Source organism: Ambystoma mexicanum, chromosome 1q, assembly GCF_040938575.1.
Source record: "Ambystoma mexicanum isolate Mex_15411 chromosome 1q, UKY_AmexF1_1, whole genome shotgun sequence".
NCBI lineage: Eukaryota > Metazoa > Chordata > Amphibia > Caudata > Ambystomatidae > Ambystoma > Ambystoma mexicanum.
Window position 1 is genome coordinate 460,390,147 of NC_090922.1, and position 72,089 is coordinate 460,462,235.

Here is a 72,089-nt window from a genome sequence, read left to right on the forward strand (position 1 = left end):
TGTTATTTCTAAGTTAGGGGGCACTGTTTCTCATGCTCCTTGATTACAGCAGTGGTGGTGGCTCTTGGGGAGGAGGGATGGCATTAGCTGATGCCATTTTAAGATAAATAGCAGTTTTGCTAAAAGTATGTACTGTGTACTAGATTGTTAATGGATAATGAGTAGGAATAGGTGTTGGAGCTGTGCAAGGGAAATTTTGAAGTTGGAAATTCCTAGATCAGTAGAAAATGCAGTTACGAACTGTCTGCCAAGCAGAGATCTTTTCGTGAAGTGCGGACGGGTTCTCAGACACGTCTTCATGCCGCGTGCCAGCGTATGGTCATGTGGCACTGTCCAAAAGGTCCGCTATGAAGTCAGATGTTCATAGACGTCTACGGATGCAAAACTAGTTGAAATAGTTGCAAGAAGTGTATAGAAGTGTTAAAAATTATTCCAGATGGTGGGAAATGGCAGAGTTTTAAGGTGAAACTTTGGAAATTGCACACAAATATTGCTATATTGGGTAAGTATGATATTAGTAAGTTGTAGGAAAATAGCATGCACTGGTAAAAACCTATGAAATTCACTGAAAAAAACTTTGTTAAAGGGACGTTATGGTTAAATTGGACTAATAAAAATCCATGAAATTCAAAGAATAAACTTTGTCAAACGGACGTTATGGTTCCAAGCAAAACCAAAAACTCCCTGAAATTCGCCAGTTATGGTAAGCTAAGTAACCATAACTCGCGCCACCACCGTGCACTGCTAAGACTAACACCCAGGACATCAATTCCGGAATTGGCAAGATAATCAAATAAAGTGAATCATATACCACTTGATTTCATTTAGTTTATTTTCACAATATTGTACCAAATAAGTCGTCCTCATGGAATCTGTTTCACTTTTTTGGTATTCACCAGAGCAATGGTATTTGTTGTAAGAAGGATTCAGTGGTCAACTAAATATTCCAACCATTTAACACACATGATTTGAAGGACTCCTTTAAAGAGGTGTCTATGTTTATTAAGGAGAGACAGAATGTGGCTGCCTTGTTCCTCTGTAAATGGTTTCAGCACTTTGTTTCTGTTGATTTAGCAATTTTAAAGAATTACATGCTGGTAACTTGCAAATGTTGGGAATCTGGGCTGTCCCTATCACAAAAGCATGTGAATGTGTGGTGAGTGGCAGAGGTTCAAGACATACTATGACATTGAACTGCAGGGAAATTACAGATAGGTTTAGGCAGGGAATGTTCAAGACCTCCGGAGCAGAACATCTACAAGCAATCCAAACCCAACACCAAAATCCGGTGCCAGAAGCGAGAAACATTAAGGTTCCTCAGCCAACAAAGAAATCACTTGAAATCCTGTTCATCTTGTCATACTTGTTGGAACCTACTGCAGAGGTTCTATCTGAATTAGAAAGAAATAGAGCAAAGGCAGTCCTGGCCAACTGATCACAGGTTACGATTGCGTTCAAGCCCCTACAACAGACAAAACTGAATGATCTGGCCCTTAAACAATTGGAGAAGTTAGCATGTCTACGCAGCCGTGGCTTTTCCTCTCAGTGCCGGGGGCATGAGAAAGTTTACATTTGGCTACGCAGTGCGAACTACAAGGTCACTATGGAGCTGAGCACTCTTTTCCCTTTATGTCTGGCAGGAAGGCAGCTAAGGAGATAAATACCTACCCCATGAGAACCCGGGCTTGCAGAGCTGAGCAGAGAACTGTCAGGGGTTGGCTGGTCCTGGATACACCAGGTTCTTGCAGCAGAATCCTCTTCACCGTTCAAGTGTGCATCAGGAATGAATGGGATCAAATAAAAAGAGCACTAGAGCTTTGGCAAATGGCCAATAGCACTCTGCCCAGAGGAGAGTCAGTCACCATCTCTCCAGCATGTACTGGATTGTGAAAGGAGCGGTCAGTGTGAGGAAGAGATCCTAGAAACGCCAAGTCACGGTTGAAGCACCCAATATTGTCATACCAGTGGGAATCCTGGTGATAACATTTCAATTGACCGTTTGGAACACAACAAAAGTTACAGTGGCCGTCGCAGTGCCAAAGCATTTCAACATGCTGCCAAGGGGCCCCGAAGGGCCAGCTCTGTGTTTCAGCAACAGCAACTCAGACTACTACTATTGTCAGACGAATGTCAAGTTTTGGATGAGATTTTCAAAGGCCTGCTCTACCGATGAATGGGATGTTAGAGAACCAAACAAGCTGCAACAGCATATTCGGCTAAAGATTGATTTACCTTTCTGGGAACATGCAAGACTTTTCTCTCTTCCAGATGTTGAAGATGTGAGGCACCATCTGGAAGATCTGGAAGATCTGAAAGCAGCAGGAATCATCCAGAGATTCTGCAGGCCTCATGCCCCTGAGATTGTGGTGCAATGAATCTACAACAATGATGTAAGGATGTCTGTGTAATATCATACCCAAGCAATCACACCATGTGCAATCAGCAAAAAATGTATTGTGTTTATTGGGTGGATGATGTTGTGACAGCCTGTCACGGATCTGCTGATTCTCTTTACATGGTCACCAGAGCAGCTATTACCAAATTCATATGAGGAAGGAAGACCAGGATCAGACTGCTTTTGTCTAACCATTCAGCTTTAATGAATTTTAACCAATGCAATGACATTTTTTTAGAACTCCAGTTGCATTCAAAAGACTCATGGTGTGCACAGTGTGTGGCAAGAACGTGTTGGAAGTCTTCTTAGGCCATGTCACTGTTTTTACAAAGACAAAGGTGAAAGATGAGCAGTGATTTTTGTTAAAGGAGAAAGGACTCAAGTCATCCCTTTGCCTGTGTAATTTCTCTTCATCTAGAGTGAAGTATGGGGAACACATTCTGAGAATTGAATTTAGGCGAATATAGCAATGGTGTAAGTCTTAACACATTGAACGAGTTGTTACGTTTTCAGGTTTTGCAATTTCCTCCAGCGTTTCGTTCCTGTATTTGCGCGGATCACTGCACTGATGATGGATAACAACCAACCAAAAACAAAACAAAAACAGGAGGAACAACAATCCACTCATAGATAGTTTACAATTTATGTGTGCACCTACCTAAGTGGGCAGCCTACTCTTTTAAGGTTTGAATCCTCAGCCCTTCATCATAACGTGGTTCATACATTGAAAACCATTACATTGGTAATAACAATACTTCTATTACTGTGCCTAGAAGGGGGAGGAATCTGTCATGAAGTGAGTTATGTAGCCACACATTAAATCATAATCATTAGCTTAACCCTTCTGATGTCTGCCTGGATGATAGACTGCAAAGAAGCTTTTCATAAGCTTACATATGAGCTTAAAACTTCAGTAATTGTCAAATTTGCCAACTGAAGCCAGTCCTACTTGTTCCACATCAATGCCAGCCAAAATGCAAGAGTAATATGCAAATGAGGAAACTGACATCATTAAAATCCTGGCCTGTTACTCAATTGAGTGGACTCCCTATGCTGTATTTCAAGGACTGTTTGTGGGTAGCTGCGTGGTATGTCAACAACTCCCAAATCTTGTGTTGTTCTGGAAGAGAGAACATCACTGAAACTGTGCTCCAGCAGGAGTAGGAGGCTGTCTTATCTGTGATCTATATCATAAGCCTTCGAATCGCAACAGATTGTTGCATTTTAAAAGCTTTCATCCTAATCATTTGAAAGCCAGCTTGCCATATGGTCAATACCTTGGACTCAGAAAGAATTGTACTCTAATGTAGGATTTCAAACATAAAGCATCAAAATTAGATAACAGATTGAGAACAAAAGGTTAACCTAAAGGACTGATCACACATTCAAAAAAGTGAGCTCGTAACACCCCAAGGGAAGTCCTGCTTTCTGGTCATGAAGAAAGACAGGAAGCGGAAGTCCTAACTTGTGTCTCTACCTTTTGCCCACACACTAACAGCTTAAAGAAAGTTATCAGTATATTTTGGCCCTTGGTGATATTAAGCTTACCAGATTTACAGGTGCCTCGGTTTGCCCTTAAAAGAGCTAAAACCTTAAGGATCATCTTGTTCATCTTAGACATGTTGGAAAATATGACAGCAACCGACTCTGGGAGTTGGGACCCTTGGTGGGCCACTATGCATACACTGCTTGTAAGTTACAGGAAACGTGATTTCCTTTAAAGATGGAAAGAATGATTGGTGTTTAAGTACTATGACCAACTGCAGGCCAAATAAAGTTGTGTATTTTGTCAAATGCCCCTGTGACTTAGTATATATTGGCCAGACCAGTATAAAGGTATGGGTCAGAATGGCAGAACACAGGTCAAGAATGAAATACAAGAAAATTGGAGCCCCTTTGGTCCAACATTATGTAGAGAAACAACAGACATGATAACATCATTTGGTGGGTTATTGATACTGTTACGAACTCCAATAACGTCAAAGGAGCTTTGTTACATTAAGAATCACAAGGGATCTACTACACCCCTCTCAAGGTTAACAGTACTCAGTACTTTCATGAGCTTGCTTTCAATGTATGTTTATTCATCAGAGTAGTTGCACTGGTCTGTCATAATTCATAAATGGACTCTTTGTAACTGGGATTGCTCTCTAGTCTTTACAAAAATAAGTGGTTGACATGGTCTGCAGTAGCAGGCTGTAGGTTCCAGACACACATATGCTAACTGAATGAATCTTTTCAACCAGTGTGATACTATAATACAGCTATATTTGTAAGAGCAGTGTGATCCTACAATACAGCTATATCTGTAAGAGCAGTGTGATCCTAAAATACAGCTATATTTGTAAGGGTGACATTATGTTACTCTAATTGACTTATGAATGCATTATTTTTCACTTGTCACTGTTTGTTACAGTAAGTGTTTGAAAACCCAATTAGTGCGACTGCACAATACAACTGTTTTTGGAACAGAGTTACTATGCTATTTACAAGTTATTTATGTTTGCAATATTTGCTTGAATTGTATATGTCACTGTTGTTACAACATGTGCTGAAAATCATTTTGAAATGTTCTTTATGGGGCTGAGAAATGTTTTCTGCTTATGCGCATATAACAGCTTTTGAATATATCAGAATTGCATATTTAATAATACTAATAATAATAATAGTAATAATAATATGTATTGAGATTTAGTTTACATTAAAACTTTGCACAAACTTTTAAGACTAGAATATAAAAACATATTATACATAAAATCAAAATATACAGTATAGACCATAGATTCATAAACATACAGTAATACATCAAACTTTCCATTTAACATTTCCTTTCTCTCTCAACCAGAGCTATAAAATATTAATGAGAACAGACATTGAACTAAAGTCCCTACTTCGTCAATATAGGATATATAGCTAAGGCTACACTCTTGCTCTCTAGTAAGAAAGAATCAAAAGCTTTCTATACCACATCTTTTACATTATATGGTGACCTTCCCTGGTTGGATGTAATCATTACATTGTTTTCAAGCAGATTATGATAGACACATTTTCTTTGTCAGCTTCTTATATTGTTCTACCCACGCTAACTTCAATCTTCAGCCAAATGTTTTATAATGCAGTCAGCAGGCGCATGCTGTTGGAATTGAAGTGAAGCCAGAATAACTCCTCCTTAATATTCTCATGGTTATCAGTGTGCTTACCCAGGAGGAGGTTAATTACACTTGCCATTTCATGGCATTCTGTTAGGAGATGTTTAGCTGTCTCCAAATGATCTTGCTCTATGCACAGACGGCATAGTCGTAATTCCACAGCGATCTTATCGTTTCTCCCAGTGACCATTATTGTAGGTAGTTGCTCTAATCTAAGTAGTAGAATAAAGCGCCTGAGTCTTACAGATGGGCACAGATTCAAGTATCTCTGGGGCTTCTTAATATCATACAGTCTATTCTGCACAAACTGATAACTTTTTAAACCCCTGAGATGGTCATAGTTCTCCAACCAATCCCAGAGATCTATACGTTTTCCCAATGCCCTCTGTGCCTCATCTGAATGACTCCCTCCCCTCGATAGCCAACCTATTTAAGCAAACAGTTTAATCATCTGCCTATTAGTTGTGCATGGTGAGTTTTCCCTGGACATTTCCTGATGAACTGCTATTAATAGTCATTATTTGTGCCAGCAGACATTTTCAAATATAACGCAGCCCAATTCTTCAATACTATAGCTTTTTAGGAAATCAGTGTAACGCTCACCTGATTCCCATAGAAGCGCCGGTCTTGACTGGGCGTATACCGTATCTTCAAAGGTGATGTGTAACACACGGCTGGCTCTTTGGGCTGGACCTCTGTGCACTGTATGTCTGACTCGAAGGGTAAGATGTCTGCAGATAGAAAATATGGGATTAAGGAACTGGGTTATTGAATGTCTCTCTCTTCTTCCCTTTCTCTTCTCCTGTAGAACCCCAAAGGTTAACGCTCTCACCTTAGGTAAGTGAACGCCGTGCTCTCCATCTGCCTCGGGGCAGGGTGCTGTAACCAGTTTCTTCACTGGATAAGGGGAGCAGGCCTCTTGACTTCAGAGGACTGCTGTCCGTCGTTTACTGCACAAACGGTAAGTTTCGAGTAATTCTAATGTCTTTAAAGTCTTTAGTAATGATGTTTCTTGTTTTGCAGGGTTCCGGCGATGGTGGATGACGGGCTGAAGTGAGTTGAAGATGGAGCCCGTGTGATGAATAGAAGCGCCTGGAAGCACGTAAGTAAGCGCTTGTTGCCTGCTTCATGATGCGCACTAACTGTCTTTTTATTTTGCAGGTACAAGTTCGGAGCGGCTGCAGGGTGCCGGAATACCCACTGGGTTAGATGTGGAAAGGAGTAATAGCACGTCAGTATTAAAGTTCCCCAATGTCTTTAAACGCACCTTGTTTTGTCTTTCAGATGCGGGATGCAGCGCCGAAGGCCTCCGGAGCGTGCGAAGAGTTGGTAAGCTTTTGTCTTTCAGATGCCGGTATGCAGTGTGAAGACCTCCGGAGCGCACGAAGAGTAGGTAAGCCTTTGTCTTTCAGATGCCGGAATGCAGCGCGAGGCGTTGGTGACAGCCGATGGACCAGGTAAGTGAAGAGCTGTCACTGAGGACCGTAATGCTAACCTGTTCTTTCTTTTCTTTATAGGTGTTGCTGAAGACTGGATTCAGGATGGTAAGCCTTTTTCCTTAGGCCCAGGATCAGATGCAGAAGACACGATGAGCGTTCTGCTGCAGAGGATGCAGAATAACGCAAAGCAAGATTCATCCATCGGGTGTGGTTTAAATAGCCTCCTGTAGTGCTTAGGTGTCTCCTTCCACAGCCACGCCTAGGTAAGAAAAGAGTTCCTGCTTTCCAGAAGAGTTCCAGTGTTCTGAATCTAGGGAGTGGCTCCTGCCCCACCCAACAGGAAAAGTAGTTCCAAACAGAAGAGGATCAGAGGCTCAACTGGCAGGCAAGTAAGCAGCATGGTCTGCTGCAGGTAAGTCCACCCAAGCATTATGAGCCCGGCGCTTCCAGCGCTGGGACTGGGCATATTTATGAGCCTGGTGCCACTGGCACCAGGACTGGGTCCAAAAGGTCCCAATTGGGACTGGTTGGCACTCGGAACCTGGGTTATGGATCTGCTTCCAAGGGAGTTGGGAAAACCCTGACCTTTTGGAAGCAGAGATCATGACAGTCAGGCCAATTTTCAACTTTATTAATGACATTGGTATACCAGGGGGTAAACCAAGGATGCATCGCCAGAATTTCCCTTCAATAACCTGAAGCCATTTCAGATCAATATCAAGGAGTGCTTGAAGACCGTAAGTTATCATCGGGGAAAAGACTTGCATATATAATTGGCAGGTGCCCCATAGAGTAAAACCTTGATGCTTGATGGTAAAGCTGCAAAACAAGGGAGTCAGTTGTGCTGCTCTTATGGCACGTGTTTGTTTGCATGGCACGTAATCACCCGCCAGTTCAAAATCGATACCCAGGTACCGATATTGAGGGGCATATGCGATGCTTACTATAACTACCATGAACTGCACTCAAGATGTGTTTCTCTTGTTATACCTCATAACCTTCGTCTTTTCCAGGTTAATCCTGAGGCCATTTCCCCCGCATATTCCCATGGAGCTGTAGCCAACATTCGTAATCCACTAATGGTATGATCGAAAATTACCAGGTCGTCCGCATAGGCTAAAACCGGGCAAAGGGCCTCACCAATTTTAGGGGGACAATTTGTTGCAGAAATTATTGCTGCAGGGATGTCATGGATATATAGATTGTATATTAGAGGCGCCATGACACATGCTTGCTTTACCCCCTTATTTTGGGAAACATTTCCTGTAGTGTGACCTTCCTGATCTAATTTCAGTTTTACTGAATTATCTTGATGTAGCAGTCTGAGATAGTATAACAGACCATCAGGACAGCCCATAAATTTCAGTTTCCGCCACAAGCGGCCTCTAAGGATTGAATCAAATCCCGACGTAAAATCTATGTATAGGGTGTACAAGGGAGTTTGCCCCCCTTTACTTGCTCTAGAACGTAATAGGTCCATTACCATAATGTTGTGCGTGGTGGAATATCCCTTTCTAAATCCACTTTGGAATTTACATAGGATGCCTGTGTGTTCCACCCAAAGCTGTAGTTCTTTTGATAACAGTGAGGCAAATATCTTCCCCGTAGAGTCTAACATTGAAAGTAACCTATAGTGACTAGGAACTAACCAATTTCCCTTTTTAAAAATGGGGCTAAGAACAGCCGTCTGTCATGATCAGGGTATTTTGCCTGCTTTTAGGATCTTGTCAAATAAGATAACCAGTAAACTGGCCCAGAACTCGGGTTGGGATTTGATGACAATATTAGCCAATCCATTCAGTCCTGGTGTTCAGAAAGATTTTAACGCTTTAATCTTATTCACCACAACGTCATATGATATATTAATGGGTGCAACTAATGGGGGAGTTTATTGCATATTTATATTTACACCCTTTTCCTAGAGATGGATGTTGAAACCAACAAAAATATACTGTTTTGAATCAGTATTTCAAAAGTTGTTCTGAAAAAACTTTAGTGTTCTCTCCTATTTGCTCACCTGTGCAAATGCTCTTGATGGTTCCATAGGGATTTCACATCATGCTACATGCAGCACGTCAACATGCTGCTCTATAGTCATATGACAAACGGAGGAAGGAAAATGACTTGCGTCGGGAGAGAGATGAGAACAGAGTTCCTGCCCCCTGTTTTTTCCGCTCTGAAGTAGAGATGAACATAGGTGAGACTATGGATATGTATTTGTCCAGTGGTACTCTAAGCTACTTGAATGTATTTTGATGTGAGATACAAACAGAAATAATTCTATCCGCACATTTATCTCTTTCTATAGGTTGGCGAGCCCAAAAGTGATCAACAGATAGTCACTAAAATCGTTTGAAGACTTTGAACCTGTCTAACTTCAGATGTGAGAAATATAGTGATGTCATGTCATTACTATTAATCATAAAAGCACCTCCTGTGATAGTGAAGAATATATAATACAGCAACACTTTGGAGTCATGTGATCACCTTTCTATATATATGATGTATTATCATTTTTAAGGATGATATATCACACAAATGCTGTCGGATACATTTCTAATATTGGCTGATCTATACATTTCATATAGGGACGAGAATAGAGTGAACTCATCTAGGATCAACACATCTTGTGATACCGACCATAGATGTGTTTCTGTTGGTGTGTTTAGCATGGTGACAAACACCTGTCTGCCTATATATATTAAGTTGTTTCTGGCTTCCAGAGTCATATATGTTAATATCCAGAATTAATATATAGAGGGACTAATTATATGTCTCTTTTAATCCAGGTTTCTTTTGTATGAGTGAACACCATTTATGGAAGACGTCCGGATATATTTACGGATGACAGCTTTACATTAATATGAGATTTTGAAGGGTCCTGACAAAGTCGCATGAAAAAGAACAGATGCCAAAACGTTGTCCGATTACACCACTCTCTTTTTAGAGAATTCCTAACTAAAATTGACTTTTGATAAATCATTCTTAGATAATTGTGAAAATTGATGTTAACCTTTTTAAAAAAAAACTTGTATGTGAAGGCATTCGAGTTGTATTTGTTTTGTGTACAAGCACCAGTACTTTAGAGGTGTATTTCCCTATTGGCATCCCTTTTGCACATTTTGTCAATGTTTACTCGACACACATCTTCTGTACGCATTTGGTAGATAGATGAATTCGTTTTAAGGGATGTATTTTTTTTGATGTCCAGTAAATAAAAATGTGCTTATATATTTATAAACAATATCTAGTTATAGGATTGTTAGAAATAACAGGAATATTTCTTGTAAAATAGCAACAAAAGTGAGACACATATTTGAATCCAAGGAAATACAGCCACACCACTCAGTGTAACATTATCGCTGTGCCAGATTGGATGCAAAGGAACTACTGCAACCTTGACAACAACTATCTGATGTCACTATCAAGGTTGTACCTCCAAGAGACCCGTGCTGCACAAATAAGAGATTCCATCTGTGCTGTTAAATGCCAAGAAGCTTGGCAAGCTGAGAACATCAAGGTGTGCACAGCCTGGGACTCCGCTCTTTACTGTGGACTGATATGCCTGGTATGTGGCTCTGTGGACTAATGCATCCACTTCAGTTCCACACATCCCTTCATCCTTCTGAGGTTGCTCTACAAATACACCCATTATGTGATTAGTGCAAGGATTGGTACATTGTCTTCCATGAGAAACAGAATACACCGTCCAACAATTGGCTTTGCTCAAGTATCTTGGGAAATGATTCTGAAATCTCAGAACGATCATCAAGGAAACTGCAAAGCCATCGATTTAGTCCAGAAATAATCCCACTGGACATTACATATACTGGGATAGAGAAATGCTGTTCAACATGTATCAACTGCATCACCAGGAAAACAAGCGATATGACAGCAGCTGAAATGCGCCAACGTCTCCAGAGCGATGGGCCTATGAACATGTTCAGCAAGTGCTCTCTGTCACTCTCTGTGTCAGCCGAGGTATCATACCTGATACTACAGACCATTTCAACCACTTATCCTTGTAAAGACTAGAAAGCAATCCCGATGCAAAGAGTCCATTCATGAATAATGACTGACCAGTGCAACTACTCTGACCAATAAAAATACATTGAAAGCAAGCTCATGAAAGTGCTGTTAACCTTGAGAGGGGTGTAGTAGACTTTACCAACCAACGATTGATGTGCAGATATAAACCTTTAACAGAACTATGTTGCACACGTTGTGAATGTTATATTCACATAAAAGGTCAAGGTGATGCCAAACAGTCAACACCTTAGGCCCTCTTCTAACTGTAGCAGAAATGATGGCACTGGATTCACTCAATATTGCCTGATGTTTAGGAGGAACATCAGGAGAGATATCAGAGGACATCTGCTTTACTGCCACAGGACACAGAACAGCAGAGCAGAAGCTGACACATATCTAAGCAACATAGTCTATGAGCTGTCTACAAATGCTGCAGCCAAAGTCTCTAGCAGAAACAAGACTCCTCATGATAAAAAAAATAGATCAGAGAGTGCTAGCTGAAGATAAATATGGGCCTCATTACAGGTTTGGTGGTATTCGTTTACAGCCAATTGATCTGGCAGAATTATTGCTGGATCACAAGTGGTGCTATGGTGTTGTTAGTCCCCAACCATACGACTCCATGGGGATTTCAATGGAAATACCACCAGCGGTAATTCCACTGCAGTAATTCCACTTATGTTGCCGATTTTTGGTGGTAGGGTATCAGAATTACCTCCAGCAATTTTCTGGAGGCATTTCCTCCACCCAACCACCAAAACCGTAGGTAGGTGGTGTGGTAATGCAGCAGTAACTTTATTTTTATTACTGCTGATTTTGGCCACACCACCCAACTCATATTGAGACTCATAGTGTAACTAAGAGGTTATGGATAAAAGGAAGTGAGAGATCGGCAATAGATGGGACTCTGATCCCAGTGTCAATGTCAGCAAGTTCCATATTATCCAAGTATACTGAGTTTGGAAAAAGAGAGTGCAACATTGAAAAGTCCTTTTACCTTTGGAGCAGTTTATCATTAGAGACCTTCCTGGGTAGGCCCAAAGACCTGCCACTCATCACAGCAAGCCAACCGTGCCTCTCCGTGAGGTGATAAACTGCGGGCGGTGTTGCTGTGTCTCCTGTGGTGTGGAGATTGCACACAGCAGCCTTCCTTCAGTATGATTCATGATCGATAGAGTGTCAGCAGGCATCTCGAAGCCAGATGTGTGCATGTAAGAGGACCTTACAGCTGCTTAGATGGCCTAAATCTATGGGCATGATGGAAATGAGGAAGCAGTAGCATCGCAATGTTTACTATCCCTCCCGTGCTCTCTGGCTCACCAATGTTGAGAAGATGACGTGCACAAAGGCACACATGACCGAGGACATGCAAATGACCAGAGGTGGCATTGCACAGAAGCACACAGATTCGTCTGGTTAAAGAACATCTTTAATCATGACAGCATGCTTGAGAAAAACAGCTGACTTCAACTATCCAGCACTATCAGTTTGGGGCATAGGGTGACATCTGAGAAAAACATCTGAACGGATTTCCCACTTTAATTTAATGTTTCAGGTGCTCACACTTCTAAAACAATGGAAACATGCTGTATTCTTTACATTCTAATTGTTCCATAAAAAACAGGAAGAAATGGGACGTGTCCCACATATGCAATTCTCTAAGGATGTCTGTGCATTGGGGACTCAGCATGCACAGGATTCTGCAGCACCAAAACCAGCCCACCTTCTTCATACGGGAAAGAACACATTGGGGGTCATTACGAGTGCGGCGGTAAGGGGTTAACGGTGCCAGTAAGGATGCCGGTGCCGTTAATCCCTTACCGCCGCATTATGAGGTCCCTTAGCGGGAGCCGCTAAAGGACCAGGGAGCTAATAACGGGCCGTTTTTAACGGGCCCGTTATTTGCTCCCTACCCATTCCCATTGAGCCCTAAGGGGGCTCGAATGGGAATGGGGATGGGTATTTTGAATAGGAACTTATCGGTTCCTCCAAGGTTGGAATGACTCTGTAAGTCCCCATTCAAGGAACCCGGACCCGGACACGAGTTTGGAGGCAGCCATGGCGCTAATAGCACCATGGCTACCTTCAAACTCGTAATGACCCCCATTATCTCTAGAAACAGAATGGTCCCACGCCCCCTACAGAAATGGGCAATGGCGGCACAGTTATCTTCACATGCAACCTTTGAAGCTGTTGGAATTGACATATATGCTTCATGGTTACAAACACATCAGTGTTAGGGTGAGTGTTGTAAACAATTAATAATTGCCAATTGCCACTGAGCCCAGTGATTCCAGCCTGCATCCCTTTTGTCACTATTTTATTATTTGTCAAATATAAATATGTGATCATTCTGTGCTTCCAAATTGTTCTTCCATTTTATGCAAGACTGCCAATATCCTGCATTGGTATTTGTCGTCCCGTTCCCCTGCAGTCAACAAATGCGTTTTTCGAAAAAGAGTAAAATAGTACTGTACCAGATTGCCCATCTTGGAATGCTAGCATTCTTTCAGAAAATAAAGTATATTGTGATTCTAGGTCTCTATAATGTGATTTGCTTAGTAAGATCATTTTAACATTCTTATTATGTCTCGGATATATAATGAAGTGATCATTAGAAATGAAGGTTGTACAATAAACAAAGGCAGTTCAAGATGTTAGTACAAGTAAAGGATTAACTTTTTTAATAGACTTTTTCTGAGGATACACACCGTTTTATCTGTCACAACATCCTGTATTCTTGGAAAGGGCTGAGATTTAAACCAAATGATCGGTTTCTGTAATTAACAAAAAATCGAAAATAACACACACAATTGTAGGCCCTGCAAATTCTGTCAGAACCTCAGCATCCCCTGCCCATCACCTCCCCCAAATGGACAGTGCACCCTCAATGTGTTGGCAAGATTTCTGAAGGACAAATGAAATGACAAAGCATGTCTCCAAATACCTGGACGTCACCATATCGGGGATGCCACAGTTGCTGCTGCTCTCGAGCACTCTATAAAAAACATCAAACCCTCTTCAATATATCCTTGTTTTCTTTCTGCCAGCCTTGGTGTCTGCAACAGCTGGTGTGGGATTACCAAACATATACGTGAAAGTGCAACTCGTGCCCACAGAGAGCCAGACACATAGTGCAAGACAAAGAAAGTAAGAGAGAGTGAGAGAGAGATAGAGATTGAGAATTAAGGAGGGGGTGGTAGAGAGCACATTAAATTGGGATAAAATACACCTGGTGCACCTAATTCGCCCCTAATGAATTAACTAATCTTTTATTGCATACTTAACACTGGAGACCAGCCTGTAGCACGGGGGTGGGATTCAGACCTGTGTTGCTTTGCATTATCTTGCTTCCAAGACAAACACGCTTCCCTTGAGCTACTCTCCTGGTCCTTACAATCCTTTACAGATTATGGTGAACCTGAATAGCACTCTCTGGCTCTCTGCAGGGGGTCGGTGGTCCCACTGTAGCTATAAATACAAATGGTTATGCAATCCACATTACTTGAGATTCTACACTTTTGGTGAACGGTCATCAATGGTCCTTGGACCTGTAAGCTCCTTGATGGACGGACATCTCAGTCTATGTCCATGTCATTCTGAAAGATGTACTCCAAGGAAACAATAGCTACTCCACAAATACAATATTTCAGAACAGAGGCAGACCACTGTGTTAGCAGATAAACATTGCCACAAGTGAGGTTGTAAGTTTTCTTAGGTGGTGTCCGACGATGGCATTTTAGCAACTTACAATGGTGAAGCATACTGGGACGTAGATCACAAGCAACCCCAAAGCACCATATATCTCCTTGCATTAAGTACTACCTGAGGCCCCCAGGAAAGATACCCCAATACAAGGTCCGGTTCTTTCATGCAGGAGACTCTAACTGAAAGATATTTGTCACTGGACTATGGCATGAAGTTGAAGACTCGCTGCACTTATTCTCTTTGATCAGATTACTATGAAGTGGATCATCACCAAACATGCTTCCAAACAATGAATAGATCGATTTCTTGAAGAGATCCCTGAATGTGTCACCAATGAACAGATACAGGATCGGGGTGCAAGAGGCGTTGACACAGCACAGGATGATGGCTACAACTCTGACCACAAAAAGTAGCATCAAGTCGAAAGAGTCTTGGTAGACTGTCAATCCACGGTATACATGGTAAGGCAACCAGCACACGAAGAAAGAAATGACTGCGGCAGCTATAACCTTGAATGGCTTGTTAGTCTTGTTGTGGCTCGAGGCTTTGAGTTGAAAGGTTAACTTAGCATAGCAAGTTACCATAATGGAAAAGGGTAGAATGAAACCCACTACCAGCTGAAAGAGGAACATCGACAAGTGGACTGTTTGCCTTAGCTGCTGGATCTCTGGGGTAACGAAGTCATCGGAAAAGGCATAGTCGTTAAAACAGACTATTTTGTTGTTGGCATCAACAGAGGTTTTTGGGAATGCCAAATACGGTGAACTGAAAATTAAAGCCAACACCCAAACTGAGATGGAAACAAGTGAAGCCCATTTGGTTGTTCTGTAGGACCTGGTCCAATGTGGATACACTACTAGCACACATCGGTCAACACTGATGACTGTGAGCAGGAACACAGAAACAAACATGCTAAGGGACACCACAAACGTTACCAATTTGCATACAGTTGTTCCAAAGATCCAGCGACTATCCATCAGCAGGAAGACCGCAAAGAGTGGGATGATCAAGGTGAAAAGCAGGTAGGCCCCGGTGAGCTGTTGGATCAACACAGTGCTGGCTGTCTGCTTCATCTTGCAGCCCATTATGCACAGGTAGAAGCTGTTCCCCAGAATCCCGATGGCGAATGTTGCAAAGAGGAACACGGACAACAAAATCAAGATCGCGGTTTGATGTTCTGAAGGAGAACCGAAATCTCCATCAGTGGATGTCACCGCATTGAGGACAGTGGGCAGAGCGGAACCTTTCGAAATGAGAATATCTCCATATGTGGCATTCAAGGACTCCAGCGTTGTGGACGGAGTGGAGAATTTGGAAATAACATCCATGTGCGTGAAGTTTACAGATTCCATCGACGTTGGCAGGGTGAAACCTTGAAAAGTGGGGCTGGAACCGTACGTAGACGTCTTGTTATCTGACAAATGTGTCTGGTTGCCCAGGTCCATAGTTCTGTCAGGAGAGAAATAGGAAAAGACTATTGAGAACAAAGCCCTAGGCAGAGACATTACTCAACAAAAACACAAAAGTGACAATTTCGCATTTTTTATTTTGTTTCGGGTGATCTGTCTGGATTGAACCTCGTCTATTTTTGTATGTATTCCCACGAAACGTTTGTTATCTATTCAGCAGTTTTCGCCTAGGAAACACGCTTGGTATCGTCTAGTGAGCCCTGTTTGCCTTCTAGTTGCATACATGGAGTCATTTACTAAACCCTCGAGTGCAAAGTAAGACCTAAAGGCAAAGGATAAGCACTTTGTGCCTTAGATTTACACTCCAGGGGAATTTGAAGGCATTTGAATGCAGGTCGGGGGCACGAAACAGAAGTCATTTCTCCACCGTGCATTCCTCCTCCAACTTCAAATGCCTCCGGTTTTACAGCAGCATAAGTTTTCAGCGGCCATAAAATCAGTAGATTCCTATGACATCTTCCTGCTCTTAATTAAAAGCAGGCAGATTCCATAGGAATGCATTGTACACATTTTCCAAAGCAGAATGTAAATAGGAAGTGTTTTTTTTTTTTAATTTTGCGAGCTTAAACTCCTTGGTTTATCACTCCGTTTTGCAAATGAAGAAAATTGCATGGAGGGGCGCCTTGCATGGAATTTTCACTTCAGATGAAAGGGCCCTCATAATGTGACAGGCAATGCATTTTTTGCAAAATAGAGACCTTCATCCTAAGCATTTTGCAGAAGTTCGAATTCAGTTCAAAATTGCAGATAAGCCTGCATCACATCATGTTGTAAAATGTGAACTTCTGTCCAAACATACAATGTTTACTTTATTATTGAGTAATTATCTGAACACAAATAAATATGAATTTGGTAGAGGGATGGCAACAATCGGCACAATAAAAATAAGTTAATCAAAACCTAGTTTACCAATTTGGGCTCAACGTTTCCTATTGGTCAGTTGAGCTCATAGACTCGTGTGATCAGTTGGAAGCATAATACAGTAAAGGTACACTGAAGTGCATAGAAGTGCATTGGGAAGCCCATTTGGTGCAGACTGGTTGTGCTGCATTTGAGCTCAGTAGATTTCTTTACATGGATTACTGTTTGGCAAGCTGTGAGCTCCGGAATCCTAAGTCCTTTTACTATTTTCTTGGCCACATTGCATTACCTAACACTGCACTTGTAGGGAGGTGTTTAAAACCCCTTCTATGTGCAGAAGTGTGCAGAAGTGTGTAGAAGTGCAGTTGGGCATTCTCTTTGGTGCCAACTGGTTGTACTGCGTTTGAACTCCAGAGATTTCTTTACCTGGATTACTGTTTGGCAAGCTGGAAGCTCTGGACTACTGATATACCTTTTACTATTTTCTTGACCACGTTGCCTCACCCACTACCACACTTGGAGGGAGGTATTCAAAGTCCCTTCCATGCGCAGAAGCACACAGAATTGTGCAGTTGGGCGGCTGGGCGGCTGGATGTGGCTCTTCTGCTGGGTGCCTTTGGGATCTATTTCTGAAGTAAGTGATTGTTGCCATCAATATGTACGCCCTGAGAAGCGAGGCCGGATTTCAGAAATGGCAAACTGTATCAATGATGAATCCTCCCGGACAGGGAGAGCTTGCAGGGTGGGCCGGGCTACCCCTCCTTTAGAAAACAGCAAATCTCTCCTCATTTGCAGATGGAGGTCCGGAAAAGGAGGTAGGAAAAAGAAGAGATAACAAGCTATTTAGATAAAATACCTAGTAATCAAATGGAGCTGCCCTCTAACTCAGGACTGATGGGAGTTATGGAACCCTATACTTCTACCGAGAGGGCCCCTGGTACTGTTCATGCTCTGGATCAATTTGGGATTGAGCTTGACTCAGATGTTTCAGTTTTGGGGTCAACCCTTTCACAAGAACTGGGGCTGATAATTAGTCTTTTTCAGGGCCCTAGGTCTACTATAAACTCTACCCCCTCCATGCTGAACTATGAAGAGGTTATGGAAATGGTGCTGGAGCTGATCGATCTAAATGATTCCTTGCAACGCAGTCCGTTACAGGGTGCAGCCCCCATTCCTAGTGATCAAGGTAGCCCTTGAAGCAAGAATATTTTCTCCAGCTCTCCATTGATCAATAACGAGGGGTTTAATCATCATTTTCTTAATTTGGGACAATAGAGGGAGTAAGAGGGGATGGTTCTAGTGGCCCTTGACTTTGTGTTGAAATCATTGGTTGGGTCCTACAAAAATATCAATCAGGATGTGCATGATCTCATATGTGTACTTATATTGTTAAGCTGAAAAATGTATTTTATTGAAGGGTTCATCACGGCACATGATAGTGTACACCAGGACCCCAACCGGCCCATGAAGCTGGGGGTTGCCCAATAACACTTTAAGATGAGGCAGCAGCACCCGCAAGATGGATGGGGATGCAGACTAGTACTCTAGCATTGAATCAATAATGACAACTCAATGGTTTGGCAAAGGGAGTCTGTTTAATGACAAGTACAAAAAACGGGGAGTTCAGTGAACAACAGCAACCGCTCGATCTTCCTTCTCACTTAAACTCCAACAAACTTCATAGAAAACACATCTTTTACACTAAAAACTCGTCATCACGTGTAATGCTTAAAATGTTGCATGCAATTCTATTGGTCATAAATCATATTTACGGTTCGTCTATGTCAGCCGGTGCGACCTTGGCTTCTTGGTACGGGTTGCATCCGTATGAGTTTAGTTTCTTGTCTATTAGCTTTCGATTCTCGTGTTGAGGGGCTCCTCTCCTGCAGCTTTTAGTAAAGTTTAATTGATTCTTCTCTTGTGCACAGTGGAAGTATACTTATATAACATGCTCCTTTTTGAAGTAGATATTTATAGGTGGCGCTTGCCGGAATCTATCTTACTACTAAGCATAGCAAGCCATACGATTTTCTCAGCTTTCTTGCGGTTCCAAGCATATGTACATGTGTAAACTGGCTGCATATCTTCATCACGCTTATGGCATAAGCTTCTTTCATTTGACATCACTCATTTCACTTTAAACTCAGCATGTCGCTTATCCATGGTGTTTCGTCTCTTTTTGTCATTCGCAGGTTGTCATATCTTCTATATGTGAGTCAGTCCAGATTCTTGTGACATCACCATTCATCTTCCTTTAGGACTTTTTTGGCTTCTTCAGGCATTGTGTTTTGGTAATCGTCAGTTGGTCTCACTTGTCGATATGGTTTTCTCAATAGGTACCATATTGTCCAAGGCTTCTTAAGTGCAGGTACTTCAATAGGTGCTGTCAGTCTGAGATGCCGGGCAGAGCCCCACTGCGGCTTTCTGCTGGTTTATTTGCTCATCATACGTCACATACTTTCGCGTGAAAGTTCCTGGCACTTCAAAATGGGTTCAATTTCAAAATGGGCAAATTGAGTGCGGGTCGTGCTTGGGACCTCCTCTACAATCGGTTCTCTGGCCAACTCCTGAGTAATAAGCATGCCTCTGTAAATGGGAATAAGTTGTCTATGAGGTTAGTAAATGGCCATAATGTTGAGGAGGTGATTGAATGCCAGGAGAATTTCGAGGTGATGACTCAAGAGTATGGTTGGATTGGGCAAGCGAGAGAGAAAAATCAGCAATCTGATTCAGATATTGTAGGTGATGAGTGTCAAAGTGGTATGAGTGTGGATACTCAGAGGAAGTGCTCTGTTCTGTTTAGAGCTAAGAGGCCCTTATTGCCACCTAATAAAGATAGAAAGAAATCTAAGAACCAAAAAACAGGCAAGGGAAGAAAACAATTGTGGATCTCGTAAATTCTTAATGAATGTCTGGTCTTTTCGAGGTTCAAGGTTAAGCAGATGAGCAGGAGCCCCGAAAGACAAAGGGGAAAACAAGAACGTGAATTGGAATGTGGTGAATGAAGCTATTGAGGGACGTGGTACAATTCTCACTTATGTGCATAGGAAGGGTGAACCAGAACACATAGCTGACCTGGAAGACTTATCTGTACATTAGGAAGGTGATGGTGATGTGAATTGCATCAGTAATCAGTCTAGAGTGGAGAATGAGGCATCGATGTTGCTTTCAGATCTAGTGGCCATGTTAGCTAAACCGCTAGTAATTCCAAAAAGTATTGCCCAAGAAACACTTCCTACTGTGAGGTTTAATATTAGAGGAAAGAAGTATGGTGGAGGTACCTTGTGTGGATTATTATTATTATTATTATTATTATTATTATTATTATTATTATTATTTGTAAAGTACCAAATGCCCTTGGGCCTCAGTGCACACAAATAACAAATAGGACATAGACAAGACAATCACAATTAGAAGGTCAAAGCAGGAGATGAGTTAGAAGGTGCACTTTAGCCTGGTTTATGATTGAACAGATGGGTTTGAACAAATCTTTTGAAGTCTGTAAGAGAGCCAACAGCTCTCAGTGCAACCAGGAGACCATTCCATATTTTCGGTGCCTGTACATCAAAACTGATGCCACCAAATTTGGCCAGCTTGAACTGTGGTTTCATCATTTTGAAATTATCTTTGGATCTCAGATTTCAGATTAGCTGACTTGCCGCCAAGCGGTCTGTAAGGTATTTAGGAGCTTGTATGATAGTGTCAGGAGCTTGTGTGTGATCCTGTGCTTGACCGGGAACCAGTGTAGGGTCTTTCGTGTGGTTGTGATATGTTTTCATCCTTAGTGACCGTGTATCGCACAGACAGCACTATTTTGGGTGACTTGGAGGAATTGAATGTTGGCATGCGATGAGCCAACCAGCAGACTGTTGCAATAATATAGCCTGGTGTAAATTAAGGCGGTGGCCAGAAGAGATCTGCTATTGGTGGAAATGTAGGGCCGTATGTGGTTTAGAAGCTTGCTACCATAGCCACAGGTGGAACCAATGTGGAGACCTGGGGTCTCATAGATAGCTCTGTATCTAAGTACACAACCAGTGTCTTTACACATTTGGCTACCATGATTCTACTACCGATGATGACAAAACTTCGTAGTCAGGGTTCAGTTTCTTTAATTGAGGTCCTGTGGCCATGATAAGGAGCTCAGTTGTATCACTAGTCAATACTAGAGAATTTGAGGCCATCCAGACCTGGACGGCATTCTAGACTACACTGAGGCCTTCAGAGTCCTATGTAAAATCGCCTGACAGCTTGAGGATAACCTGGGTGTCATTGGCGTTGTTGGTGTATTGCACACCCAGGTGGTCCAAAAGACTGAGCATAGGCCTAATATAGATGTTGAACAAGGAAGGGGTGATACAGAATCCCTGTGGGACTCCGCAGGTCATGATAGTTGGTGTAGATTTGGCACCTTCTGTTGCCAATCCTGCAATACAGGGTTCCAGGAAAGAGGTGATCCGTGGAGGGGCTGCATCAGTACAACATACTAGGTCCTTTAATCTGTCCACCAAAGGTGTGTGGTCGACCAGATCAAAGGCTGCTGAGAGATCCAACAGCATCAGCGTGGCTGGATGGCCTGTGTCCACTATATGTGTCAGATTGGACCTAAGATCCAGCATAACAGTTTCTGCTCTGTGCCCAGCTCTGAAGCATGATTGACGGCATCCCAGGATGCCATTGTTCTCAATGAATTCCTGAAATTGTAAATATGCCACTCTGTCCATGATTGCAAGCAAGAATGTCACATTTGTTATGGGCGAAAAGTTTTTGCCCATCGCTGGATAGAGGTTACTCTTTTTCAGGAGTAGCGTGATCCCGGGCTCCTTCAATGCGTGTGGAACTTGGCCTTCCCTGAATGAGAGATTAACTAGTCTGGTAATCCATAAAAGCAGAACATCCAGGGATCATTTAAGGATATTGGCAGGACATATATCTCCCATATAAGCGGTAGGTTTCAGGTCTGAAATTATCTTCTGTATTTCAGGATCTGTACACTGCTTCAAATGTATGAATTATGTTGTTATTAGAAAGACTGTGTGGGTTGTAGGGCATATATAAAACGTCCCCAGAACCCATAAATCTCAATTGTTGGTCATGAATAGTTTGTTGGTGCCGTGTGATTTTGGATGAAAACTCATCATGCATATTCTGGCACCATGCTGAGTCTCTGATGCAGGCTTGATTGACTGCAGACTATCCCTCAAATTCCTTAAGAATTAAGACTAGAAGTGACAAAGGCAGTTGAGATCTGTCCCGTGAGGCAAGAAGGTGCATCAGTAATCTTGTGTCTAGAGCAGATTCTGAACACAAGTGAGGAGATCATACTAAACCCTGCTAATATCCTGGAGCTTGGCATTCCTTCTCTTCGCAATGTGTACTCAGAGGATACAGCAGTGGTAGATTTTCAGACAATTATTAAAAAGATCTTGTGTTTCTTCATGTCAGGTCCAGATTTGTGGATAATTTACTACTATATGAAGCAGAAACACTTAAAATAATGGGATTTGATATTTGGAAATGGGCAACTCCGCTGTAGATTAGAGGAGGGTCCATTCCCAGCAGGGAGAATGGGGAGGTTGTGTCCCTGTCCAGATCTAAACAGCAGTGATCAGTTTGTCTGAAAGAACTGATCAACAATGAGGTTGGGGAGGCTCCCTCTTGGTATTGACTTCCGGGCTACTTAGCTGGGGATTACACAAAAAGGGGAGTTTAAGTCTAACAATAGGATTGGTCTAACTCCACTGCTTTCTGGGATACACAGGGGTATTGTCACCTACTGAGGAATAATCCAGACCATAGTTTATTGGGGACATGTCCCGTTATAATCCTCCAATACGTTTGGTCAAAGAAATCTCCTTTTTATGAAGGTTTTTATGTTTTTATACAGTCGGTAATACAAGATGCTAGCGGAATACCAGCAGGCGGGCTGGTCATGGTGGTGAAATAGGATATTGATTGGGAAATTAAGAAAATTGAATGAGATCACCTGGGGGTTTTTTTAGAATTACCACAACTAGTAGTGGGTGTGGGGCAGTGAATGGTAATTTACTGCTGATGAATATATATTGGAAACATGATGGGGTCCAAGGGAGGACATGGGTCCAAGAGATGGAGAGATTAATCTGCATGTGGTACAAAGAGCATGGAGGCATAAATATGATTATAGCAGGTGATATAAACTGTTGCTATGATGAGGATTTGGAATAAACATTGTAGTAAAAATGTAAAACCTGATTCCACCCATTGGATGAATACCATGAGGACATGGAGCTTTGTATGTTTACATTTCTTTTATTGTGTCATAGTTAATTTAAACTTTAAACACGTTTTCATAGAAAAAACTTCTTTAAAAGAATGAGCAAAGAAAAGATCTACACAATCATACACAATTTGTTACGTTCAATTTAAAGGTAGCATTATTCATTCTATTATGCAACATAAAATGTTTAAATGGGTTGTATGTTTAAAAGGGTTATTTGGGAAAGCCAAAGAATTGGAGGATACGTGGAAATCAACAATCAATTATATTTTTGTGACCCAATCAGTATCGGATTTATGTAAGAAATTCCAAATTCATAACACACCCATAAATGGTCATATCATTTTAGAACGTTCCTTTTTGTTAGCTCATTTGAAAAAAGACATCTTTTACTAGCAATTTCTCTATTAATAATGCAGGCTTTTGCCTAACTTGGAATGTTTATTCTATATCGCAACTTAATACTGTATTTTGGAATTGGCATGAATCAACCCCTACAGATAAGGTGATTGAATCTGTGACTTCCTCTAATGTTGTACCCTAACATACGTCAATGATTGATAATATGAAAAAGGGTAAAGAAAAACCAAGGGTTTTCAGGTGATGACGGCAGGAAAGTTAAATTTGATGGTGAGCTCCAGGAATCAAAAAGGCACCTGAGACGTAAAATGCAAAGTTTGAAAAAGCATGCCGTTCTTGGCGATCTAATACATACAACTATAAAAAGCGTGAAATTCGCCTTTAAAAACTGAATGAGGGGAAAAAAAGCTTGCATGTATCAACAAGAAAGCGACAAAATGATGAATGACCTATGTAAGGGGATGCTAAATATTTTTGAGATTATTTAATGAAGACCCGGTATTTCTGGTCTGTAGTGAGGTTAATCCTATCCAGGGACATGTCTGGGTAGGTCACTACCAGTCCTTGTATAAGGTGCTGAGAGGAGATAGTGAGCTTTGTAACATCCGAGGAGTTAAACCTTGGAAATTAAATATTCTTTAATCCTGGCAACAAAATCGTCCAGAGGAGCTGGTCTCGTTAGGATCCCAAAAGCTGTATTGATAGCGAATCCCGACCGGAGGCATGAAATTCTTGTACTGATGTTTAACGATATCTTGAAGCAAAAGGCGATCCCGGATTCTTGGAAGATGAAAATAATCGTACCAAGTGATAGGTTATTGCCATCTAACTATCACCCTTTAGCTCTGTTGGATACCTGCAGCAAGATCTTCACCTCTTTAGTATTGATACAATTAAATATTTGGATAACAGAGTCGGGTCTTATTGATGTTAATAAGTCTAGTTTTCAGAAGGGATTAGGCACCTCGCAAAACGGCTTCATGTTGTCCCTTTTAAAGAAGGTCGTAAAGCAGGAAAAAAGATCTGTCTTGATGTGTTTTGTGGATCTGTCTTCTGCCTTCGACAAGGTCAATAGGGCTTTCTTATGGGAACAGTTGCAATGCTGGGGTATTTCAGCAGATCTATTAGAAATACTCATAACCTTACATACAAGCTAAAAAGTTAGGATTAAGTTGGATACTATGGGGTTCCTATATAGACCCATTAATACTGGAAGGGGAGTGCACCAGGGCTGCGTTTTGGCCCCAGCCCCCATTAATTTGAATTTAGCAGATCTAGGGGCTCTTTAGCAGGCGGCCAATGTCTTTCTCCCAAGACTGGGTACATTTCTTCTACATTTTTTTTTGTGTATGCAAGTGATTTGCCCATTTTTGACTAAACCCCAGTCAGCCCACAACACTCACTAGACACCGTAACCAAATTGATGGATTCCCATGACTTATCAATCAATACAACAAAGACAACAATAATGGTATGTCGGAATGGTGCCAAAAATATGGAAAATCAGAGGCATCAAGTTGGATGTGTTTAAGAAGTACATGTACTTGCGGTTCTCAATTTACGATGGGCGAAGCTAAGAACAATGTAATTACTTCGCAGCGCAGATGAAGAGGCTCAATTTGAAATATGGGAAGTTCCCTTGGTTGCCAATGATTACATATTACTGGATGAGAGTCATTCTGGCATTGCTATATGACATCTATCTCCTTTGTGATATTCAAGGGAAAGAATGGGAATCGATAGAAGGACAATTGTGCAGAAGGGTCTTCCAAACTGGGTTCCTATTTCGGTGATCAGATGGGAATTCAGCTTGCTTTTGATTACAGCAAGGATGAGATGGAAGTCCCTGACATTCCTCTACAAGATTCTAAATCCACCAGATCATCCAGGGTACAGCAACCTCCAGATGCTATTGAAAGGTGAGCATGTAGTCAAGCTGTTTAATTGGTTTGAACAATGTCATTTTGCAATAATTTGGAAAGTACGCCACATCTAGTAAAAAAGGCAAGACAAGGGAGGCTGTTTCTAATTTTAGTCTTTTTCATGGGATTTTATCAAGGGAAAAGGGTGTTTTGAAGCAGAACTGTATATGCAAGCTGTGGGTGCCCGACAGAGCCTGGAAAAATCAATGGGGGGTGTAGGCTCTGTGGAGATGCAGGCCAGTTAGAGGCCTTAGAGCACCTGCTCAAAGGCTGTCCAGCCACACCCAGGGAAAGATATAGGCACTTTAATCAACTGTACATAACTATCGTTGCTATGATCGTGAACATTTTTGGAACAGGATTATGTCTGTCACAGAAATCTCGTTATCACTGTTTTAGAATGTATTGATGACATTTTCTTGACAATTCCACTTAAATGAATACCAGGTTGGAATAATATTTTACATTTAAAATTCTTTTAAATGAATGTATTAATTGTTGGATTGGTGACTTTCTCTTTTGATACTGATGCTGTTTTTATATGCTCTTAGTTTATTTGTGTAATCGAAATATGTGTAAGGTTTTATTTTAAGCAATTTTATTTGCACATAATTAGGCATGAAAATGTTAAATAATTCTGAGATTAACTTTCTAATTAAAACTCCCTGTACAACTCAAAGTCATGCAATCCTCACATGGCTTTGGAATGGTCCCCTCACCCTTGCACATCAGCCACATCTTCTCCCTTCTAAAGTAATCCTTCATGATTTTACATGTTACTGTTCCATCACCCAGATCCCCCCTTCCTTGGCAAAGTCTTATGAAAGGCAGTAGAAATCAATTTTGCAAACCACATTGCTCATCTCATGCCCCTCGCGGCCAACCAACCAGCGTTCCACCATTCTGCAGCTCCAGCATACAAATCATCAATGTTGCTCACAGGATCCGAAAGGTGATCATTGCCTTCGTATCGGTGTGGATCTGTTGGAGGCATTTAGCACTTGTTGATAACGCATCTCCACTGTCTCCCTTTGCATTGGCATCACTGATACAAAACTCAGCTTGTGAACAGAGAGCAGTGCATTCAAATTGACTTTCAAGATGACTACGCTCCCCCTCAAATGTGGCACCCCAAAAGGTTCCATCCTATTCCATGTGAATCTTAATCTTTAAGTGGAAACTCTGAGGGTCATCCTGCACCAGAACACTGGTGATAAGCAGCTCTAGCACAAGGTGTAACTGAAAGGTCACATCATTAATCTGAGATCGTATCTAGACACTATCCAAATGTGTACTTCAAAGGCTTCTCATTCACATTTTCATGAAGTTTTCTAATCCTTGGGTTTCATCATATACCTTGGCCAGGGCCAATTAAAGGATTCCTGGCATCTCAGGCAAAGTGCCATTTTGGCACCCTCATCTCTTACAATGGGGTCAGATTTTATGATTCAGGGATACAGTGGGCCTCATTACGACCCTAGCGCTAAGTGGTTAACGGCGCTGAAAAAGGCTGCAGCGCTGTTAACCACTTAGCGTCTTACTACGAGGTCCCTTTGCGGGACCCGACCTGAACGGCTGGTCTAGACCAGTCGTTAAAGTAGGGACCCGCGAAGGGACTCTCGAGGTAAGTACGGTAAGCAATTTACCGCCTTCCCCAGTCCCATTGAGCCCTATGGGGCAAAAATGGGAATGGGGAAGGGCCAATGTTGAGTGGGGAATTACCGCCCTGCCAACCTTGGAATGGGGTGGTAATTCCCCATTGAACATTGGCGGACTCGTTACGATACCGGCACCAACCCTGGTGCTAATAGCGCCATGGTTTAGCGCCAGTATCGTAATGAGGCCCAGTGGCACCCCTGATTTACCTGTGGTCTTGGCTCTCTTGAGGAATTTCATTAGTGTTGCAGCAACCCTCGGCCGGCTTCTTTCTTTTGAATTATATTAAAAAGTACTTTCAGAAAAGTTGGCCTTTTATGTAGGTGCAAACCTTTCTTCCTACCAAACAAATTTGAATCACCAGTACAAGCTCTAATACACTCCCATATCTGCAGAGGCAGCATCCCCTTGACATGTCTCCCCATCACGATCGTCTCACCCAAAATGTTCATTTTCCATCCGGCAGCGTGTGTGTGGTATTTAGTTGGTGCATACTTGACCGCATCACTAAACAATCAAGGGCCTCCCCTGGTGTCTTTATGGCAGTTTCAGAAAATAGACATATATTAAAATCAGCACACATTTTGTTGTTTAATATTATTTGTATAATGTTCACCCATCCATATCTGCTTTGCCCCCTACCACTCTTTCCTCCCTCAGTTTTCTTTCTTTTTCCCTTACTTTTTTCCAAATTAACGTACTTTTCCATACTAAGCATGCGTAGTTATGTTCGGTTTGGAAAAGATAGATTGTGAAAAGAGATTTGTCACCTTTATGTTGTTTTTCTGACTGCAGGCCTTCACTGACAACCTCTCCAGGACCAATTCGAAGTTACTTTTCATGATATGCAAATTGTTCTAATTATGCAAGCCAAACTTATTGAATAAATACCCACAACTCGAGGATCACACAATCACCATCAAGAGTGACAATGAGATATTACTAGCGAGCCAAACAGTCACCAAGGTGGACTATTATACACACCTGCTCATTCTATATAACTTGCTTTGTGGCTCTCGGATCTCCCTTCCTTCCTCTCTCTGACTTTGTCAAGCATTCCATTTAACCCTTAACCCCTTAACGGAAGAACCTTCAACATCAGTAATATTCTAAGCTTCCCAACTGTCTATGCCCACATGGGAGCATTACATGTGGGCATAGACAGCCATGATAATCCACGATAATCCCATAGGAAGAGTACTTTTTGGGCGGCCTATAACTTTGCTCTTGCTGGACGAATCCTCACCAAAGTTTGCAAAAAAATGTATATAGCCCACTCTGAATATTTTCGCATTGGTCCAGGAGGGCAAAGTTATAGGGGGGTCCCAAAATGTCTTTTTTTCCCATAGACTGAATGGAGAAAAAACTTTGCTCATGCCTACAGCCCAAACCACTGGACGGATTTTCACCAAATTTGCGGCAGGAGCAGCGGCTTGGTCCCGAAAGTATGTGTTTGTAAATTTGGTGAAAATCCGTCCAGTAGTTTTTTTTTAAAATGACCAAAAAGTATGTCACAAAAAATTAGTGATATCTATGTCCGCTCAACGGACGCACTTCCATGTTCGCTCTGCGCACAAGACACTGATTGGTTAATCGGCTCGTGCCATGTCCGCGGACGTGTGACGTGCTCTCTGATTGGCTGGGGTGAAGCGTGAAGTGCGTCAGATTTTTGGAGACGCCCGCCATCTTGGATTTGCGACCGGTGTCCGTGGACATCGCGGTAAAAACATATTAAAAAACACAACATTGCACTTGTCAAACTTATCAAATAATCTCTGGGAGGTGGGGGGTGATGAGGATGGGATGGGATATGGCTGCAAGAAGCAAAAAACAGGTTTTTTATTTGCCGCAAAAGTCTGAACAGTTCGGATGCTCGTGAACAGTCCTGTGCAGGAACGGAAGAAGAGGTGGTTGATTCCATCTTCACCTCCACACAAAACATTTGAGAAGATTGTGTTTGATAAAACTCTATCAAGAGATCTGACGGGTCTCACAGCATTCTGTCACATGGTAGATTTGGAGGTGTTCCACAATATGTGCCTAAAGTACAGGCCAAAGAGATTGCATTTCGGCATTCAAGGGATGAAATATAGGATATTACTAGCGGTATTAGCGAGCGCATAATGAGAATGTAGGCCGTGACCAATCAAGGACTGCGGGAAACCTTGGGATGCTTCGCTACAATATGGCCTTTACAAAAAGAAGCAAAAAATGGGTGGTCAAGCCAGTATATGATGAAATGGAATTTGATTGTGTGAAAGATCTTATTATTAAGATGTATAATCATGGAATTGCGTGTGATTTTGTTCCGAGTAAACATAAAGCATTGCCAACGTGCCCTGTCCACCTAAAACAGAGCTTGTGCAACAGTTCAAATCCAGTTACAAATGATTACCATCCTTTTTTTTGATTAACAATGTTTTTAAGAAGTGTCCAAATAAAGCATCCAATTTATCTGTTAAAATGTATCCTCTTTGTTAATTTTTTTTCAACTACTGCAGTTTTTACAATTACAGTTCTCATGGATGCGGTGAGCCAAGATGTTGCAAACTAAGAATGTATGTTCATTTTGAGTGAAGGTTACCAGCTTTGAATTTTTGCTTGCGAGCTAAGCAAGCCCACGCATCGGACACACAGTATAAGGTTCAATTGTTTTTTGACCTTGAGAGAAAGGCACCATTCCGAAAGGAATTGAATGAAAGGAGGGGTGTAATAATGTAAGATATGATAAGGTTATGTATTCCAAAACTGGACTAAGGAACATGTAAATTCAGTTTATGAAAAATCATTGGTGCGAACTGAGTTTGCGTTACGGTCTGAGTTACGCCAAGAGAATGGAAATGCCGAATATAATGTAAGTTTGACTTTCAACGATTTTATACCCGAACGAGCTTCAACTTATCATTAGCTGACCATTATTGCTGGGTTACATTCTACTCGTTTGTTCTGTGTGGCATATTGAAATGAAATGCAAGTATAACCTTTGTGTGTAATGTTCTTTCTACCGCCCACATGGGCAGTCCAGCATTGAGATGCATGTAGACCACTACTCGGTTCTCCCAGGTTCAACGCTAATATTTCATTAAAATGCCATCTATGTGCACCTCGAATTGTAGCGTCAGCTTCTGTATCCCGTTTAGAGTTGAACATACTACATAGCACAATCCACAGAAGCAAATTGCGTAGTACTTTCCACGTTGTTTTCTCTCTGTTGACATTGTTTCATGTATGTGCTAATCATTAGTTTAAACTCTATGCTGGATTAATAAGTCAATAGATAAATCGTAATATAGATCGGCCACTGAGACACATTTCTATTATGTTTTCGAAACAGGTACATCCTGCCATTCTGCGATTGTCATAGATTCCAGATGCCAACTGATGGTTTCTTCAACCGGCAGCTGCAGATATTTGTGAACAACTGGATGCATTTGACTCTTTTTGGGATGATCGCCAAGGGCCGATATGCCCTTACGCTGTACTAGCGATTAGGAGCAACATAACATCCTTTACGGTGGTCTAGCCCCAAGTTGATGCACAAGCCCTGCAATTCACTGTGCGACCCAAGCGCTTCTTTTACCCAAAACAAACACCTTGTGTACCCAAAAGGAACAACGCATGACTCACGATAAACATTTTTGGATCGCGAGCAAAGAAACAAATTTCCAATTTGATTGAATATGGCAATAGCCGGATGTTCTCGGAGCGTTTATTGTGAAATAAAAGTACTTTACAAATTGTATAGTCTTGCAGTTTCCTTTTAAAGTACGGTTTCATATTCTGAATTGTGACGTGCTGTGTTGTGAGACGATGTGTGTTGATTACCGGGTTCTGCGTCACGTCACGTAGGTGATGACTGGGCGTGTTTGGCTATGCTGCCCAGTTACGTCACAAAGAAAGGCGGAGAATATCACTAGGTTTGGTGATGTCAGGCTCAGGGACGGGACATATGATTTAGTGCCACCAGGGCAGTTCACCTTAGGTCGATGCTTCAACGGAAACTATTACCACGAGATGGCTGTGCCCTGCTAGATTTCGCAAGTGTACAAAAGAGGAAAACTAAGGTACGGTGCATAAAAACACATGTCCGAACCCACGGGACAATAATATTCTCTGAGCATTGCACTTGTCAATCTTTTCAAATAATCTCTGGGGATGTGAGGGGTGATGAGGATGGGATGGGATATTTCTGACCTGATTCCAAATGAGTTTACAAAGTTTGGTGGGATTCTGTCAAGAGGGGGCAAAACTAGAGGGGGGGGTCCCAAAATATTGTAAAGGCTTATAAATGTGTCATTTGACAAATCTACACAAAGGTTTGCAAAAAGATTATAGATCTAGATATAGATGTTTTCGTAAAGGCTGAATGGATTTTGTCAAGTGGGGGCTAAGTTATATGACAATTGTATGTGCATACATTTGACACTTTTGAAAAAATAAAATGTGGGTGGATTTCCAGCAAACTTGCGTAAGGAGCATGGGCAAGGACCTACAAGCATGGTTTTGGAAATGGGCCAGTGTTTTATTTTTTGACAAGTGTCATAATGTAGCTACAAAAAATAGCGGCATACCTTTAGTGACTGAGGTGTAGCCTGTGGCCATGGGCAGTGGCCAGATTGTCTGTGTCAAGGAATAAGGTCATGATCCGGAAAATCTGGCTTCTGGCCATGACCACAAGGGACAAAACATAGGATTAAAGTGGCCATGCCCACCTGGGACTGGCTTTGTGGTGAAGTTATTCGAAATTAGGATAGATTTAAAAGGGAAGAAAAATGTGCTTGTGGTAATATGGTCATAGGGTTCTCTTTTTGCCTTCTGCAGGATACCAAGGAAAGCTAAGAGGGGCCCTGTATGGAACCCCCGCCTTCCCTTTGCATGGTGGCCATCTTGGAAAAGGATTTTCCTTCCTACAACGGGATGCTACAGGCGTCCCGGTGTAGGAAGAAAAATCCTCTTTTTTAGTACCCCAGGTTCCCGCTTTGGGAACCTAGGCTGCTAATGGCCTTCATCCCCCATTTCAGGGGCTGGAATGGGGGGATAATGGTCCTGAGACCTCGTTATCCACCCTCGCTTCGCTTGGGCTGATAACTTGGGCTGCTGGGCCAATATTCTCTGTTCCAGTCCCGGGAACGGAGGATGAACGCCACAATATTCCCATTAGCGTAAAACAAAATGCAAATGGAAATGTTGGAAAATCTTATTGAGTCTATGGGCCTCATTACGACCCAGGCGGTAAGTTACCGCCTGGGCCGTGACTTTACCACCATGGCGTAAACTACGTTTACGCCATGGTGGTTGGCGGATTTACCGCCCCATTCCAACCTTGGCGGGACGGTAAATCCCCATTTTCCCATTTACCCTTCCCCATTCCCATTTTGCCCCATAGGGCATAATGGGAGTGGGGAAGGCGTTAATTACGCCACCGTAAATTACGGTGGCGTAATTAACTCCATGGTCCCTTAGCGCCATGGATTTTAACACCTGCTAAAAGCAGGTGTTAAAACCTCCATGGCGCTAAGGGACCTCGTACTCAGGCGGTAAGGGTCGGCGCTGTTTACGCCGCCGTAAAACCCTTACCGCCTGAGTTGTAATGAGGCCCTATGTACTTTACTGAGAAATATAAAGTTGATGGAGACTATACGTTTTTTTTTTTTAGTTCTATTTTTTAACTGTCAAAGGTGGTTCCTAAAGGAAAATGTATTTTGTTTTTGGATGCATTTTTTTTTTTGGCAGGAGATCTTAGAACGAAAAGTGGGGAGGGAAATGAGGGAAGAGGCACCAAACACTAATATGGAGGGGTAGGTGGATAAGGGAACATTTTGTGTGTGTGTTATTTCTAAGGTAGGGGCAGTGTTTCTCATGCTCCTTGATTACAGCAGTGGTGGTGTCTCTTGGGGAGGAGTGATGGCATCAGCTGATTCTATTTTAAGAAAAATAGCAGTTTTGCAAAAAGTATGTACTGTGTACTTGATTGTTAATGGATGAGTAGGAATAGGTGTTGGAGCTGTGCAATTTTGAAGTTGAAAGTTTCTAGATCAGTAGAAAATGCAGTTCCGAACTGTCTGCGAAGCACAGATCTTATTGTGAAGTGCACACGGGTTCTCGGATACGTCATCATGCCGCGCACCAGCATATGGTCATGTGGCACTCTCCGGAAGGTCTGCAACGAAGTCAGATGTTCGTAGACATTATGGTTAAGTTGCACTAATAAAAACCTATGAAATTCAATGAAAAAACTTTGGGAAGGGGACGTTATGGTTAAGTTGCACTAATAAAAACCTATGAAATTCAATGAAAAAACTTTGTGAAAGGGACATTATGGTTAAGTTGCACTAATAAAAACCTATGAAATTCAATGAAAAAACGTTGTTTAAGGGACGTTATGGTTAAGTTGCGCTACTAAAAACCTATGAAATTCAGTGAAAAACTTTGTTAAAGGGACGTTATGGTTCCAAGTAAAACCGAAAAACCCCTGAAATTCGCCAGTTATGGTAAGCTAAGCAACCATAACTCGCACAACCACCGTGCACTGCTAAGACTAACACCCAGGACATCAAAGATGACATCACAAATGTCATTGATGACATCACTGATGACATCACATGTGCATTTACCTTCATGAAAAGTCTGTACAAGGGATTCTTATTATAATGTTAATAAAAAAGTGTCAATGATCATTGGAATAAATATCATGAGGTATGGAGTGCATTAAGTAATGCATTAATCCAAATAGCATTGTATTGTGAAGTTTTTTCTAATATACTAAGGTACACATGTAGTAACATAGGCATAGTGTGAAGTAGACATGATGGGGATGCAATATTAATAATCTTGCCATGTTAAATACTAACATTATAAATGCTTTCTTATAAGGGTCTTGCATACTGTGAAACATTTAATAAGTACCTAATCAAACCCACTTACTATATTATTGCATAACTGCACACAAAACACAAACAGACAACAACACATACAATAACCTAACTGATTATCTTCATGCACAGAAATGATTGCTCTGCTTCAAAGCTACTAATTCCCTGTGTATAACTATCACATATTGCAACTAGATCCTAAGGAAAGTAGTGTAAGTGCAATGTGTACAAATATGAGCATATCCAGTGAAAGTACAGTAAGAAAAAACAACAGAACTATAGGACAGTGTTGATAACCTTACTAATCATCTTCATACAAAGAAAACATTGCTGTCTTCCAAGTCTGTGTTTTCCCCTTTGTATATGTTTCATATGCTTTGAGTAGACCCTAAGTGAATTACTGTAAGAACATATTTGAAGTATAAGTCTACAAATATAGTACTTTGTATTATAGTATAGTGAATGTTTAGTCCTTGACTGTTAATGGCCTAGATATATCAGTAAAGGAAAAAAAGAGTGAGCCAGACATGTGATGTCATCAGTGATGTCATCAATGACATTTGTGATGTCATCTTTGATGTCCTGGGTGTTAGTCTTAGCAGTGCACGGGGATGGCGCGAGTTATGTTTGCTTAGCTTACCATAACTGGCAAAGTTCAGGGGTTTTACTGTTTTACTTGGAACCATAATGTCCCTTTAACAAAGTTTTTTCACTGAATTTCATAGGTTTTTTATTAGCGCAACTTAACCATAACGTCCCTTTAACAAAGTTTTTTCATTGAATATACTGTATATATATATATGTACAGGTGCTTGGCTCGGGATGTATTTTACATGGTCCCAGGAAAGATCTCTACTATTTTTCTGAGGCTACATGTGTGCTATATAAATACACCCAGTAAATAATCAAGCATCGACAAAGCCAATAGGTAGGTCTGTCTTTTTGGACATTGAACTCTGTGGAGGGAGCAATGGCGAAGACGGCACTGGGCTGGGGAGGTTCTGCAAAGAAGGTGATGGTGCAGACGGGGTGATGGTGCAATCGAGGTAGAAAAAGACAGATAATGCGAAAGTTGCAGAAAAGGAAAATGTGCACAAGATGAAATGTGCACAAGGAAGAAGAACTTGCATAAAGGGGAAATATGCATAGAGGTAACCTGCAGATCTGGAAGGTGCACAGGGAGGGAGGGGCACAAGGGAAGAAAGTTGGTTTCGGAAAAGGTGCCCAAGTAGTGGAGGTGCATAAAGGGGGGTGGGGCGTTGCCATGGTGAAGAAATGGACATGAGGCAAAGACATGCAAAGTAGTTGTATAATGGCGATGTGTTAAAAGTGTAATGTGTAGAAGGGGACAGCCGGGTTGAGGTGCACAAGAAGCAGAAGGTGCACATGTTTAGAAAGATGCACAGTAAGGGAAAAGGGGGGTGTTGAAAAAGTGGGAAGGTGCACAAGGGGATGCACAACCTCAGACCACAAAGTGAGAGAAGAAACACATAGTGAAAGGTGCATCGGAAATAGGTGAACAAGGGCGTGGACGTGCCAAAGAAGATGGAGACACACAGAGGTACAGAATGGCGAGGTGCAGGAGAGGGGCCAGAACAAGGAAGGAGGTTCAAATAAAAAAGGGAAACATTCGGGTAGACATGGGGATCAGGTGCACACAGGGAAGCTACCACAACAGGTGCACAAGAGGGGAAGGTTCACAAGTGGGGAAGATACACCAACGTTGCATGCACAAGATGTGGAAAGCGAACGAGTCATGTAAATGCGTGCATGAAACAGGTGCGCAAGGTGTTACGTTGGGGAAGGTAAGTCTGGGGGAGGAGCACAGGCGGGAAGATGCACAATAGAGAAGGTGTATACGAGAGAAAAGTGCCAGTGAAGGGTATAGTGGCTCGAGTGAGGGAGTGACCCAAAGAATGGTGCAGGCAAGTTTTCATTCAGCCACACAGAAACATGGCATTTTAAGACAAGTAGTTACCACCTGACCATTCCATTCTTTTCATCCCCCTGCCTAACCCAAAACGGTCCAGACGTAGGTGAGTACGGTTCCTATTTATATGTAAGATATACATCTTGCAAGACATACCACCTAGATGTCCTCTGGAGCTCTCACCAACGAGTTCTGCTTCCCTCGAATATGTCCTTGGACAATTCCTGATCATTGGAACATAAGTCGTACATTTTCATATCGGACTTAGTGGGTCAAAGGTACATACATAACCATGTGCAAGTAGCCATATGGCTTTGGAATATCCACACATTCTACGTACGGGTCTTGTGGAATGAATTGAAATCATGGCAGCATTTTCAAAAGAAATTTTCAAATTTGGTACCCTTGTAAGCTTTACGCTTGCCATCATTTGAAATCTACAAACTGTGTAGAGAGTGTTAGGTTTGGAAGTGAGACAGCATACTAAATACTGTTTGTCTTGGTATCACAGACCAATGATATGAGGTTATAATGCTTTATTTTGGTTTTGTTACACCATTCGGCTCAAACTGCGCTTATGTGTAAAAAGAAGGGGCACCAGTATCCTGCAAGGACAGTTTGGAGAGCCAGTGTCCTGCTTAGATTTCCACGGGAACGCAGTGGCCTGCCTTCTTGGCTGGAGTTGGGTGTGAGGGGAGTCTTGAGCGCGCCCTGCCTGACTGGAAGGGATCTCAGTGTCCAGCATGACTGTGGGTGGGAAACATCTGTATTATGTTGAATGGCATGTAGTGAAAGCTGCCCAGAACAGCTGCTCTCTGTCCCAGGGGGGCCTGTCTGAGTCGCTCTGTTCTTTAAAGGGATAGTCCAGTAAAAAAATGTATTTAAAAAATAAATAGGCAATATAAAAAAAATAATACTAGCACTATTTTTTTTTAAACTTCCTATGGAAAATTTTGAGCTATTCAAGCCCAAAATTCACAATGCACTAATGAAGGAAAAGCCAGCCATCTGTAGTAAACAAAAGCTACCGCTGGGTGGCTTTTCCTTCATTGGTGCTGTACGCGGAGGACGGGGACCGGAGACCAGAGCAGGAAGGGGGGCCCCGGGGTGAACGCGAAGCGTTTCCCCCGGGGAGGTTTTTGGCGCTGCACACGGCCAGCGAGTGGCCCTCTGGGGTATTTAAGGGGGCAGGGAAGGTTCGGGAGGCAGGCGACGGTTGGACTTGGCGATTGTCCCGCCCTCCCACCCCTTCATTTTGGTTTAGGTTTGGGGTTTGGTTTATTAAAGGTGGGGGGAGGACCATGGGAGGTTGGTTGGTTGGGGGTTTTTTTACGTCCCAGGGCAGTTTGTGAGGGAGTTTTTTGGCAGGTTAAGGGGCGACTGGCTGGTAGTTTTGTGTGACAGGTCAGGGCAGTTAAGAAGTTGTGATATAAAATTTATTTTGCTGATGTGGCAGGTCAGTCTGGTGGCAGGTCAGTCTGGCTGCAGGTCATAGGAAGGGGGAGATTGGGGTAGAGGGGAGTACAAAGGGGATTGAAGTGGGTCTGGGCTCCGGGGGCATGGCCCCTTTTGATGTGGGGGGAGGGAAGCACAATGGGGGAATGACACGGGAAAGGAGGGGGTGGTGCTGTTTGCACAAGCGGGCCACCCCGGGGGAACAGGTATTGAGCCTGGAGGGGCATGGCCCCAGGCAGAAAGCGGGACGCCTGGGAAAGGGGTAAGGAGATGGTAGGGTCCAAGGGACATTTAGGGAGGAAATGGCTTTATTTAATTATTTAATTGTTGGGGGAAATGAAAATGTGTAATTAGTTAATTGGTGGTTTAAAAATTGTGTTAGTCTGTAAGGCCATGGAGCCAGGTGAGCATTAATTGTAAGCTTGGGCCTGTCACATTAAAGCAACCTTTTCCTCTTTTAAATGAGTCTGGGTTTTTGTGCAGTAAGCCAAAAAGCTGCAGCTGAATCTCGGTAAGTGCTATTTATTTATTTTTTAAAATAAGCACTAGCTGTGGTTTATTTTCTAAGTTTTCCGGGCTGGAGGAGCCCAGAAAACCTAGAAATAAAACTGCAGCTTTAAAAACGTTGTATTTATGTTTGCGGTCGCTTTTGAAGCGACCGCAAACATAAATACAACGTTGTGTTTGAAAACGCTGTGGTTTTTCTTTCCAAGTTTCTCAGGCTCCTCCGGCTCGGAGGAGCCTGAGAAACTCGGAAAGAAAAACCACAGCGTTTTCAAACACAACCGCGTTGTGTTTATGCCTGCTGTGGCTATCACTTTGGGTCTCCGGTGCTCCCCCCGGGGAGACCCAAAGTGAGAGCCAAGGCAGGCAGAAACACAACACGGTTCTGTTTCTGCCTAAATCTGGTTTCCCATTTGGGGCTCTCGGGCTCCCCACGGGGTGCTCCCGGGGAGCACCGGTGACCCAAAGTGATAGCCACAGCAGGCAGAAACACAACGCGGTTGTGTTTGAAAACGCTGCGGTTTTTCTTGACAAGTTTCTCAGGCTCCTCCGAGCCGGAAAAGCCTGAGAAACTTGGAAAGAAAAACCGCAGCGTTTTCAAACACAACGTTGTATTTATGTTTGCGGTCGCTTCAAAAGCGACCGCAAACATAAATACAACGTTTTTAAAACTGCAGTTTTATTTCTAAGTTTTCCGGAAAACTTAGAAAAAAAAACACAGCTAGTGCTTATTTTTAAAAAAAAATAAATAGCACTTAACGAGATTCAGCTGCAGCTTTCCTGCTCTGGTCTCCGGTCCGTCAGGAAGTTTAAAAAAAAATAGTGCTAGTATTATTTTTTTTATATTGCCTATCTATTTTTTAAATACATTTTTTTACTGGACTATCCCTTTAATGAATAAGGAAAAGCTGCAGATGGGGGGAATGCCTACTGTCAGGCCCGGTGCTACATTGAACCGGGCGTCTAGGCAAAGAAACACCAGATGTGTGTCTCAATGGTGCTGGGTCGCTCTTGGTGGCTGCTGATTGTTTTGCTCTATACCTTACTTAGCCCACATCTCCCTTGGGTTCAAGTGGTAATAATGTGCTGCTCGCTGGCAGGAAGGAACATAGGGCCACCATGTGCCACCTGGGCATGAGCTACTATGATGGTGACGGTTTTGGATGAGAATGCCACACACGGCCCACACAAGACTGGAAAACATTTGATGGAAGATTAGATGGAGACAGAGGCAACATTGGACTGGCCTATAGGACAACGGGGGCAATGCCTAACTGCAGGCCAACCATGATAGCTTAGTTGGTCAAAGTGGGACAATTGTGTGTCCAAAGTGGACCAATGTTATGAGTTAAATCATCTGGCAGCTATTGGTTTTGACAAGTGATAACAAAATCCAGATTTTGCCATTTGTGACTGTGGGTAGTTTTTGCATTGGTGCCAGAGGAAATGTTATGCCCCAGACCGACCCTGGATAATGGTATTGGAGTCATTTTCTCAGCCCTGCCTATTGGGCTAACAGTGGCTACTTTGGCAAAGTGCCCGCTACTTTAACGGAACGAGGTATTCCAAGCCAGATTTGAGGTGTGTGTGCATGGGTGTGTGCGGCGTGGGGGGTTGAGAGCACTGAAAAACCTTGCGTTATGTAGGCTCTGACTGCGGTTCAATAGCAGAAGTGCAGGTAAATCTCGGTAGTGGAATAACAGAGCGTGGTGCAGGCCAGGGTTGCAACACGTTTTCCGTCACACCCACAATGCCCAGCACTGGATACCAGGAAGTGATGCAGTTTACAATGTAGGTGCATTCGAAGAACTGTTCATATCCTAGGCTACTGGTAATGGGAGGTTCTGCATGCAGTGGAGTAACTTTGCAGAAAATATTGAGGGTGGGGGGCATGACATCGAAATGAAAGGTACCCCTGTCAAATCAGTGGGACAAAATGGTGTACCACAAAAGTTGAGGGGGACAAACAATCTCGCCCCCCACACCCATAAAATTACACCCATGGCTGCACATCATGGCTCAGGTGCATCAACAGAGGTGCTAGAGGTGCTAATGGGTCCCTTTTATGGCATACTCTGCGAATATAGTGTTTTAAGAAGGTTCATTTACAGAGCTGTGCACAGGCCCGAGTACTGTGACCTGCAAGTCAGTGATGTGAGATGGTGTTAACTTTTCCTCAAGTCCGCAAGGAGTTGTCATCACACAGGCCACTCAAGTAATTAATATCACAGCATAATGTTTTCCACCCTTTTATCTATTTTTCATGTTCTCTCATCTGCGCCATGTCCTTTGTGTACATGCATATCTACGAGATTGCAATTTTAAGCTGAGCATTGCATCCCTTGGCTCCTGCCTCCACCTTTCTGACAACATTCCCTCCTTCCAACTGGATGGCGTTACCTGATCGTTTTGAGTTGGCCTAAAGTCCGGCTCTCGAGCGCGACTGGCAGGTGCTCCTTCCTGGGCTGGGGGAGTCCGTTCCTGCACCTCTTCGGAGCACCCTTCAAGTCTCTGCCTGGAGCCTGTCCACTCACTACGCGCGTGGGATCTTAACTGGCTGCAGACTTCTGACGCCAGCGGCTCTCAGTCACGTGGGCAGCACGCGCTTCGCTGTTAGACTGCTGGTGCCAGCAGGTTATATCAGGAGAGCCCTAGAACATTTCACGCCGCCCACCTCATGATATTAACGTTTCCCCCACGTGCAGCAGCATTACACAAAATGGGGAAGTGACGGTTCAGAAATTCTAGGCAACTGTGTGTTGCTAGAAGCAATCCATGGGCATTGTTTCTCAATAGATTGGCAAACGGTCAGAGACAGTTCCTCTCTCGGTCGAGGTGTAGCACGAAAACGCATCCCATTCCACAATGGTAACAGCATACAAGCTTAACAAGACTCGCTGTGTGTGTTGTCTCATGTTATGTAATGCAACTGAGTCGCGCCACTTTTGTCATTCACATGTCCCCTTGATGCTGAAGTAAAAAAAGCTGTGAATATGGGAGATTTAGTGGGAGCAGAGGGAGAAGAGCAGGGGTTGTCTTTACATCAGCTATTTCTGGGCCTGCCACCTCTTTGTGCTCCTGCGACGCTCGCTCCCCTTGTTTTCTCCCATGCCCCCACCCTTCCCTTTGCCATTCCAAAACACCAGGGCTGTCTATGCACCTCTGCCCTTTTCTCACCCGCAGTCACTATTGCAGCCACTTTTAGCCCCTTTTGTTGCCACTGCCCCTTCATCAACTGTTCTTGCCCAATCTAGGTCTTTTATTTCCCCCATCCCATTAGGCACCTTTGTTGCCCCAATCCCTATCTCCTGTTCTTGCCCCTTTAGTCCCATTCTTGCCTCCTTTATGCCCTTGTGTTGCCACTAACCCTGTATCCCCTTTTGTTGCCCCAATCCCTTTAGACAATTGTGTTCCCATGTCCCTTTTATCCCTCTTTCCTGCCCCTAGTCCCTGTTTCGCACTTTCCCTGTTTGTTAACTCTTTTGCCCCATTTGTTGCCCCTGCTGTTTTTAGGTCCTGTTTTTCCCCCTTCAGCCTCTTTTGCAGCCCCCTTCTTATTCAGTCAATTGTGTTGCCCCGCCAGCCTTGTTTAGCCCCTTTTCCCACCCAGCCCCTTTTGTTGCCCAAAACTCTTTTGCTGCTTTTATTGCCCCCAATGCCTGTTCTTAACCCCAACCCCTGACACAGACCATCCTCTATTGAGTGCAGACATGTCCCAGGCTCGGCCCGTGTCGGTCCATAAGAACCAGGTCATTCCCACTGACTCGGCCCTGGTTCGGCCTACCCATGAATCCCCTGGCTCTCCCAGGTCTAGTGCAAGTGCAATGCACACCTTTTTTACACCCACGCTGACCGTTCAGTAGCAGCATCATTTATTGTAGTGTATTAAGCAGCTTCTGCCCATTCATCTATTGCAAGCTGCATCCCCAATGCCCCATCTCCTTTGCACTCATCATTGCTCACCAATCTGCAACAACAATGAACACTGAGTACACATCCACGCTTGTCACCTATAACAGAGTACAATCTTGCAGTACAACGGGCACATTCTTCACACTACATTCACCAATTCGTAACTGGCTATAGTGCCCCTTTAGTCCCAGCCATGTTCATTAATCCACAACAGAAATCGATTTTTAGAACTTTATAGCTCGCCTTCTGCACATCCTAGTCGATCGAAATGTAACAGCATTCAATGATAACAAGATCATGCACGCCTTCCAGGAGCCTATTCTCCTCACCCCATGACAGTGTGCACTGCAGCAACGTGAGCAAGCTCAGTCTATTAAGCACTCAGCACTCAGGGTGCGGAATGTCTTAGAGCAAAGTTCACCCTATACCGCCCAGTGCGCTGTCGGTGCTCTGCCTCTGCTGATCAGCTCAGTGTGCCTTCCTTTCGGCGTGTGCGGATTGGAGGTCAATCCTTTTCAATAGCAGCAGCTCTGCTATGGAATGAGCTGCTGTTAGCTATACACAAATTACCCAACCACCTGGCCTTTAGGAAGGCCGTAAAGACCTACCTGTTTTAGTGGAGCAAGTTCTGGATTTGGCTTGTGCCTCGCCCTCTAGCGTCAAGACACCTTAGGGTGACAGTGCGCTTTAGAAATGTCATTAACATAACAGAACCGAACTCTCGATTTGATCTGATTTGTGGGGCATTTATTAAATGCAGTGTTCTCCCAAGATCATCTTGGTGCTCCTCGCAGGACGATGGGAAAAGGACTTAGAAAAGGAAGGTTTTCAAGGCCTTACGGAAAGCCATTCGGTGATCTATATGCACAATGTAAAGGTTTGAATCCTGAAAGGGCCTCCTCCGCTCTTTGTCATTATGGGGCCAAAATACTGAGTACTTAATAGCACCTACACTTACAGTACTTGGAAGCAGTGGGTATACTGCATGTTTTTATATATAGAATTTGGGGTCCTAGTGATTCCATCAACAACCATACCATTGACAAAAAAGCATTAAAAAAAACATTGAATGCATTTTTTTTAAATGGGGGTTCCCCCAAGCCCCCTTTTTAAAAACATTAAAACACACTTTTTACTAAAATAAACCCTTTACCATTTAACAAAATGCATTCAATGTTTTTTTCCAGATGGATTTTTTTCAATGGTATGGTCTGTTGATGCTTTGGATTCGATGCAATGACCGGATACCAGAATTTAATATTAAAACATGATACTTTGCAGTGAAAAGTGTCGGGAACAAACCTTGTAAAAATCCAAGAACATCCATGAGGACAAATATAACATTTAAAAAGGATTTAATTAAGCGAGAGGTAGAACATTCAAATAAAATAGGCCATCCCAGTGAAATCTTGTATTACATATACACATCTGACATTTCTTGTCAGTGCCTAGGCAGGAGAACATCCCCAAATTGGTTGGAGGCAGTGTAATTTGTTGTGTGTTCGATCCCTTGCACTGTACTATCACTATTCTATAATCTGGTGCTGCAGAACCACCTGTGGAATGGGCTCCCCCAATGACCATTGTAGTTAACATAAATAGTGAATAGGTCCCAGGGTAATTTGTTCTGCACTCACAATATACAGATATTTGGCCTCATTACAAGTTTGCTGGTCCAGAAAAACCGATGCCGGTAAGCTTACCGGAACTGTAGTTTTCGGACCGGCAAACTACGAGTCTACTGGTGGGTGCAATTCCGCTCGCCAGGTCTGACGCTGGCGGGCGCAACAGCACCCGCCAGCAGATTTCCACAGAAGCACCGGCGCCGTTATTAACGGTGCCGGTCCTTCCGTGGTCCACATTCCATGGCGGGAATGGGGAATCAACATTTTACCGGCAGATGACTTACCGGACTGCCGTGGCTGTAATGCCTGGGTTATTCCGGCAAGTCAGGCGCCGGTAAATCATTACGGCACGGTTTCCGCCAGACTCGCAATGAGGGCCATTGACTATTTTAGGCACCATGTGATAACAATGCCACTGTTCACATTTTTTAATCTGAATAAAAAAAAAATGTATTGATATATTTGTCATCCATCTGATAATATTCTCATAGGCATAATTAATTCTATTTTAATACTTTTAAAAAATCTCGAAAGGAATTGCTTTCGATATTAAACAAATCACCTGTAAAGAAATTGTACTGATAATTGAAAAATAGAGCATGTGCTTGCAATTACAAACAACTATTGTGATTATAGCATCAAATCATAGAAATATGGCGTCAATGTTAATAAATTAAGAAAAATAAACGAAAGAGGAAGCAAACGGATTGTTTAAATATTATGCTTCAAGTTAGTTGAAACTAATAACTATTAAATCTATTGTGTAATGCTTTTAGATACATACTATGCCTATTTATTTATTCTATCATGATTAACTCAAGGTTGGTGAAATGTAAAATAACTTGGTACTTGCGACATACTGATGTTTTGGTTAGCTGCATTTTGTACCTATGTTGTTCCTAGAATATTTAATGTTTGACTAAATAAAAAATGAATTGTGATCTACTGGTGTAAATGCACTCTCACATTCAATGGTCCTCCTATATATTTGTACTAATGGTCAGTTCTACATGCTAGCATGGAACGTTCCTTCATTCAGATAAGTGGGATAGATTGCTCTGTTTTCTCACCTCCATTAAATTCAGAGGTTCAATCTCTGTTTTTGTGTGCTTCCACCGTTCACCTTTTTTCAGACGCCAGAATGTTATAAAATAAGTCATATGCATTGTTTAGACACCACTTATAGTAAGGTGAATTGATAATCCCAGAGTCCATTCTAACCACTTACCTATGTGGAGTTAGGTACATAATATAGTAGTTATCTGTGTTGATGACTTTGATATTGCATTGTTTTCAGACGTGGGTTTTGTCTGTTTTTCTTTACATACAAACCCACTACTTTTAAAGATGGTGTGGTGTGGTTACTCGTTTCTGGTTCATGAAACAGTAATATTGTATCTTATGTGAATTCCCATGATTGTTTAACGCCCTGTGAAAATATCTTGAGTAATCTGTACGTATTCCCTTGAGGCTCACTTAATAGTGCTCCATTATCGATCTGGAACATTTTTGGTACCCCCTGTACTTCTTTCTTTGTTAAACTTGTCCAGTGCTGTATTCATTGTGAGCTAGCTCAATTCTTCATGCCATTCCCTCATTTTCAGAGTATATATTTTGTTGTATGTCCATCTAATTTTAATCAGTGGATATGCCTTTTACTATCACTGTGCTTTCAGTCAAAAAAATAGCACATCTCTTAGTCATATTGCCTCACTTGTAAAATTATTTGCAAACCCAAGTTCCTTACCTTGTCTTTTTATCAGCTGATTTGCTGAAGTACTCCATGGAATGAGTATCAGCTTTATATATCGTTTTCTTGGACCAGGAGAGGGGCTTCATTGTCCTTGATACAAAGAGTTCTAATAAAGAACTGGAGGGCTAACATTCCATAGTTCGTGGGAGCAATAAGTGAGGCAGCCTTTTGCCATTCAGCTAACAGCCCTGGACGCCTTGCTGGTGGAAAAGGTGCCGTAGGCTACAATGGAAAGTGACGGGTTTTCTCAATCAGCAAGGCCGCCCAGAGCTGACACTGTTTCTGGTGGAATGTTGGACCTCTAGTTCTTTATTAGAACTCTGTGACTTGATATCACGACTGGCCATCTTGCAATAAATACATTTTTAACACTTTGTGTGCTGCCTGACTCTTAGCCTTAGAGTGTTTATATTGTTAATGCTGTGAATACGCACCCCACCTTTCAAAGTATATCTTTGTTTTCATATAAAGGTATTCTTGGATGTGTGTTGGCTATCTGTAAACAACTTTATGTTGGTTTGAAAATAGGTATTATGGAAATGGAAAAGGGACTATTGTGTCTTTGATATCACGTCTGACATCCTGCAATGAAAATAGTTATGACACAATGTATGCTGCAAGGCTGTTCTCATGAAGTATTAGAAAGAACATTTTTGTTCTTAGTCCTGCAATGAATCATCCCATAATTGAATGTATATTTTTGTTTTCACATCAAAGCTTCCTTAGTTAAATACCATTAAAGTTTGGTTTGCCCATTTGCATTCCTGTCAGTAACAGGACAATTGTTCTTATTGTTATTACAAATAGTGGTCCTACTTGGATGTGAACCATCCTCTATTCTAATATAATGACACTGGAAACTTTATATTGAAAACAATTGACTATCATATATTTATGCTTTTGGGTTTATTAAATCTTATATGAGAAACATAAAAGATTGATGTTGGATAACACAACATATGTCAAGGAAACATTAAGTTCATGTTCTGAATTGAGTCCATCCTTAACAACTCTGAGTACAGAACCCGGGGGGTTTAAATCAGTTACACATCATGCATGGATGGGATGCAGAATAACTCTTACACCAAATAAGACCGACTTTGGAAGTTGGAAAAAGTCTCATCCGACTGTTTTAATATCAATTATCTAAAACAGGGAGTTACAACGGACATCGACGGACGTTCGTTCGTGTTCTCTCAAAGCATTTCATAAAAAATCACATTTATATAGCAAAAACAATGTGTCATATGTGACTTCATACTACGTGGCAAATAAGAAAAACCTGTGAGGTGTTGTGATACGCTCAAAGGGAACATCTAAGTATACTTTCTATATAGGGACGGGTTGTGATTGGGTCTCTACTGTCAGGTGGAAAACTTATGCCCACCCGTAGTGCAAGTCATCTTCATCAGTTATTAGATACACGGCATATCATTGGCTCTCAAAATATACGGCCCTTCATTGTTTGGTCCTCTATAATTGGTTGGCATGCTTGTACACTTCTGGAACATTCGGCTCACTAGCAGAACGTAAGCTGGTACCCCAGGTGTCAGTGGGTGGACTTTGACCATGTCTCTCCACCAAATTAGCCCAACATATCTCATCGCTCATGTCTTCTGTCATTCAGATTGTCTTTGAACCTGGCTTTGCAAAGTATCCTTGCTTCCGGGAATAAAAGGGAATGTGAGCACACGCTATCTCAAATCCAGTGTAGCATGCCCACCTTCTATTTCCATCCTTAGCTCACATGACAGGAGACTGTATTTCGGCCTGTTTTGCAGCATTTATATGTCTTTAATTAATAAACTTGGCACTCATGGTGTACTTTCTTTATACCTTAACACAAGATGATTCAGCGTCTTACGGTTACTGTTCTTCAAGATAGATAACCAGTTCTTTGATATCTCATCATTTGACATCAGGACAGACTGTTCTTCTAGGCCTTTCCATGCTTTTAACTTCATGTTGCTGCAACACAGGTTTTCCGATCCTTCCTTCTCCATGGGTCCGAGCTTGTGATACCGATGTCCAGCTTCTATATAATAGCGGCAGTGCCTGCAGTCTATTCACTACACATAGCTAGCCTTTAAGATCACTTAGTCTACTTGCGTTGCTTCATCTGTACAGTTAAAAAAATGACTTGCATTTTCTGCAGCGCTCATCACACGGGCAATCTTTATTCTGCATGTGAAAGTTTACTTGATTCTTTATTTAGTCATCAGATTCCATAAAGTCTATACATCTTTTTCTTCAGCCACTCTTTCCAGTGCGTCACGCTTGCTTCTTGTGATGCTACCTTGTTCTCTTTCTTTCATCTTCATATTCCTTCGGGAATCTCCTCCAAGAGATTGTCATCTCTACGGGGATACATCATATAGGGTTTTCTCAATGGATACCTTTTTTCTCGAAGGCTCTCCATGGAATAGGCACAATCACTGGTGTCGTGCATGTCATGACTTCTGGCTCCCAGCATATAGGAAGGATAGGGGCAGGACTTCCTGCAGAGGCATTCAGCTGCTCCTCTACACTCCCCACTCTGGTTGATTCATCAACCACTCCTTCATCAGTCTTCAAATCTTGGTATCTTCTCTGGAAGAAGTGCTTCTTTGGAGTCCAGATCTTCATCACTCCTTTCAGGGACCCTGATGATTTTACATGTTCATCAACACTGCACATCATGTAGCTGTACTGTCCATTCGGGCTACAATAGACCCATTGTCCTACATACTTCTTATGATTTCTTGGATGCAGGAACTTTATTCCCTCATGTGCTACGATGCTGGCCTCTATATATTTTCTGATCTCTCATCTGTCAATTCCTGCGTCCAAACCATGATTCGACATTGATCATGATTTTCATTCCTACAGCCTCCTTTGCTTTCTTCTTACACTGTGTGATTATTATCCTGATTACACAGAATCCAAATATCACCATCACCAGCATGGCTCCAAGAAGCTTTTTGCCATCCATTGTGGAACCCATGAGAAGATAGACGCACACCAGCTATCATCCACAATGTCTTCTGTCTCATCTTCCATCCGATTGTGCAGTTTTGTCAACAACGTTATGGCCTCTGTCAAAGTCCCATTCTCGTCATCATTAAGGTATGAAAGTGCAACATGATGGCACGATTTTGGCACAAACTCCTCCATCTATTGCTGTAATTATATCAAGGACATATCTGCTCTGGAGGGTCATCAGTCGTTTGGCCCTCAATTCTTTCTTGATCGCAGTGAATCCCTTTATGGTAGTATTGATCATCTGCCGGACTTCCCAGCAAGGGATTTGCAACCACTTCTCATTGACCATCATCTGGATCCCAGGCATAAAGATAGTCGTGAAGATTGAAGCAATCTTGCTGAGCAATCTGTGCTTCCATGGAATAGCATCAAAGGCTTCTATTGATTTAGCTGAAAAGTAATTCTCCCTCTTTGTTCGGTTGAGAAATTCACGTGATCTTCTCCTGAAATGAGAATCTGCTTTTGGAAACTCTCCAATATTCAGGTCACTCTTAGGAATCACTAATGCTGGAGCATGCACAAGCACTAAGGAACACGTTCCTCCCCAATCCTTGGGCAGCTTCATGTAGGTTCTGGTCCCACAAGCCCAATATTGATCCATCAGGATGGCTGTCCCTGTTCCCATACTGGATGCATCAACTATAGTTTTGCAATCTATGTTATCTCCCACATGCCTTCTTCCTTTTCTTTGAAAGTACAGTTTCACATTCACCAGTGGAATCACAAACATTGGGCCTGATTAATCTTCTACCCATGGCAGCAGCTTGGCATGTTCGGCCCATGACTTCAAACACCCATCGTTTACTTTTTGTACTTCTCGCACAAATTCCTGATTCCATAGATGAGCTGCACAGGACATCAATCCTTCTTCCCATCCTTCATGGACTTCACTTGTCCATAGACTAGCATCCAAGTTCTTGCTCAGCATCCAGGCATCCTAGCTATCTCTGCTTTATCAGGACAGTCCATTCTCTTTATTTCTGTTATAACCACTTCATCCTGTCCTGCCCTGGGGTACGTGAGCATCTTGCTCTTCCATTCAGGCTAAATTTCCATTTGTGTAGTCTTGATATAATCATCCTGGAATGGAAATGACCATTTTGTCCTCCATTGTAGAGTGGCCCAATGTCCTTGGAACTGCCCTCGAGGCATGCATGCAGCAAGGTGAACAAGACATCTGGCATCATATTCTGGTATTTCTCTGGAAATTAAAGTATGGGCAGCATTCATGGCATGAGGTACGAGAGCGCAGACATAGCAACCCTCTTTAGATGTTCTTTCTCCCACGTTTTTCATGTGCTGATACATGTTGTTACCCAGGTGTGCTGTACTATCTAGAAAAGTATTTATCCCATCATTGTCTTCCACTGCTCTCCTCCTTTGTCTCCCTAACAGAACGGTTACAGCCCATGGAACGCAGCTCTACTATGGGAAGAAAGCACAAGAGGCTTTGGCTCATTGTAAATGGGCAAATCTACAAGAGTCCCTGGAGTGGGGAGGATCAATGGGAACCCTGCCTTGTTAGGATCAATGGAGACAGAAAAGGTGAATCAAAAGAAGTAGAAAAACACAAAGCATAGTGGTTCATATGTATAACACGAACCAACATATTAATCCCCACCACTTGTGCCATTCTGGAACTTCTTGAGCTTGCTCATTCTCTGAAATAGTACCAGCTTCCACATTCCTCATTTTTACTGCAATTTAAGGAAGGAAACACACTTTAATCTGGTAACTGTAATGAATTTGGTAGCTGAAGTAATTCCTCTACTATTGCTACAAGTAGCCTTCTGATTAGAGGGCCATTGTTAGGATCCTGTATAAACGTATGGATGTCCATGTCCTGTCTAACAAGAGCAGGATAAGCTTGAAGGATAAACACAAAAACAGCAAGTATGAGTCGACTATAGAGTTAGCCAAATAAATGCTCAGTGAGTAATGAGTCGGGGTACTGCTCACGTTTCCAGTTCTTAACAAAGTGTTGTCATTTAGGCATAATCATGATACATCAACATTTCTCTAAAGTTTATTTTCAAAGATTCCTGTGACTCAAGCAAAGGATTGCATGCCTGCTATAATATCTATAAGGAGTGTTCAAGGGGAGTCACTGTGCAAATGAAAATCTGCTTTTATTTAATTAGTAACTTTATCGTCCTTCTTCTTTGTCATCGATTGAGTCTGTGCACATGCTGAAATTCTTTTTCTTATCTTGCTTCTGGACTGATGGCTGGGGTGCTGCGGTCTCGCTGGCGTATAGTTTGACATCGTTCAGATGTATCCACGCTTGTCTGTGTTGGACTTTTACTGCTGACGGAGTAACATTTTCGACAAGAAATGGACCATTAAATCTCGGCTCATGCCACTTCCTAATGAAGTTTTCAATTATCATGCATAATGGAAAGGTGCTTCCCCTTATCAGGAAAAATAATGGACATGCAAGAATTCTCTGGGTAGTACATTTTGTTTCATTCACAGATTTACCCATTAAGGTAGGTAACTTAGAGGTACTAGTGCCTTTGTTGTTCTTGAAGGCAACACCGATAAACTTGTTGGGAAGGGATTTGTTAAGCAAACTGAACATAAACATTTAATTCTCTGAAGGACGGGTAGTGTGTTCAATGTCAGGAATCTGTTATGCCAAGGTTTTGGCAATAACAAGGGTCTCATTCAGAGATGGCACTACTAGGGGTGTACATGTGCACCCAGATTTTTTTATGTATGGAGTAATAGCTCTGTTGAGTTGTCTGTCAGGCATTCAAAGCAAGCCATGGAGAGTGCCATCAGAATTTTTGTTTAGACCAGCTGTGCCCCAAGATCAGGTCCCAGGTACTATTATCATGCTAGATTTGGATGGGGGTGCTGATTGTGGATTACACAATAGTGCTCATAGGGACAGATGAAGAGGGAAGTGAGTGGCAAACAGTTGTGTGTATTGGCCCCGTTCATCCAATGAGAGGGGTATCAGGCGGGCGATTGTTTGAAGATGGCGATAATGATGGCAAAATTATATAGTAGGTGTGAGTTCCCTGTCAAATAATGATTCAGCATAGGAATGTCCCATTACCTGTACTTATTGCAAAGAGCATGCCTGCACATTTACAAGATGACTTGTTACAGATGCCAAGCACTTTATGGACGGACAACCCTCATGATGTAGGGCTCTTAAAAAGCACAGGAGCAGTATGCATTAAGTTAAAGCCAGGAGTTGTGTTACCCTGAGTACGACAGTATCCATTTATGAGAGAAGCAGATGAGGGAATACATGTGACAGTTGTTGCACTGTGGTAGCAGGGCATTAAATTACCCTCAGAGTCTCAGTGTAACATGGCACTATCTCCTGTGAAAAAGGCAAAGTGTCAAGTTGGAGGTTCATACCAAGATTTATGCCCATTGAATAGCATAATGGAGGCAGAATTCCCACTTATACCAAATCCCGCCGCAATTCTTTGTAACATATCCTAGGAAACTACACATTTTATTGTCATCAATATGAAAAATGCATTCTTTTCTATCCCATAACACCTGATTTTCAATACCTTACCACATTTATTTACCACGGGCAGCAATTCCAACACACCAGACTCCCCCAGTATTTTTAACAGAGTATTACACATGGATTTAGGCAATATACATGTACCAAGCTAAATCATTCAGCATATAGAAGATCTTCTAGTATGCAGCACCATGGAAGAGATGTGCAGGGCAGATTCCTGCACACAATTTACATTGCTTGCAGACAAAGGGTAAAAGGTAGACAAGGCGAAAATGCAATATTGCCTGAAGGTGGTTGTGTATTTGTGACAAATAATACCATCAGCAGGGAAAGGGTAACTCCTGAAAAATCAACTGTGGTGCAAAATACGCCACAGCCCACTACAGTTAAAGAGATGCAACAATTCCTTGCTTTCTGTCACTACTTTACAGCATGGATTTTTTACTATTCTAGTTACACAAAACCTTTCCTCCTGGGACTCAAAGAAGCACAAAAAAGGAAGGGGTCACTGACATGTACAGAATACATGGTGAAATGTTTTGCAGTAATGAAAAATGCAATAAGTAATGCCACAGTATTAGTGACCCCTGATTACAAAAAGACATTTTATATATTCTCACATTCAAATGAACAGTTGATGACTGTTGTATTGGCTCCGCAATCATCCTTGGGGCACAAGCCCCTAGCATAGTACAGAGATAATTTGGATTCAGTTATGCAGGGTCAATTCCCTTATCAACAGGCATTGGCTGCAGCAGCCTTTGCTATCGAGAAAAGTTCAACCATCACTATAGGGTGTTCAGTTACATTATATGTAGAAAATGCTGTTTTCGTCATACTGGAATGATCTAAATACACATTAAAAACATAGAGGACCACCACCTATGAAGTAATTTTATGCAGCCCATCCATTCCTATTGTTTGATGCCACACAGTGATCCAAAGCCTGTTGAGGAGGGGGAGGAGGTATATGATCTGTGACTTATGAAGGCCCGAAGATGATTTAGTGAGGGCACGGGCAGATGCACTCAATGAGAGGGGGGTCATTTTCATTGATGGTTCATTGACAATTGATCAGGAAACTTGCCAGAGGCACTTGGGGATAGCATTGGTGCGTCTTGTAGATGAGGAATATGAGATTATTGTTCAGAAACAATTACCAACACATTATTCTAGTTAAGCAGCAGAACCAATTTCTATAATTGAATCGTTAAAAGTGTTTCAGGTGTGTTTGGTGACCGTTTACTCTGATTCATTGTATGGCACCACCAACATACATTCAGGGTTGTCTAGATGTAAAAGGAGGGGGTCTTTGAAGGTCTGATGGTACTCCTATACAACATGCAGCATTATTGGCAATATTAATGTATGCATTATCCTGCCCCTCCATGGTAGCAGTGGCTAAATGCCATGCCCACACTCAAAACACAGACCCAATTTCACTCGAGAATGGTGCAGCAGATAGGGGCGCCAAAGAAGCTCCATATTTAATAAATCCAGATGTGGCCACATATCCTGAAATGGTAAATCAGAAGTTACAGTTAACAATCCCATAGACTGCAGTACCGATTACACAAATAATTGAGTTGCTGTCATCCGCCGCGTCGGATGGGGCTTACTTCCGCATTGGCGTCTGCGCCATGGTAGGATGCGGCTTTAGCTCTGCTTACCGGTCTAGTTGTTGCTTCCAACGGCTACCCGGAAGTATATATGCCGTGTACTTCCGGCGTGCCGTTGCGTTGCAACCCCCTTAGATTGCCTTGCTTTCCTTTGGGTAAGACGCTACGTTTTTTTCCTCTTCTGCCTTTTTTCTGTGCCGCTCCCTGCCTCTACTCTTTTCTCACCGTGCTGGTTTGGCTCCCTCGCTCTTTTTCTCGTACTTTTTTCCTTCGCTGCCTACCGTTTCCGAGTAGTCTCTTCTCTCTCTCTCTCTGGCCGGGATCCTGCTCCAGCATATTCCTACCTTTCCTCGCCCCATTCTCTTTGTGGAATCTCCTGCTTTGACTTCTATCATCCTCCCTCTCGGAATCTCCGCCTGCCTGGCTGTCGGAAGTTTTCTTCTCCGGACCACACCTGCCCTCGGAACCTCCACAACATCCTCTATGAGGCTTCGATCCAGAGGAAAGGGTTTTTTATGCCTTCCGGCTTTTTCCCTTTCTTAACCGCCTGTCTGCGGAAGCGGGGTCCCAGGACTTCTATGTACATCTAGCGGTCACTGTGGCTTCCCTTCGCGGCAGGTCTTTACCGCTAAAGAAGGAGAGAGATTACCGCACCCGGAGGAACTTTGTCCCGGAGGACCTAGAGATCATCTCGTCAGGTGAGGAGAGCGGGGAGGAAGGGGGGCGAGAACGCCAAAACAAGATGTCTGCAGAAGAACAGATTCAAGAATTGTGGAAGGCTGTGCAAGGCCTATCACAAGAAATACAGACTGTCAAAGCCGAAAACGCCATCCTTAAACAGATGGCTACTGCACGAGAGGGTCATCCGGCGGAATTACCGACTATGCCTCTTCCCTCTGGGAAATTCGATGGTTCACCCAAAAAAGTCAAGGAGTTTTTGGAAGCGTGCATTGTGTACTTTACCTTTAGACCCCGGTCGTTTGCCACGGACCAATCCAAGGTGGGGTTCTTGATCTCTAATATGACAGGTAACGCGCTGTCATGGGCTACACCTCTGGTCACCAATGCTAATCCTATCCTGCTTGTCTTCACAGGGTTTCAGACATTGTTGAAACAAACGTTGAGTGGCCAGAATTAACGTTTACCGCCTGTGAAGATCTACTGGATGTACGGCAAGAGGCTGCTGACGTTCTATCATACATAACACACTTCAAGACTTTGGCTGCAGGCGCTGGCTGGCCAGAGCAGGCCCAATATGCCATATTCAGAAGAGGTCTGCGGGAAGAGATTAAAGACGAGCTTGCCAGATCTGCGAGACCTCCCACTTTCCCTGATTTGCTTTCCTCAGTTCTACAAATAGAATACTGGTTAGAAGAGCGGCGTATAGAACGTCGCAGACACCGTATCGTTACCAATGTTCCCGAGTCCAGGGCTGCACCTACGTCAACACCCTCTTCCTCCCACTCCAACGACGAACCAATGCAAATCGGTTCCGCCAGAGGTCCATTGTCGGCAGCTGAGAGGAGACGAAGGAGGGAGAAGGGACTGTGCGCGTACTGTGGATCGGAGCAGCATCTCATCAAGGACTGTCAGGAAGTCCCAACTAAGCGGCAGGGAAACGGTTATCCTCGGTACCAGTAGGGACTTTGTACCGGGGTACACCTTGTGATTCACTCAGTCCCTATGTTTCACTCTCAGTTACAGCTCCTAATACAAAAGAAGACTCCAGATTGATGGTTATTCCGGTGCTCATCAAGCTACCCGCTAGATCCATAGAATCCTTAGCCCTCCTGGACTGTGGAGCAGCAGGAAACTTTGTGGGCCCTTTGTGGGTAGAGGAGATAGGTCTTCACCGAATGGCCCGCAATCAAAATCAAAAGGTGGAAGGAGTGGACGGCTCCCCCCTCTCATCGGGACTCATCACACATACTACAGAAGTACTCACAATCACCATTTTCCAACATTCAGAGTCCATCAAGTTCGACATAATCCGAGCTGCACATTTCCCCATCATCCTTGGAGTCACCTGGCTTAGAAGACATAATCCTCAGATAGACTGGACGAACAATCAGCTCAGTTTCAGCTCTCCCTACTGCAGACTGCATTGTTTCCCAGCCACAGCTAAAGAAGACAACCTTAGTATTGAGACTATCCCCAGCGATCTTGTAGGCATACATGCCTTGCCGCAGTTCTGCGCTCCCTATCAAGAAGTGTTCCTGGAGAAGAATCCTGCTACTTTGCCTCCTCATAGGCCAGAAGACTGCACTATTGATTTAGAGCCAAACGCTTTGGTTCCCTTTGGGCGCATGTTTTCATTAACGCAAGCAGAGAAGCAGGTTCTTAAGGACTACTTGGAAAGGAACATACATAACGGCCTCATCAGACCTTCGAGATCCCCGGCAGGTGCATCCTTATTTTTCATCAAAAAAAGGGATTCCAATGAACTACGGCCCTGCATCGACTATAGGGGTCTCAATAAGGTCACCATACGTGACCGCTATCCCATGCCTTTGATTACTGAAATTATCGAAGCTGTGCAAGGCGCCCAGGTGTTCACCAAGCTCGATCTCCGGAACGCCTATCACTTGCTATGCATCACCAAGGGCGATGAATGAAAGACAGCTTTCCGTACCCCATTCGGGTTGTACGAGTATCGAGTCATGCCCTTTGGGCTAGTCAACGCTCCAGCGGTTTTTCAGCGGTTCATGGACCGGGTTTTTTCGGATCTGCTTTCAGTTTCCGTTATCGTATACCTTGATGACATTTTGGTGTTCTCATCTGACATAGCGGACCACACCCACCATGTTCAGCAAGTCCTGGAACGTCTACGTCACTACCAGCTCCTTGTCAAACCTGAAAAATGCAGGTTTGCTGTGTCTTCAGTACCCTATTTGGGGGGTACTGATCATAAGAATTTACGAGTTCTACAAAATATGGAGTGTGTTAACTCAAGACAAGCACAATGGGCGTACTTCTTCGCTCAATACAACTTTCTCATTACCTACCTCCCTGGTGCTAACAATAAAGTTGCCGATGCTTTGTCCAGAAAGATGACGGTTAAAGAAGAAGAGACTTCCCATCGGGAGCCTGTATTTCAAAGAAACAGGATATTGGGGGTTACTGCAACCTTTTTTCAGGAAATAAGGACTGCTCTCGCTATCGAAAGACCTCGATTATTACGGCAACAAGACGGTGCCTACACCGAGAAGGAGGGTCTTTTTTTTCACAGAGCTCGATTGTACATTCCCTCCGGAGTATGGCAGCGTAGGGTTATCAGTTGGTGTCACGATCTGCCAACTGCAGGACCCAGAGGAGAACAGAACACTACTGATCTTGTTTCTAGATCATTCTTTTGGCCTGGTCTCAGAAAAGATGTCAAGGAGTATCTCAAAGCCTGTCCAATTTGTGCCACTGCCAAATACCCCTCAGGTAAACCATTAGGACTACTCACCCAAAGTGAGATACCTACTCGTCCATGGAGCCTCATATCGACGGACTTTATAGTCGATTTACCGGTGTTCAATGGTTGCACCTGTATCATGGTTACAGTCGATACTTTCACCAAGATGGCTCATTTCACCCCGTTACCCGGACTTCCCACTGCTACCGAGATGGCTGAGACCTTTGCCAAGGATATATTTCGACTCCACGGTCTTCCTGAGAAGATCATCTCGGATAGAGGAAGTCAATACATCTCTAAATTTTGGAAAGCCCTTTGTGTTCGGTTAGGCATCGAAAGAGCACTATCCTCGGGGTTTCACCCTCAGTCAAACGGCCAGACTGAACGGCTAAACGCCACTTTAGAACAGTATCTACGATGCTACAGCAACAAATACCAAGACAACTGGGTCTCGTTACTACCTACTGCCGAATTCACTTATAACAATTCTAGGCACTCTGCCACAGGTTACTCTCCATTCTTTTGTACCTACGGGTTTCACCCCAGATCTTTTCTTCCTTCTCTTCCTGGGCCTACCAATTCTCCCACAGCCGAAGCTATTCTTCAATCTCTTCGCGAGACTCATCGTTCTGCTAGAATATGCCTGGAGGAAAGTAGAAGACAAAACAAGAACCAAGCAGACAGGCACCGCAAGGACTGTCCTATTTGGGGGCGAGGCGATAAAGTGTGGCTTTCTACCAAATATCTGCCCAGATGGGTTCATCCTTCTAAATTGTCACCTCATTTCTTGGGTCCTTTTACCATTCGCTCTAAGATCAACACTGTTGCTTACAGGCTTGACCTTCCTCCTTACCTCCAACGCATTCACCCGGTCTTCCACTCTTCTCTTCTCAAGCCTTATGTCCCTGATGACCTCCGAAGGAGGATTCCCAATCAATCCCCCACTTAGACTCGCAGACAGGACGAATATGAGGTTTCACACATCCGAGATTCTCGGTATTACCGGGGACGTTTGGAGTATTTGGTTTCATGGAAGGGGTACTCCGAGTCGGAGGACTCTTGGGGACCTGCCTTTCATGTCCATGCACCCCGCTTGGTGAGTCGTTTTCATAGGCTTCACCCTGGCAAACCTGGTTGCCTTCGCACTGGAGGGGGGCATACTGTCATCCGCCGCGTCGGATGGGGCTTACTTCCGCATTGGCGTCTGCGCCATGGTAGGATGCGGCTTTAGCTCCGCTTACAGGTCTAGTTGTTGCTTCCAACGGCTACCCGGAAGTATATATGCCGTGTACTTCCGGCGTGCCATTGCGTTGCAACCCCCTTAGATTGCCTTGCTTTCCTTTGGGTAAGACGCTACGTTTTTCTCCTCTTCAGCCTTTTTTCTGTGCCGCTCCCTGCCTCTACTCTTTTCTCGCCCTGCTGGTTTGGCTCCCTCGCTCTTTCTCTCGTACTTTTTTCCTTCGCTGCCTACCGTTTCCGAGTAGTCTCTTCTCTCTCTCTCTGGCCGGGATCCTGCTCCAGCATATTCCTACCTTTCCTTGCCCCTTTCTCTTTGTGGAATCTCCTGCATTGACTTCTATCATCCTCCCTCTCGGAATCTCAGCCCGCCTGGCTGTCGGAGGTTTTCTTCTCCGGTCCACACCGCCCTCGGAACCTCCACAACATCCTCTCCGAGGCTTCGATCCAGACGAAAGGGTTTTTTACGCCTTCCGGCTATTTCCCTTTCTTAACCGCCTGTCTGTGGAAGCAGGGTCCCAGGACTGCTATGTACATCTAGCGGTCACTGTGGCTTCCCTTCGTGGCAGGTCTTTACCGCTAAAGAAGGAGAGAGATTACCGCACCCGGATGAACTTTGTCCCGGAGGACCTAGAGATCATCTCGTCAGGTGAGGAGAGCGGGGAGGAAGGGGGGCGAGAACGCCCCAATCGGGACAGTTGAAGGGACAGGCACCCCAAGAGGAGACGGATTTATGGGTGAAGAGGGGTTGCACGCAATCTCCGAAGGACCTCATTTGGATACAAAACATTACAGGTAAGGTGGTAATGCCACAGGAGTTGCTAAAAGTTGTTTTTGAGCAGCTGCACTAGCCGGTGCATATTTTCAAAAAGCACCTTACTGCAGAGATTTGGGAAGACTGATTTGTCCCCAATTTACAAGAGTTCCTTAACAGGTTTGTAGCGAACTACACAATGTACCACCTCTACAATACTGGTCAGATATTGACGTTGCTGTGTGGCACATTGCCCTGCCCCACTGGGCTATTTTGAAAGCTTCACATTGACTATGCGGATATGTCAAACAGGTGTAGTAATTATCGTTATCTTAGTGTTGTGCTATGCCCGTTCTCCTGTTGTATTGAGGCTGGTCTCTGTGCACACCCAGATGCAAAATCTGCACAAAATGTCTTGTACACAAGGTATTTCCTCATTGCAGGATGTGTGAGGTCCTGAAATCTGACAACGTAATTCACTTTTTCAATGACCTATTTAAAGAAATGGTCTCTCTGTTTGGGATCCAGCATAAGACGTGCCCCATATACCACCCACAGGCCAATGAAATGTTGAGAAGATAAACGGTGTCTTGAAATGTAAGCTGTCTAAGTTATGGGTAATGTTAAGGAGGAACTGGGTGCAATATCTCCCTCTGGCTTTGTTCAGCCTGAAAACACAGCCCAGTGAAGACCACCACTTTTCCTTGCATGAGATAGTGATGGGGAGAAGGATGCACACACTGCTTACTCCTACACACAAAGCATCAGATGCTCACCAGGCAGCAGGAGTTTTGGGGGAGGAGTTGCATGGTTACTTGCGTGAATTAACCAAATGCTTTAAAGCTCTCTCCCAGCAGATTGCTTCTAGAAGAGAAGATGCAGCAGTAGCATCAGTGACGGATGAAATGAAGTTACCACTGTTGAAGTTGTTTCCGGGCGATAAGATCATCATACATCACTTTATTTGCCACTGGAACCAGCAGAGGTTCCAGGGGCCTTCGACTGTGGTGTACGCTTCACATTTTGTCGTTAAGGTGAAGGAGTTGCAGTACTAGGGCCACCTGTCTGACGTTCGAAAAGGCACCCAGTACAGCTCCACAGTCTCATGAAACAGACCTAAGTATTGACCCAGAATAAACCTACATATTACAGTATGGTTCCATTGTCCTTTTAAAATTGATGTGGCCTAGGTATTGACACACTATGTGTTGTATTGTGCATAAGGTACGCTATTGATTTACTGTGGAGCACCAGGGTCAATTTTTAACATAGTTACCTTTTGTCATTAAAGTGCATCAGTCACCGGGGCCCCTTTTTTTATATTGAAGCTCATTGCAGTACCTTTTTTTCATAATATCAGATTTGCGATTGCGTGGGTGTCTACCTTTTTTCTCCCTCTGCAGGCACAACACCACAGACATCATGCAATATATATGTTATGTTGTACAGGTTGTTTTTTCTTTGCAAGTAATATATTATTATTATGTGATTATTTTATATACTGGGTCATATAAAAGGGGAGTTTGGGGAATTATGGAATGTGTTTTAGAACGGTACACACTTGGGGATAACACGAATCAGTAGGGCAACTGAGAAGGAGATACAGCTCAATCAGTATGAGGGCATTATATTTGACACCATGGCCAATGTGCACCACCTTTAAATGGACAATATGTGGTATATTCACATGCACGATGTAGGGTGGGAGAGGTCAAATTAGAGCTGCTATGTATGCTCTTTGACACCTCATGCAATGGACGCACCCAAGTTGTTTATACCCCAATAAATGCGGCCTCTTATAGCCCATTGCCTGGTGCATTTAAGGCTGTGCAGAGTCTTTTCCAAGGGCACACTGTCGATACTGTTGATACCTCATGCAATGGAAACACCCACACTGTCCAAGTGGTAATCATGGACAGGGACAATGAAGAATGTGCCAAGAAGAAAGAATAGGTGCAGTGCACGGTGCAACCATTGCTGAAGCTGGAAGGAACATTGTTTTCCAACAATATGTGGATGGCAGAAGTTACCTGTGCAGCCGGGGGCTTACTGGTGTTTCCTGAAGATGTGGTGGCACTCGTGAACAAAAACTGTGGCAGAATATTGGTTAACTATGTGCCGAAACTGACATGGATTGAGCTAAATGAAACACCAGCCAAAGCACAAAGGCCAGCAGAGTACATTTTTTGCTTTTGAGGGAATGGGACTGTGCCCATTAGAATGAGCATCTGTTGCAATACATCTTTATTCATCCGGATCTGACTGAGGGCACAGTATCATTGAAGGGCATGTATTGGGTGTGTGGGATACAACTACCGCCCAGCAGAACTCCCCTACATCATCAAACCACATCTCAGCAGTCACCAGCAGAATGACTGTGCTGGCGCTGTTGAGCACTATCGCCTTGCCTTAAAATTGTGTTTTGCAGTCACCAAAAAAATGGCTGAACTGTCTTACCAGCCACACATGGGGCGAGATGAAACACCAAATACCCAGAGAATTTTTGCCAGTATTTTCTTCAGTGGATGCAGAGAAAAGTTCATTTGCACCAAAAAGAAAAGAATGCAAAGGCAGCGCTGCTAGGCTGCCAGCCCAAAGCTTTGCACTAAAAAAGGAAATATTCTGCCTTTTAAAATGACTGCACCCTGTTGTCCTTTTTTATCTGTTCAACAGTACACAGCTGTGATCTAGTGAGAACCAGCTATGTACATTTATATTCAGGTTGTGCTCCAGAAAAAGGGGGCATTTCTCACTGAATGACAGGCTGTGCCAAGCAAGATCTGTGAAATAACAAAGAACTTCACTCCAAGCCGTATGAAGAAAAACACTTTACTTTGCAACAAAATATCACAGCAAAATTTTTCATAAGAAGCCCTCACTCTCTTAGCATGTCAGTTTCAAAGGATCCTTGTGTGAAACAGATTCCTGTGTAGTAGAAATTAACTATGGCATGGAAATGCTCAGAACATACCAGGAAAAGTCGCATTTGAAAGTGACATCCCAGCAGAATAACCCACGTGTTAACCCACGTGTAAAATGTGCTTTTGACAAACAAGGAAATGCTGTTTAAATGTGAAATGTTGAATAAAGGCCCTGTCCTTGCTTAGAAATGTGAGGGGGGGTTTGTTTGTAAACATATATGGGATATTTAATTCCAACAGATTTGCTTTCTGGTTCAGAAAAAAATAATAAATCAATAAATAAATGCATTTACTGTGCTGAAGCCAGAGAACAGGTTTTTCCTGGCCTGGCTTCAAAGGACATTTGCTTCCTGGGAACAGGATCTGCATCCCTTCCAGTGGACCAGTCCCCGAGGCATATGAATAGACGATGGTGGTGGATCCCGCACCCTCGTCAGACTCTGTGGCTGTGATCCAGCCTGGCCGAATGTATTTCTGGGACACATAGGTGTGTTTTTTTTAGCAGCACCTCCCCTCAAACTCAAACTGGGGAGCTTCAAAGGCAACTCCATGGCAACACACGACTAGGGCTGACAGTTGGCTGTGGGTTGGAAGGAAAAGCCCTTTGTAAGACAAATTCTAGCCCATCTGGGGAAAAAGACTATTTAATTTCATAAACTTTCAGACTTTTATTTCTGCAACTGGACAATGCAGCAATGTGAAAGTTTAACAGTTTAAATGCAATTTTTGATCATTAAAACAAGACATAGTGGTTGTCCCTAGTAAGTAGGGAACGCAAACGGCAGGAAAATGGAAATCATGGGGAAAGTGTACATGGTGCAACTTTAAAATTTAATGCAAACATGCTCTGTGATAATAGGTACACACTATACAATTTTAGGTGAAATATTTCCCACTGAAAGGTGCAAAAGATTATTAGGAGGGCAAAATGACAATGTACAGATTTGGGAGTCGGAATGCCATGCTCTGTATGAAATGTGTCATTTTCCTATGTGATTTTCAAAACCACCACTACTGTAAAAATGTGCAATTTATGTCATAACTCATTTTTGGCAGAAATGACTGTGGGATGGCATGGGCAATTTAAGCTCACACCATAAAACTGATGTCATGTCCTTGAAGCCCAACTGGTTGACAGGAATGCGGTAGCAGTAAACCCTGACCCATCCAGTTGTTAGAGGCATGTCAAGCCAAAGGCCTTCCTCCATGGTAAATCCTGTGATGTCACCCGCCTTATAAAAGGGGGAGACTCAGAGAAACAAAGGAGACTCTCTTCTGAATTTTGCAGCTCCACCCTTCAGAACTAAACCCCATAACAAAATCCCACTAATTCAGGGAGAAAGGGGAAGTTGGCGGAGCCCTCATTGGGATTATCCAGTGCTTAGTGCCTGCCCTGTCACCTGTTTTATCCAGCTGATGAACCTCGCTATCTATTGAGACCCGACCGCAGTTACCAGTTGTCCCCTTCTTGGAGAGTCCACCGATGTGCCGTGACCTGATCCTTTGAGTCCACAAATCCGGTTGGCCGTCCCAAATTCCAAATTCAAGTGTTGATTGTGAGTATCATCCCATCCGATAGCAAAACAGAGCGTACCACATTTTGATACCTTGCCTTTGTTCCACCCCATATGTAATCCTGAAAGTACACTAGTAACTGTTTCATTTATCCGAATCCTCTGTGTATTCTGTTCCTTGATTTCTAGGTGTTAGCGTAATTTTTCTCTTCCTTGCCGTTCTTTGCTTAAATCCTTAGTCATATTTTGAATAGTTTAATTAATTCCCATATAGAGCTGAACGTGGCATGAAGGTTAACCTTGCAAATTAACCTTCGAGTGTACTGTGTCTTTCTTTAACAATATAGTCACTAAAATCTAGTTTAAGTAAAACGTGTTATTCCTTGTCCACTGCTTTTATTTTCAAACCAAATTTCCTTTCCTACTAAGAATCTCATCTTGGCATTCATTTAGAGTTACCCTTTCACTTGACTATCATTCCTGTGATGTGTATCTATTCCTTAGCATAAAAACCGCATTCCTACTCTGCCTATTCAACCCGTTTTTCAAACCGTTTTGACATTTTAACCTGTGACGTGTGATTTGGATGCACTGTGTTTTTCATTTTCAAGTCGATTTCTGAACTGCTTAGGACATTGATTGATAGTGTGCCGGTGTCCTGATAATGTTATACCCAATTCGTGCAATTTTCATTCAAGCACGCCCGGAAATAAACATTTAGTAATTTCGTATGCCGTTTTGCTCAGTTTTCAGGGAGCTAAATCCGGTTTTCTGCCTCCTATTCAGTGGCGATAGGTCGGATTTCAATTCTGATTGCTGCATAGGGAACCTGACTCCTTGCTACACCTCATCATCTGTGCAAAGTTTGATTAATAGGGGTTTGAGGGAGTGTTGCAAAGAAAATCATTAACTGTGTTACCATTTAAAATCCATTCAAAAGTGAATTTTGCTTTCTTTCAAGTGTGAAGTGTTTATCTTACATGAAAAAGTCCAACTAAGTGTATGGCATCAATCTACCTTGTAATTATCACCCCACTGGTGATTGCTGCCCAATATTAATTTTGTGCAATATCGTTTGAATTTCAAAATAAATAAATATTATATTACCATCCACCGGCCTGGTTCATGGTCCATTGTGGCCCGGGGTATTTGTAACAGGGGGTGTGAGACGGGTTGAGTGCCATCTCAATCTGAATCCTTAGTAAATAAAGTAAAAGTGTTTTAATTGTGCGCTGCAGCCTAGGCCAGTATCAAGAATCCTGGTCTGGTGTGTGTCGCCCCATTAGAATCCTTAACAGGTGTTTGGATAATATGCATGCATACACCTCCCATCATCATGAAGTGGGGGTATGCTCATTGACCACCCTACACTGCACAGTTCTAGTAATTCCTGATTCTCATCTATTAGTTATAAATGTGATGGCCCCCCAGAACCAACTAAGTTAAGCCTGTTCATCACTCACTAAGAGATCGTCATCAGAAGAGATCTAACTACTTGTCCAAAGACTCCTCTGAGAAACTAAAGGTGATCCCGGATGAATACTGATTGTTCAGCAAGAAAGAAACTTTTTTTGCCTCTCTTCTGGAGCCAGGTATCCAGACTGCAGATCACTAGATGGGAGATGATTCAGATGGCAAACCAGACAGAGCAGGGCCTTAATTCAGTCAAGAATGAATTGAGAGTCGTTTATGCTTATGATCCTCTAGGACCAATATGTTCTGGAATTACTTACAGCAATGGAAGAGGGCGTTTATAAGAATATTGGACTGTCTTGCTGTATATACACCCCCAAATAATGCTGACAACGGATCATTGTCCCATTCGATGGGGGCCCTACGCAACTTGGGGATTGCAATGGATAAAGAAGCTGGAGTCAAGGCCGATGATTGGTTTGATGCTATGTTTTCCTGGGCCCCATCGTGGTTAGATGTAAAAATGCTAGTCCCCATTGTAGAATTTACATCAGGTGTGTAGGGCATGGGTACCTAGAGAAGTCTCAGAAGGGTTAGTTAATAGAGTATTAAGTACATTGGGGAATGTTGGGATGCATGTACAGCATCACAGCCAGGCAATAAGGTTCAGTTTGAGGAAAACCTATTAGAGAACAACCTTGTGAGAGCAGAGTGAAAGCTGTGATGCAGACAGCACATACATTGTATTAGTTAGGTCTGACACATATTGCATATAGCTGCACAGAAAGAGCAAACACTGTACCAATGTTGTGGTTGCAGAGGTCATAGATAGGACAGTATTATAGGCCCAGTGTTTACTTGATGTATTGCAGTGACGTAGGATAACGTGATGTGAGGTAAGGATTGAAATAAGCGGAAGTTGGAGTCAGTGAAATAGGAACAGCGAGGTCAGTGTGTAAACTTGACCAAAGTAATGCCATTTTAGATGTTGAGGCCTAGCATACGATGAACAGATGACAATGAAGCCCTTGGTGTGGAGCTGCGACTCTGTTAGTTCAACTCCAAAAATACAATCCCTTTTCCCTTTCCCCAGGAGAGAAGCTGAGGTCAGAGGCACCCATTGCGCACACATAAAGACTAATTGCAGGGCTTGAATGTGATGCACATGGAATGTTAGTTGGTAGACGAGCAGGAAGGGATCCACCCTTTGAAATACAAATTCATGAGAATAGGACATGAGGTTTTGTGATGTCAAAGAGCCAGGTAGATTTAGAGTTCTACTGTCCTTACCCTGGGCCAGACACCCCATATGAATTACACCTAGACACACAACCTGAGAAAACAAATCCTCAAAATTCAGACTCAATAGCGGGGCCCTGGTTATGTCATTCTTGTGCACCTCGGGATGGGAGGAGATAAGACGGGGAGCCTGTGTCTGGAACATCTTGTGATGTGGGACAGGAGGAGCAGAAATGCTGCCAATAGATTCAGTACAAGGTAGGGGGTGCAACTGTTGTGCACCATGCATCTGGGTAAATGAGGAAGCCGATTGTCTCATCAAAAGCAGGGTTGGCCTCGCAAAGTTTCTTTAATCACATCTCAAACGGGAGGGTGCACATCACTTAATGGTCCCCAATTTAGGAACCTATTGATAAGAACCGACCAATTATATACATTGGTTTGACAGTGATGATGTAGGGGACCACATGTCTTTGGGATGAGGGTAGTGTAGAGGTGGCCAATCGGTCAATGGATTATAGGAGGGATTAGCAGGTTCTACAGATGGTAGCCAATGAAGGAGGTGCAATTATGTTGGACTCATTAGTATGCATAGTATTGTTAATTCACGTTTTTCCAGCTATAAAAGGTGTAACGTCTTGAGATAAGACAAGCTCCAGGCAGTTTGGTTTTACAGAACCACCTGAGACCCCTTCTGCATCTAATAAACCTTATTTTCCCTTGCTAAGAGGTGCAGTGATTATTTTGGAATTTTGAATTGTTTTTATTTCATGGTTTTTGGGCTACCATCCTCTCACTGCACAACCCAGGAAAGCTTTTCCAATACGACCAATTCGCTGTGTATCAGACTTCATCACCTTGGTAGCCCAACCCTCTAATACCAGCTGTTCTTCAACATCCCTATCCCCCACCACATGGCTCCATGAAACAAAAGCACAGATGCCCCTTGCCCAACAACCAATTGCAAGCCATCACTGTGGAGGATGAGCAATTAATTGTTACCATCTACAAAGACTCTCTCAGAGAGATGGTCCAATCTCTGTTCATCCATTTGGTCAGTTGGGAACAGTATCAGGCATGGTTTAAAAATGTTTACGGTGCAGAAAACAAGCACCTGGCCTCTTACCCTTACTGAGGATAATCTTTCTATCTTATGTCCATGAAAGGTCCATGAAAGGTTCATATGTCAATGTATATATGCAAATAAAACAAAAAACAGTAAAACGGTGGTGGCCAGATATGAGGAACTAAATGCTAAGGTAACACTAGGCAACCTGTGGAAAAAGTGATCACCAAAGGACTGTAAGTGGAACTGCCCACTTATCATTAAAAATGAAATGAGGGGTTCAAGCTGCTTCCACACCTCAAATCAACATGAGCAAGGACCATTAATGGTAAGGGATGCTGGGGGTTGGAAGCTAAAACATCTGACAAGCAGGTTGAGTAAAACCACCGTTCATCATCACACATGGAATGATACAGAATGGTGGACTCAGATTCCCATCCTCTACACTATTTGCTGTAAAACCAGTGCATAGTAGTCACAATGATTACACACCTACCACACAGAATGCACACTGTGTGGTCTGAGTGGCAGAATAAGAGAGTTGCTTATCAGAAGGAGGGCTGCTCACGGGCAGATGGGTGTTTGGGTTTCCACATTGAGAATAATTCACATTTCTCCCATTTGCAGCTGCACAAGTAACATTGTGCGGTAAACAACATCAGCCAGCATATGGATGACATTGCTTTGGCAGACTAGCAAAGCCTGTCTACTGTGAAAAAGCTAAAAACACCTGCATGAGTGTTCAGCACTTTACAAGAGTGTTCTTCAACTCGTACAATATCAGTAAAAAGATAAACCATTTTCACTTACCACCATGCATACCTTGCTGTACAATATCTTCTGTAATAGGTAAACCTCATCCCAGCATGTCATGAACACAATGCATAGGCATCTTTCCCATGACAAAGTGATGTGCCTGAAATGTACACAACATTGTGCAGGATGTGGGAGACTTTCTGGTTGTGAACACAGTGTGAAAAGTTAAATTGCTTCATAAAACCCCACAGAAGCAACGTTACACTTTCTCATGTGTCCTTGACCTAACCCATGTGCCATCCACCTCTCTCCCCACCATGTCTGCAAATGCGTGGACATTTTCGGTGGAGTACTGTGCAATGCAAAGTGTTGGGCGTCTTTGCTGAAATAACTTGGTATTCTGTGCGTTGTCCTCAAATGTTTCAATGCACAAAGAGTGAAGCAAATGTATTGCCTTTGTGCCATAGTAATCAGTTGGCATTTGCATTCTGTGTAGACAGGAGACACCATTTTGCAAAAGTGTGAATCCTCACTTTGTCACTGGACCCAACCTCAAAGATGTACTGGGCGTTTTGCATGCAGTTAACAAATGACAATGGACATCGCTAAAGCACATGGGAGAAAGACGTCCCAGCAGAGAGACAAATCCTTGAGACAACACAGACAGAGGGTAAGTGGAGTGTGGTAAACAAAGGTGTCATGTTTAATTTTAGGCTACTATATACAACAGCTGGTCACTTCTGCTCCTCCCTTTTATTGCTCTTAGTACCGTTCTCTTATTATGACCCATTATTTAATGTATTTGTTTTATTATTTTCTATTTTTTTAAATTGCAATCTGCTACTTACATGACTTTGTGGTAGTGGGGATGATTTCAATCGAAATGTAATCATATGAGCAGGCACTAAAATAGATTGTCAAAATTATCCAGACCACCAAAGAGCCCATCACTTCATTCACATCGTGTCGGATAGCCCACCCTTCTGAGAACAATTGCGGACCAACCTTTCAGGTGGGGACAGCCAAGCCATACAATGGAAAATTGAAGGTAATCTCCAGATAGACTTTCTCATATGCAATACATGTGTTTAAAGAATCAAAATGTAACATAAATTTATATAATCATTGTCAAATCCAAAATGAATTTGTGTAAGGCGAAAGTACAGGGAAGCTTCAGAGCCCCAAGTTGATCATTGTTGATCACCTAAGTCTTGAGGCTTAATCAACCTTATCAAACCCCACTTGAGATATTAATGTACCATCAGCCTGAGTGCCTCAGGCTTAGCACAGATACAAAGATCGAAGAGTCGCCTTACCAGGCTGTTATTCGGACACCTCTGCTGTGTTGTCTGGTCATTTGCTGACCGGTGCATAGAACCCTCCTGAAGGGACAGTCTAGGGTGTTTATTTTTGTGTTTTACAGGCCTTCCTCATGACTCCATCTTGTCAGAGACCACCTGTGACATTTCAAGAAACAATGACTTGTCCATGTGAATGGTCTTTAACTTGACTTGATATACAAGCAAGAACTTACCCTGTCTGTATGTAATGCTCTTTCCACATCTGTGGGTGATTGCCTAGCTTTCTGCAATTCCTGAATGTATTCCAAGTAGACTGAGTGAAATATCCATAGAAAATGGGGCCCCTAACATGAAAATGTTGCAATACTGTGGGCCGCATTACACGTTAGGCGGTAAGGGAATAACGGTACCGGTAAGGGATTACCGGTATCGCTAAATTCCCTAGCTAATCACGACCCAGACTGGCCACTATTAGCGGCACTGCTAAGAACGGTGCCACTAATAGCGGCCAGTCCGTGGGCGAGCGACCCCTCAGGTCGGAAATAGCGGCATGGCGCTAATAGCACGCCATTACAAGGCATGCAGACTTGCAAATAGCGGCATGGTATTGGCTGAAGAAGTCCATACCGGCATGGAGGAAATACCGGCATCGCGAACCACATGTTAAGAGAGCTGAGTAGTGTCCCCACCTGCCACAGGTGGCCACAACAGCACAGGTGGAGGCAATGGAGACTGGGGCAGCACAAAAGGAGCACACCACACCCCTTCCCACACCCCTTCCCACACCGAGATGGTTCCAATACTTGCAGCATTACATGGGCTGGAGGACATGATTGCATTGCAGCACCAACAACAACAGACAGCACAGAGGAGACGCAGGGGGAGGAGTATGGCGATACTGGCCCAGCATTCCACACCAGTGCACCCAGTCATACCACAGAGGCAGCCAGCAATCCCCAGGATTCTAGCCATTCCATTCAACCTAACCCCTGAGCAGATACACACCCTGTGCCGCCTGGACCGGGATACCATCACCACCATGGTGGACATGAATCACAACAACATAGTGAGCCACACAGACATCGTACTGCCATCCCCCCTCTACTGAAGGTGGTAACTGTGCCCCACTACCAGGCCACAGGCACCTACCAGCATACGGTAGGGCAGATGCATGGCATTTCACAACCAGTATTCACACGCGCGCTGACCCAGGTGCTCGATGCCCCCCTGAAGCACACAAGTGAACACATATCCCTGCCACGGACAGCCCAGGAGATCTCCAACGACAAAGTTGGCATCTATTCACTGGCATGCATCCCAAGTAGCATCAGGACAATCGACTGTACCCATGTGGAAATGGTGCCCCCACATCACAATGAGGCTGTCTACCGAAACAGAAATCATTACCACTCCATCAATGTCCAAATGGTATGTGACTCAAAAAAGAGAATAACACATTGTCGTGACTGATACCCCTGATCAACCCATGAATCAATGGTCCTGCGGAACTCAATGATACCACGCAATATGGAGCGCCATGCTGGACAAAGTTTGGGGCTACTTGATTAGTAGCAGGGCAGGCACATGGCAGTGTGATGTGGGGTGTGTTTGGGGGGGAGAGATGCATACTCCAACTGGTTGTGGACTGTCGTCCATACAATAAAGGGACATACAGATGTACGCCAATGTCCACCAACGCAGCCCACAATGGAGAGGACACAAAACCACATGCAAGTAGTAAACTGCACAACAAAGACATCAATCCATAACACAATACTTGACACATCTATCCGCATGCACATTGCACATCATACCATACCCTACATGACACAAAGCTGCTACATGCAGCCAATATGCATAATGTAAATGTACGTTGAACAACATCACAACAGATATGCGCCCTTGAGGTCATGCAAAGGGATCACCTGTAGTCATTGTACAGAACCACACCCGTACACCACTACTGATGTGCCGCTTCACAGCATGGGGACATTGGAATCATAATGGCAGTACACTAGCAGTGTCGTACAAAGGTTGTCTGGGCCCAGGAACACCTAGGACCTATCCACACCCAGGACATGGAAAATACTGCCAGAGGCATGCATGGTGCACGTCCACTTGCAGGGACTAGCTTACCTTCTCACATTGCAGTTACACTGATCGTCTCCATGCATGATGGGATTCGTGGATGCCAATCAGAATGCTAACAGAATTAGTATATGTCCAGATTGCAATTGAGATGGCCAGTAACAAGGCCCCATTGTTCCAGCCATGCAGGTGATGCTGGCTATCCCCTGAAGAGTTGGCTCCTTACCCCTATATGGAACCCACAGAACAGGCATGAAGAGGAATAGAACCTTGCACAGAACCGTATCCGCATCATGATTGAGCAGGCATTTGGCCTTCTGAAGACATGGCTCCGGTGCCTAAGCTGGCCGGGTGAGGCTCTCCTGTACGGCCATGACAAATTGCCGAAGATAACCATGGCATGTGTCATGCAGTACAATATGTGTATCAGACGGAATGTGCCTATGCCCCCTGACATTGACATGCAACCACCTGATGAAAATGATGTTGATGGGAATGAGGATGGGGGAAATGGGCCGGCAGGACATGCAAGAGGCGATGGCCAGGAGGGACACAATGTGCGTCAGCATCCGATATATCAAATATTCTCAGAGACAAGGGGCAACTCTTTTGGATGGATATGGGTATTGTTGCCCTGCTGTATGTGGTGAGGCGCACAATGGGCCCTGTCCCCAATAAAGTACACATACACAATGATGAAGACCAAGCCGGTGTTTCAACTTGTATTATGATTAATTCGTGAACAAAAAATACATGGCCCAAACTGTGCAAACACCCTTCCCCCCTGCCCCAAAACACTCCCAAAATCACCCTTTCCCCTCTCCCCCACAACACTCCCAAAAACACCCTTTCTCCCCTAGCCCCACTACACTCCCAAAAACACCCTTTCCCCCTCCCCCCACAACACTCCCAAAAACACCCTTTCCCCCCTCCCCCCACAACACTCCCAAAAAAACCCTTTCCCCCCTCC

General features: G+C 43.2%; 1 protein-coding gene across 1 annotated transcript; it reads right to left on the reverse strand.

The window, feature by feature from the left end:
* Positions 1-12,493: 12,493 nt before the first annotated feature.
* Positions 12,494-40,546, reverse strand: LOC138528665 (probable G-protein coupled receptor 33). The gene is made up of 2 exons (XM_069640503.1): positions 40,409-40,546; positions 12,494-16,169 (listed from the first exon to the last, which is right to left on the reverse strand). The coding sequence occupies exon 2, from the start codon at positions 16,163-16,165 to the stop codon at positions 14,882-14,884; it is 1,284 nt and encodes a 427-aa protein (XP_069496604.1). The 5' UTR covers positions 16,166-16,169; positions 40,409-40,546; the 3' UTR covers positions 12,494-14,881.
* Positions 40,547-72,089: the final 31,543 nt, after the last annotated feature.

What these genes read in the sequence shown, in the direction of transcription:
- LOC138528665 (XM_069640503.1), bottom strand. Translation starts at nt 16,165, where the DNA reads ATGGACCTGGGCAACCAGACACATTTGTCAGATAACAAGACGTCTACG.